A 72,089-nucleotide genomic window follows, 5' to 3' on the forward strand; every position below is an offset into this window, starting at 1 on the left:
TTACTTTATTTTTAATTTTCCATTTATTGATTTTTAGGGAGAGAGAGGAATGGTGAAAGAGAGAGACATCAACTTGTTGTCTGCTTATGTATGCATTCATTGGTTGATTGTTGTAAATGCCCTGACTGTGGATTGAACCTGCAACCTTGGTGTATTGGGATGATGCTCTATTCAACTGAGCTGCGCTGCCTGGGCTCTTTTAAAAAAAATTTATTAAATTTATTGGGGTGACATTGGTTAGGAGGATCCTATAGGTTTCAAGTGTATGTTTCCATGATATAGGATCTGTATATTGTAGTGTGGACCCGTCACCCAAATTCAAACCATGTTCTATTACCATATACTAGGCCCCTTCTTTCTCCCACTACACCCCAACCCCTTCCCTCTGGCAACCACCACACTGCTTTGTCCATGAGTGTCAGTTTTATATCCCATGTATGAGTTATGAGTGGCATGATATGGTTTTTAGCTTTTTATGGCTGACATTTCAGGTAGCTTAATATTCTCAGGGTCCATCTATGTTATTGCAAGTGGCAGTATGTCATCTTTTCTTATGGCCAAATGATATTCTGTTGTACATATCATGTACCACATCATGTCTATCCAGTCCTCTATTGAAGGACACTTTGGTTGCCTTCATGTCTTGACCACCAGGAATAATGCCACAATGTACATGGGGGTGCATATATATCTGTGAGTACATGTTCTCAAGTTTTTAGGGTAGATACAAGTCAATCACATGTGATCATTCTCTTTTTCTCTCTTATTTTGATTAGCTTGGCTAGCTATAAATTTTTTTTCAGTTTTCAAAGAATTAGCATTTGGTTATTGTCAATTGTTTTCCTGTTTTAAATGTTATTATTTTCTGGCCTAATTGCTTTCTTTCTGCCTCTTACTTAAGGCTTAAATTACCCATCTTTCTCTAGTTTCCTAAGGACTAATTTAAGTTGTTGATTTTAGACATTTTTCTTTTCTAATGTACTCACTTAATGCTATAACATTTTCTCTAAGCACTCCTTTAGCTGTATCCCCCAAAATGCAATAAGTTGTATTTTCATAAAAACTTAGTTTAATATATAATTTAAATCTCATGAGATTCATTCTTTAACCCTTGTGTTATTTAGAAGCACATTCTTTAATTACAAAATATTGGGAGATGTTTGTTATATTTCTATATATATTCTGAGTTTAATTTCATCTTGTTCAGAGAACATAGTTTGTATGACATCTATTTTTTATATATGTTTTATGTCCCAGAATGTGGCCTACATTAGTGATGTTTCATATGCTTGGGAAAAATGTGTACATTTCTGCTATCAGATACATTATTATATAAATGTACATTTGATCAATAGGTTAATAACACTGTTTAAGTTATCTATCTCTACTGATTTCTGCCTGCTTGATTTGTCAATTACTGATGGAAGAGTGTTAAAGACTCCAATTAAAATTATTGATTTATACACTTCTCTTTTCATTACCTTATTGCCTCATGTACTTTGATAATCTCTTTTTAGGTCCACATATGTTTACCATTGTTATGTTTTCTTAATGAATTTAGCACTTTATCACTATGTCATGCCTCTCTTTTTCTCTGATAATTTTCATTTTCTGAAGACTGCTAAATTTGAAATTAATTTAGCTATTCCTGCTTTTGGGGGGAATTACTATTACTATTAGGTCAGCATTACCCCCATATTTAAACAGAAAAAGGAATTAGAAGCATACAACAATATATTTTACACAACAAATTAATACTGTAGATTTAAAAATAGGTATATTTTTCTCTACTTTAATCTGTGTGTGTGTGTGTGCGTGCATACACGTGTGTTTAATTTAAAGTGGTCTCTTATGTAATATGTATAGTTTGGTCTATTTAAAATTTCCCTACACTCCCCAAATCTTTCTTTCAAATGGTGTACTCAGACCATTCACATTTAAAATGAGTTGTGATGTGTGAATTCTTGGCCACCATCTTTCCAATTTGTTCCATTTTTTGTTTGTTTTTATGTGTTAGTGCCTTCCCAGACTTAGATTGAGCAACATATATTACTTCACTTTATCTTCCATTGTAGTTTATCATTTCTATTCATTTTAGTAAATAACCCATTGTTTACAATGTTTATTTGTACTAATCTAAGTGTATTTCCAATGAACTCTGTACGGTTTTGTGTTTACTACAAGTCCCTTATCAAATTTCCCAATTTCTCCCCCTTGTCTCTTGCTATTTTTGTCGTTCTTTCAACTTTTTAGAAAGATGTGATGATCCAATACATGTTACTTTTATGCACTAAATAAAGCTCTTTTGATCAATAGTGAATAAGGTAAAGAAAAGATTTCATCTTGCCTTCATTGATTCTGTTATACTGTTAGTTTCCTTTCGTAGATGCAAATTTCCTCCTGCCAGACCTTCTACTAACATTTTCTTACAGGGCAAATCCACTGGCAAAGAATTCCCTTTGCTTCTGTCTGCCTGAGAACATCTTTATTTCTCCTTTACTTTTAAAGTATACTTTTGCTGAATACAAAATTCCAGAATAAGGGTTTTGTTATTTCAATATTTTCTCCACTCTCTTCTTGCTTGCAAGCTTTGTAACGAGAATTTCAATGTAATTCTTATTCTTGTTTCTCTGTAATTATGGTTGTTCTCCTTCTTCACTATTATTTGACTTCTCTCAAAATTTTCTATTTGCTATTTATGTTCTGCAGTTAATTATGACATGCCTTGGTCCAGGTATTTTGATATGTTCTACGTTAGTATTGCTTGAATTTTCTGCATCTGTGGTTTGGTGTCCATCATTATTTTTGGAAAATTCTCTGCAATAATGACTTAAAATATTTCTTCTCTCTTCTTTCTTTTAGTTCTGGTGTTCCAATTATGTATGTTATACCTTTTCAAATGGTCCCACAGATGGGTATTCTGGGCCTCTTAAAAATCCCTTTGCATTTCAGTTTGGAGAGTTTTCACTGACATACCTTCAAGCTCATTGATTCTTTTCTCAGCTGTCCTTTCTGATTAGCCCATCAAAGGTATCCTTCATTTTTGTTACAGTGTTTCTATTTCTAGTATTTTCTTTTGATTTTTTTCTTAGAGTTTCAGCCTTTCTGCTTAAATTTCCTATCTGTTCTTCCATGCTGTCTGCTTATTTTTAACCTTCAGAAATATTTCTCCTGTGGTGTAGCTTCCCCGCAGCACTACCCCCCACCAACCTCTTACTTGCTAAGCTTGCCGTATCATTGTCAATATATGTCTCTCAAGGCTTGATCCCTTTTGACTATATTTTCCCCCAGGTGAGACACAAATTGTGGAAGAGCCTGGAAGGAGAGGTTACCTTGTACTAGTTGTGATAAGACTTGTCAAAATTCTCCTATGGAATGTAGGCTTCTGATACCTAAGTACTTGATTGTAAATCTCACAATAGTTACAGGGTTTCCTTAAAAGTATGCTCCAGGATTTTTACACTTTCATGTTAGTGCACAGTCAATATGTACCAGTACATTAAAATGCCAATGAAGTATTCCTACAGTATATCTCCAATAGCTTTTGCTCCATATAAGCACATTTGTGAATGCCCCTGTCTCTTCCAAATTTGTGTGGCTTTACTATGTGTTTTCGTTCCCTGATAGGTCCAAGAAAAGTTGTAGATTTTTTCAGTCTACCTAGTTTTTTCTATTAGTAAGGCTAGGAGAGACAACTACTTATTTGTTTATCAGTTGAAGTTGAAAACAGAAATCCCTGCTAATATTTTAATGACTTTTAACACTATAAAGTTTGTGCATTTAATTACTTTTTTCTAATAAACAACCTACTATAGAAATTTGTTTAATTTCCAATTATGTTTCTTAGTCCTGTAATAGGAAACACAGGACTGATTTTTAGCTAGGATCATTTTCAAAATACTGCTTCTTCAAAGTTTTTAAATTTCCAAGAATTAAAGTAACTCTCTCCATAGCCACCAGTAGAGAATATGAAGGATTTTATCTTCTCTGTCCTTGAATTAGGCTCCCATTGAACTTTCACAAATGCTTGATTTCAGGCCTCATTTCTGTACTTATTTTTGCCTGGAAAATGAAATGCCATTAAACTATCATTCGAGCAAAAATCAAGTCTTTTAGTTCCTTTTTACCGAAAGCAGAAAGGTTAAGTAATATGACATTTCTTCATGTTTTCCTTTGGATATCATTTATTCAACTCTCTTCCATCATCTCTGTGAGATCCTTAAATTATTGTTTCTTTTGTCTAGTTCACTCACTTTGAATACAAATTTTAAATAAATAAATAATTTTTAAGATTATTTTGAGATCTTGTCCTAAAGTTCAATAAAATGAGAAGAGCAAATCTTCATGAACAAAAACAGATATTCACTAACTTTAAATAAATGAAGAAAATGTAATCTAAATTAATTACACACAAGTCTAGGAAATCTTTAAACACCAATTCAAAAGAACTTATGCATTCTTACATTCATAGGAGCATTATTTACAATAGCCAAGTATTAGAAGAAACCTAAGTGCCCATCAATAGATGAGTGGGTCGAAAAACAATGGTACATTTATACAACAGAATACTACACAGCAGAAAGAAAGAAGGAACTCCTGCTTTTTGCAACTTCATGGATTGAACTGGAGAATATTATGCTAAGTGAGATGAGCCAGTCGATAAGAGAAAAATATATGATTTCACTTATAAGAGGAATCTAATGAACAAAATAAACTAATAAGCAAAATAGACCCATAGACATGGAAACATGGAACAGACTGACAGTGACGGGGGAGGGGGAGGGAGATGATGATGGAAAGAAGTGGAAGAGACTAGTCAAAGAACATTTATGAATGGCCTATGGACTTGGAGAATGGTGTCATGATTGACTGTGGGAGTAGAGACTGGGCTAAATGGAAGAGGGCCACAGGGGTAAAATTGGGGCAATTGTAATAGCAGTAAAAAATAAACTCAAATATATAATTTAATTCATATTAACTGCAATAATTTAGTAACAAATTGCCAAAAATGTACCATTCAGCCTGCTTTAATAAAAAGGCACTTTTTAATTATATTTATCTTTTATATTTTTTATTTTTTCCGTTATTTTTATCATTGACACTATTACAGATGTCTCTATTCCTCCCACCTGCCTCCTCTAGCCCCTGCCTTCTACCCCCATCACCACACTGTTTCTGTGTCTATGAGTTATGCATATATGTTCTTGGTTTAATTTTTTCACCTTCTTTCATATAGTTCCCCCATTTCTACTCCCCAGTGACAGCTGTCATTCTCTTCCATGTGTCCAAGCTTCTGTTTCTATTTTGTTTATCAATTTATTTTGTTCATTAGTTTATTCTGTTGATTAGATTCTACATATAAGTGAGATCATATGGTATTGGTCTTGCTCTGACTGGCTTATTTAATTTAGCATAATAGTCTCTAGGTCTACCCACACTGTCACAAAAGGTAAGATTTCCTTCTATTTTATGGCCAAGAAATATTCCATTGTGTAAGTATACCACAGCTTTTTTATCTACTCATCCAGTGATGGCTACTTGGGCTGTACCCAGATCTTGGCTATTATAAATAACGCTGCTATGAACATAAAGGTGCCTATAATTTTTTGAATTGATGTTTTGGGATTCCTCAGATACCTTCCCAGAAGTGGAATCACTGGGCCAAAAGGCAGCTACATTTTCAATTTTTTGAGGAAACTCCATACTGTTTTCCATAGTGGCTTCACCAGTCTGCATTCCCACCAACAGTGGACTAAGTTTATTTCTTCTCTGCATCCTTGCCAGCACTTGTGGTTTGTTGATTAATTGATCATAGCCATTCTGGCAGGCCTGAGGTGATACTTCATTGGGGTTTTAGTTTTCATCTCTCTAATATTTACTGATGTTAAGCACTTTTTCATATGTATATCGGCCATGTGTATGTCTTCTGTGCAGAACTGTCTATTCAGGTCCATAGTTTTTCAACTGGATTTTGTCTTCCTAGTGTTGAGGTGTATAAAGTCTTTATATATTTTGGAAAGTAACCTCTTCTCAGATGTATCACTGGTGAATATGTTCTCACGTACAGTAGATTTCCTATTATTTTGGTTTCTTTTGTTTTGACCTTGATTCAAATCAATTAAGATGCAACATGCTTCTTAAAATCATTTGAAACTAGTTTTTCTTAGGCAGCCTACTCACCCTTCATAAAACTATAAAATTTTAATAAGTGCAGTGGTAGACAAACAATGCCACAAATTCTTTGCTAATCTTTCCATTAAGAAATTCTCAGTGGAATGCTTGCTCTTCAGGAAGGAAGCGTAGACATGAGATATTTATCTATACTGAAATAATAAGGTTGCTGCAGCAATAAATACCTAAAAATATAGCAGTGGCAGTGGAGTAGGGTAATGGGACAACACTGGGACAATTTGGAGAAGTATGATAGTGCAGTCTGGATGACCCCAAACTTACTGCAAGAACAATGTGTTTCCTGAAGTGCTCTCCAGTGTGGACACTGAAGGATGTGAGAGGACTTCAACTGCACATGGTGGCAAATGGGATCCTTGCAGTATGGTTTCAGAATGCATAACAGTACTGTGTACCTGGGTGCATGGAAAGCAGAACTTGTAAGTCATACGTATGGGTATCTCACTCAAATTTTCAAAATGCTGCTGTTTGTAAAAAATGTGAGAGGGGGTGTTAAACTGAGTGAAGAACTATTAATGAAAATTGAACCAGAACTTAATGATTTGAGAAATTCCCAGCCTATCGAGATGGCAAAATACCCCAAAATTTAGAGATTGCTTCGGAAAGTTTAACAAGGAAAAAAATGCTGAGAGTGTGGGTATAAGATAGTTTGTTAACACATCAGAAAGATCAATAGATCAGGGTACTCAGCAACAGGAAAGGCTTTTCTCAAAGACGTGAAACAGTGGGACTCACAGATCCTTTCGGAAAAATCAGAGGCTCTTTCAACACTTTAAGAATATGTGTATTGCCCCTCATTCATTCCCACAAAAGCTTAAAAGAGACCAGTTTCTTTTGGAAAGATCTGTGGTGGAGCTTTTTCCTAATGGAGTGATCTCCTGTTAAATACAAGCAAAATTGGCAAGTTTCTTGAGAATTTCGTATTAGCAGAAACTCTGCCAGTTTAGATTGAAGGGATGGAACAACACAATTATGAAAAAGAAAGAAGGCCGTTGGATGTCCCAAACTTCTACTGAGAGAAAGCAGTGTGATGAGACTACTCAGCTATGAACACGAGCCAGCTTTCAAGTAAAGGGGAAAATGCCTAGGAGGGTAGCCCAAGAGCCCTGAATATTGATTTTAGAAGCAAGGGGGTGAAATGAGAACCAGGGAGGAACCTTATTGGAAACTTAATGGGGTTTGCCTCTCTGAGTTTCAAAATGACTTTGGACTACTGAGTTCTTTTACCTAGCATTTATCCCATTTTGAACTTGAATTTATATCATTCTTATCTATGCTTGTCTCACCATTATATGTTAGGAGCATTGTGAGTTGATAACTTGTTTTGTTAGCTTCACAAGCTACAGATGGTGAGGAAATATGACTGGACACCTAATATGAACCTGATTTTTTAAAAATATATATTATTGATTATGCTATTCAGTTGTCCCATTTTTTTCTCCCCTTTATTCCCCTCCACGCTCCATCCCCTCCCACCAGCATTCTCCCACCTTAATTCATGTCCATGGGTCCTACATGTAAGTTCTTTGGCTTCTCTATTTCCCATACTACTCTAAACTTCCCCCCTGTCTATTTTGTACCTACCATTTATGCTTCTTAATCCCTGTACATTTTCCCTCATTTTCCCCTCTCCCTTCCCCACTGATAACCCTCCATATGATCTCTATTGTTTCTTTGCTTAGTTGATTTTTGTTCCTGTTCTAGTTGTTTGCTTAGTTCATTTTTTTTGTCACATTCACTTACTTATTAGCTCCATAGCCTCAGTCATTAGATCAAGATTTTTAAATAGTTGACCAAGATAAATTTTCAACTCTATGCAGAGTGTCAGTTTTCCAATCCATGCTATTATTTAATTCTATAAAATTGAAGTCAATTAATAGAAAATACCTTAACATACCTTTAGATAATACTTTGCATATCTTTTCATAGTTTAAAGTAAAAAATCTCATACCTCCATCCTTTTATTTATAGTTACAATTATTGCTTGATGTTTTTCAAAGGAAATATTTAAATATTTATCAAAACCAAGATAATAAAAATTGAAATGCCAGGACTGAATGAACAGATTTAGACTACTTAATTAGCCAGCAACAATATTTATAGTTTCTTTCATAATTCACCTACATTCCTTTTTTGTGTCAGTACACATAGAAATAAAAAATACCTATAGTATTTGTGGCTATTACAATGGATGGCAATTACATATTAAGATTAAGAAACTATCTACAAATAAAGCAAAGAATTCTGGATCATATTTTTAGAAACTAATATTTTGCATTCTACTTCTGTTCACTTCTCCTTGCTTACCCCTGAAATAGTGGGTATTTGCAGAATGTTAACCATAGTTTTTATCTATTTGAGCTTTCATTACTCTCTGCTGGTGTTCACAAGCATTTAATGGCCTCCACATGTTGTTAATGCATGTCTTGAGCTGTTTCTTTCTCAAAGCCTGTTGGGAATCCCTCTATACAGCATCTCACAGACACCTTAAAGCCAGTATCTCAAACAGTATTCTCATTCGCTCTCTCCTTAATAGTTACCTTTCTTTTTTGTGCCCTCATTTTTTATTGATGACACCATCACTCAACCACTCAATCAATCTAAAAAGCCTCTCCTTTATTATCTTCATAACCAATTCCTTAATCTTTGTCAAATTATCAATTCTATATTTAGTAATTCATTGGTTCATTTTATAAGTATGTACCAATCACATACTAAGTTACAGGCAGTGTACTAGGTTCTGGAGTTACAATATCATGGACTTAACCTTTATTGGGGACAGAGATACAATGAACCAGTAAATAATCAAGATCTATAATATGCTAGGAGATTCTCTTTATAAATACCCTTTTTAAAAATAGATTTTTACTTATTTTTAGAGAGAAGGGAAGGGAGGGAGAAAGGGAGGGAAAGAAACATCAGTGTGTCATTGCCTCTCAGATGTCCCTGACTGGGGACCTGGCCCTCAACCCAGGTGTGTGCTCTGACTGGTAATCCAACCTAGGATCCTTTGGTTCACAAAGGGTGCTCAATCCACTGAGGCACACCAGCCAGGGCTATAGTATACTCTTAAGTGTTTTATAAAATCCAGCTTGAAGAGGGTAAGTCTGATAATTTTTGCAAAGGAGGTGGGGCTGTGAGCAAATATGGGGAGATCGATATATTTTAAGGCAGGGTTCCCCAATCCCTCAGGCCATGGACTGCTACTGGTCCATGGCCTATTAGGAACTGCACCACACAGTTGGAGATGAGCAGCAGGCCAGAAGGTGAAGTTTTGCTGGAGGTACTGCCTGAGCTCTCTCTCCTGTCCCGCATCCCCTCTTCCATAGAAAAATTTGTCTTCTACCTTCCACGAAACTGGTCCCTGGTGCCAAAAAAATTGCAGACCACTGTTTTAGGAGGATCAGGAAAATGTGCCTGAAGAAGTGATGAGAAAATCAGTAAAGAAGAGAATTTAAAGAAATTTTAGATGACTTTAAGTGAAATCATTTAGAGAGGAGCAATAAGCAACTGACCCTGTTTATTACTCAATTTCCCATCTTTAAAATTAGCATATAACAATAACTGCAGAGTTGTGAGGATAAAATGAATTAATGCATATTAGATATATGACAAACATATGATATTTGTAAATATTATCAATAGTATTATTATTTTTTAAATTTTATTTGTTGATTTTTTAGATAGAGGGAAAGGGAGGGAGAAAGAGAGGGAGACATCAATGTGTGGTTGCCTCTGGCACATCCCCTACTGGGGACCTGGCCTGCAACCCAGGCAATGTGCCCTGACTGGGAATTCAACCTGAGAGCCTTTGGTTCACAGGCCAGCACTCAATCCACTGAGCCAGGGTCATCAATAGTTTATTAAACACATTGCTTGTGAATACACAATCTCCTGAAAAAAAGTGTGCAAGCATGCATGTATGTGTGCATGGGCATGTGTGTATAATTTCAGTAGTTGTTTTCTGAATTGAATAGTTTACACATTTTTATTGCTTCTTTTAGTCATTCACAAAGTACTTTGATTGGACAAATGGAAAATCCTAGCCTTCACAGTCAGAATCACAATAGCCTACAAGTAGGGCTAGAGTAGATACTTTTTGAGAAATGAATATTTTAAAAAGTTCTAAACTGATATTTGTAAAGTCTTGTTAAATCAGTCTCTCTCTCTCTCCCTCTCTCTTTTCTCTCATACACACAAACACATGCACACCCTCCTTTTCCATCAGGTATTACCTACAATTCCACTACTGAAATAAGAACTTAGCCTAAGGTTTTCTTTTTAAGTAATAGTTATATTCTTGGCCTGTCTGTCCATTGGTTGCCTGTCTATTGTATAAAAGGCCTGAATGAATTTATTTATAGCCATAATCTTTTCTTTGGATAATAGCTAAAGCTAATGGTTTATCATCTGTACAACCCCGACAGTCTATCTTTCCTGATTCCTTAGGGTAGCTATCCCCTGCACCTCATTACTCTGTTGGATCTCTGAACAGACATCATCCTTAAAATCCCATTTGTACTATTTGGATCAGGTCAGGAAGAGTAATAACTCTAATCTTCTTGGAGTGATATTATTAATCTTGAGCAGGTGAGCTCCAAGGTACTTTCTCTAACCTACACATTTAGAAAGCAGGCGCTTTAGGACTGTAATGAATAAAGCTAAAATGGAAGCCTGCAGCATAAGGGGAAATGACTGTAAGATTAAGATGTCCTTTAGGTTTGCTCTTAAACCTTGTTTGTTCTGTGAAAGCAAGGGCTTTGAGAAAACTAAAGACAAGTATTAAATGGCTCCCTTTGTGAAATGAGTCAGAATATTACTCTAATATTAATGATATTCTTTTTTTAATGGAGACTATACAATAAGCATAGCTACATTAATTTATGTAGTTTGGTATTCTAAGATAATTGCAATGCCTCTCTAAAGCATTTTCTCTTAATTTCTTCATAACTTGCCAAAAAAGAAATATATTATTTACAAAACAACAAAAAAAAATAAATGAATAGAAGTGAACTCCCTTATTTCCCTGTCCTCCATTTCATTGTAAAACTTGATGCTTGCTGATCTCAATCCATTTGTCCTACATGCAACAGAAAAGAGGGTGTCCACTCTCTGTTAGGTATACCTGGTTTTCACATATGGGTCCTTTTTCCATTTTTACTTGTGAATAGTTCACACACTCTTGTCTTGTTTCTTTTTTAGACAGGTTGTGTACCTTAAATAAAGATTTTACTTTCAAATTTTTTCAAACCCTAGCTCCACCTTGCTAAGAAATCTCTGTTTTCAATAACCTTCTTTGAGAGGGTCATCAGAGGAGTGATGCTGGAGCAGATCCAGATAAATAGGGTGTGGTTAAAATGTTTACATTTCAAGGTACTTCTTTTGAATAGATTTGTCAAATATTTAAAAGTAATTTAAAATGAATTGTTTGACATGCTGTTTTTTTATTCTATTTATTGAAATGCCACAAAATTATTTTTGCACACCAACAAAATGACATTTGTATAATATGTTTGCATGGTTTTCCAGTCCTGCCATCAGGGTTCCATAAATGTGATTAAATGTGATGGTTGCATGCATTTTGCAAACTCTAAATGATATCTATAAAATTTAGGCTCTTCCCTTTGTAAGGCATATGTGTATGTGGGTAATCTTAAGGTACATGAAAAAATGCAATATATTCAACATAATAGTTGTAATGACTATGAGCAATTTGTTTAGAGTCTCTGTACCTTAGCTTTCTCATCTGTAAAAGGGAGCTATTAATATATAGCTTTTAAAAACACTGTAACACATTGTATTGCAGGCATTGCTCTTAATGTTTATGTTAATCCTCCTATCAACTTTATCAGCATTACTTCACGTATAAGAAAACTGAGGCACAAAGATGTTAAGTGTTATTCCAGGGTTATGCAGATATTAGGTTGCAGAGTCGATATTTGAACTCAGAAAGCTTGGGTCAAGTGTCAAGTGCTTAAGTATGACATTACGCGGTTTTGTTCTATCACATAAGGTTTTATAGAAGTGAAATTAATTCACAAAACGGTTTCAGAATATTGAAAGAGTCTTTACTATTGAGCTACCAAAATGCTTGACATAATTATTGTGATATTATTTAACCAATAGTTTCCTCATATTTATGCTATGGAAGGCATTATGCCATTTTACTAATTTTCACTATTATTATTGTTATTTTAGTATTGCTAACTCCATTTTGCAAAGAATATGGAGGCTCTGAGAATTTAAATTGCTAAAATACAAAGATCAGTTGGCCAAACTAAAAAAGAAATTTTTATTAGAAGAATGCAGGTTTAAAGTTCAGAACTGTTTATCTAATACTTTTATCAATGACCTTGAAATGAAGCGAACTAGCTTTAATTATATCAGAACACTTGAATGCAATTTCTAAATCTTCAAAGAAGAAAAGTATTATGATTAAAGCAAAGGAACTCTAGGAAAGTGAAAAATACTTTTTAGGTAAATTGAAACATAAAAATTATAATCAACAGAAACTGGTAGACATTATCATCATAACCAAAGGATTTATAATTTATGCAAAGTGCTACATGTGTTATAGAAAAGAAAGTTCTAAAAATCTAAAGAAAGGAGAAAATAGGATAAAAATAGGCAATTTTTTTCACTTCAAACTGTTACTATGAATCTCATAGATTGGGGGCGTCAAACTCGTTTTCACCGGGGGCCACATCAACCTCGCAGTTGCCTTCAAAGTCCCAAATGTAATTTCAACTCCTTAACAGTTAAGGAGTAGTTACATTTATACAGTCCTAAAATTAGTTTAGCCCTTTGAAGGCAACCTCGAGGCTAATGTGACCCCTGGTGAAAAAGACTTTGACACCCCTGACATAGATGAATCTCATGTTAAGTTTACTTTGCCTTTCTGGGATTACTCAAGGTGTTCATGATGTTTCATGTTTTGCTTTATAAATTGCAAAGTTAATTATCCCCAGAACATATGCAGACCAAAAATTCAAGAGTAGTCAAGTCAATTTAGAGAGAATAACAGTAAGGAAAGTTTTTCTCCTGAAAAAATAAAAAGTTATTACAATTCCAAATTAAATATCTAATGAATCATAGAAAAGTAAAAATATATTATAAGTAACTTAGAAAATATTGAATAAGAATATTTTAGAGTAGATAAAAGTTTTTTTTAAATACATTAAAATATATATATTTTTTAATGTTGTATGCTCCATGGACACAGACAATGAGGGAGATTGACTGATGGAAGGGAGAAGGTGGGGCTGGGTGGAGATGGGAAAAGGGGGAAAAAGTGAGAACAACTATAACTGCAAGAACAATAAAAAATAAAATACAAGTCACAAAGAAAAAGAAGATTTTGCAGAAACATTTGTTATATTTCTTAAGCTGACTACTTGGTGCATGGGTATTTGCTCTATTTTTCTTATTTTATAATACAAATGAAACAGTCAAGGCATTTCAAAATTCCTTTATTTTCATATTTTAAGCAGATCTGATGTTAAGTAATTAATACATTTTATTAATATATTTTATGAGATATATTTTCATGATTCCACTCTCAACAATTTCCAAAAACATCAAAGATTCTTACTATTCTCCATGGAAATGAATCATCTTCTATTTGGACTATTTAGCAATGACCACACATATTTTTTTGAATGAATAATAACAATCGTAAAAGAGCACAACTCCTACCCTTCTCAACAGCATGGATGAAACTGGAGAGCATTATGTTAAGTGAAATAAGCCAGGAGGCAAAAGAGAAATACCATATGATCTCACTTACAAGTGGAACCCAACAAACAAAACCAACAAAAAAGCAAAACAGAACCAGGGACATTGACGTAAAGAACAATCTGACAGTGACCAGAGGGGAGGGGAAAGAGGGATAATGGGAGAATATGGGGAAGGGTCTAGTCAAGGCACATGTACAAAGGACCCATGGACGTGGACCACAGGTGGGAATTGACTGTGGAGGCAGAGGCTGAGTGGGGCAGGGGTAAGCAGTAGGGAAAAAACTGAAACAACTATAACTGAATAACAATAAAATAAAATATAAAAAAATAAAAGCACATAACTTTAAACTTATCCCAATAATGTTATATTTAACTTAAAATCTAGTTTTCATCCATTTCTTCCTGGGACAATAAAAGAAAAATAATAATTACTATATATAATGTGTATATTAATTATATATATACTAAATATATCTTCAAAAAGAAAACTTCAATATCCTGCCTAAATATAAGAAATTTATACTTTATAAGAATTTTTCATTATCCTTTGCTTTTCTTAATTATACAATATTTTTTCTAACCTTTATATATTTTTTCATATTAATCTGAAGGATTTCTTTTTCTTTTTCTTTTAAGATTTTAAATCATGTCAGGAAAATTCTGTTACCACACACTGTCATGTTCATACACAACAATTTTTGTTACTAAGAACAAATTTTTAGAAACTATTTTTCGTTAAAAGTTACTTTAGAAAAATTGGTTCTAGATCTAGAGTCAAATATTTTCTCTCTTCCTAATTTGTTGTACTACTGAATGTCTTTGATCTTTAATGTTCTCACTTGTTGAATGGGATCACATACCTCCCCTAGTGAGCAAAGAATGCCATGTGAAAGTACAGTCTGACAACCAGTGCACAAACAATTTCAGGAGGCCATAACATGGACAGCCACCTTCCTCCTCCTTATGAATAAACTCTGCATGCAGTAGAAAAAGCTTATGCTGTAACAGCAGTTCATTCTTTTATTTAAATAAATGCTCCCAAGGAAAATGGCATAATTGGATAGAAATGTTTAATGACTAATGTTTGTCAAACAAGCAAGCTTTTCTGGATTTGCTGGGCAAATCAAGCTTAGATTGATAAAACTGCCCTCAATTCAGTAAACCTTTTGATGGTGGAAGCCATTGTTTGACAACATTGTGTAGATCTATTTTTGAATCTAAACCCAGAGTATGGGATTCTGTCTCCTTAAGTAGAATTCTTACATATTTGGTGCATGTGTGTTCAGCAAGAACTGCAGTTGAGTGAATCAGCAAAGTAGCCATTCCAAGATTAGCCAGCAGAGTGTCATCGATTTAACATGATGGTTCTTCATATTAAGTGTCAATGTTTGATGTGCTTTGGGGAGAATACCAAGGCTATGCAGTTAAAGCTGCAGGATACAACATTAATGATTTCAAACTGCTCTCAGTAGTGAAATCATTAGAGTTATAAAAGAAAATGGTGTAAAGGATACCATGGAGGTGTCGCTGGGGTGCAAGACTTATCGGATGGATCACTTTGTGAATTATATAAATGTGCAACCACTATCCTGTATGCCTGAAATGTAATACTGAATATCAACTGTAATTTAAAAATTAGAAAGTAAAAGAAAAAAAAAAGAGAGACCATGGAGGTAATTCCTCATGTAAGACCTTTGTCAGAAGGTAAAACGGATAAACATAAGAGGTAATATATACCAGCCTCAGAGAATATGTTTCTTAAAACATGTATTTTCCACATTAGATGACTTTCATTTATTCACTACTGAGAAAATATTTGTATGTTTTTAATAGGGAACACAAAAATAAGTCAATAAAAGGAATATAATTCTAGACTTAAGGATATTTTTAAATGGCGGTTTCATCATGATGATTCTAATGTAATTAAAAAGGACTAGAAAACAGCAATATACAATGCTGGTGAGGGTGTGACTTGAGTGTTTTCATGCACTTCTGACAGAAATGTGAAAGGGGATATGTTGTATATCTCTATTTCAAAATTAATTTGATATTTAAAACTATGATGATCAAATATATATATGTGTGTGTGTGCATATATATATGTATGTGCATATAAAGAAAGAAAAATTAACATAACCTAAATGTCTATGCATGAGGGTCAGGTCCTTCCACTCATGCTATCTATTGCATACATGTTAGAATATTATGCATCAATCAAAAGATCTTCATATTACATAGAAAGATATAGAAACAGCATTGAGTTTACTGTATAAATTTAACTATAATACATGCATAAAATACACAGAAATAAATTAAAAATGGTAAAACAGCTGCCACTATACATAGAACATGAGCAATTTCTTTTTACACATTGTTTTTCTAAGTTTACTGCAATGAACAGAGTTTTATAATCAGAAAAAAAGAAAAAATTAACACAACAACAATAAAAAATTTCATATATTATTCTTCTGTAAGTTATAGAGCCTCAGCCCCAAGCCAGGAATCCTTCTTTATTGCTGTCTTCCCTTGAAACTTTATACTTAACACAATAGTAGATTTTACAGTCTCTGTCTTGCAGCTGCACCTCTAAAAAACTACTCTTTTCACTCCCATGGCCATTTTTCGGGCGATCCATCTTTCTCTCAAGGCAGTATCCTCCTTGGTCTCCCTGTTGTGAATTGATTCACATTCTATTCTTCTCTACACCAAAGCTAGAACTATCTGTTAATATTGATAGGATACTGACACTCCCTTGATTAAAAATGTGCAATATCTTCTTTAAAAATGAAAACTTTTTTCCCGCAGTCTAGAAAATTCTATGTATCCGAATCTAGTCCAACTTTCCAACCTCATCACATCATATTACAATCTTCAATTTGCTCACTACTACTTGGTCCTGCTGGCCTTCTTTGTTTTGCTAGTATGTTCATCCTCTTTCCCACTTAGATGTCATGCATTCTCTCTATCCAGGACATCTCATTCCCTGGGTAGTTTATAGGGCAGCCATGAGAATTCCTATCTGATACCTGACCACAGGAAATGTAATGATATAGGTCTTAGCCACTGCTCTCTGGAATTTACCTCTGGATTTGTAGCCAGGCCTACACTTCCCACAGGTTGCTCTTGGCCAAAGGATGTACAAGGCTGGATGCTCCCCAGCAGGCATGGTAATCCTCTAATGGCTGACTTTGGTTCCCAGACTCCATGTGGCCTTTGCGAGCATTTCTTAGACTATATGGAGATCAGAGCTTCAGTCTTCCCTCCCTCTCTCCTCGACTTAATACCACACTTGTGATGCAGTATGATGGCTCTTCCAGACACACACATGCTCATCCCAATCTCTTTCACATGAATTTTTCTTTAAAAAATTCTTAAAAATACAATGCCATCTGGGCATCTGCTTTCAAAGAATCTGGACACATTCTTTCTCTCCTTCATGTCTTAACTTCTCAGAAGAAAAGCTACTTCACATAGAACTCATGGATTATTTTGTTCCACTATCTTTTTTCTTAAATTGCTTTTTAAAAATAGAACTTTTCAAAATACAAATGTCTTGTTTACGTATTTATTGCTGCATTAAATTTTCTTCCACTACAATTTCAGCTTTTCGAGAGTAAGACTATTCTTGTCTCATTCACCAGTACATCCTTTTAAGTATTTGAGACATTGTAGGCACTCAATAAATACCTGTTAAACTAATTTATACCTAACCTGTATCTTATCTGTGACCATGACTAAAAAGTGGAGTAAATTTACTTAAAGATAATGGTAGCAGTTGACTGGATCAACAAAATATCCCTATCAGTTCTGGTGCCATACTCTCAACTTGCTTATACAAACACAGAATTGATCTCATGACACTGACCCATAGGAATGCATGTGAATGCTTTCACAGTTTCTTAGTCTACACTTCTACAAGCTACAGTTTTATATTTGAAACCAAAGGGAAAATTGAAAAGAAGATTATCTCCATCTTCAATTTGCTAACCTATCTGAAACATTTTGCACTTATTACCACCACCACTTTCTTCTCTAGAAAAGTGCCTATTTTGTTCTTGTTGACTTCACACTTTTTGTGTATTCAGTTCTATAAACCTACTCCATTGCTGGCTCTATTTCATCTTCCTACTTAGTACATGTGACATATTAAAACTTGGGTTTAGATATTTCCTCTCTCTGTTAACTTGTTCATTCTTATAGCTTCAATATTATATTTATACAGGTGACCCCTACTTCTAAATTTTACTTCCTGACAGTATATATTTCACATAAATTGTACATGAATATTTAAATAACTCTTCAATTCATATTTTAATTTAAATAATATTTAATATAGTCTATAATACCATATTATTTAAATATAAAATATATGAATTATTCAGTTTTATACTGTAGAAAGAGTCTCGACTTTATAGCTATAAAGACCTCAGTATAAATTACGTGTCTGCCACTCAGTAGTTATAAGAATTTAAACAACTTATTTGAAGTCTTCTGAAGCTGCCTCACTGAAATTTTAGCTTCTGATGTATACTCCAAGATTAATAGTATGTTCTTGTTAATGCTGTTTTAAAAAAATAGATTCTGGGATACATTCCAATCCTTTTACCAATATTTGCCTAATTATATAAATTTGAAGGGTTAGATTTTTACTTTTAAATGACAAATATGTAATTAAAATAAATCCTAATTAGTGCATAAAAGGTCAAATATCTGAATGAAGTTCTTAATAAATTATTTTCTTATAAAAATATTATCAAAAAGAACTTAGTAAATTGACTTTCTAATCATAATCCAAATCCATAGTAGTCTTGTTGGCATTTATAGTGCAATAATAGTACCTACTATAGACCACAGTTTAATCTGTTGAGAAAAAGTGGTGAAGTGGCAGGACAAAAGTTATCCCAAAGAAAAGAACTGAAGGATTTCTCCAGAGCTATATGTTTTCTCCCTGTTTCCCTTCTACTCTCTCCTAAAACTTTTATGAACACATAAACTACACAGTATAATCTGAAAGACTATGATGTAGAGTTACCATCCAGCCCTGTAGTTACTTACCCATTATTGAAGTTTACTAACCCACTGCTTTCCCCACTCCCTCTCTCCTTTCCATCATGTAGCATGCCAATGTAAAAGCACCGACCTCCCAAAATACCCAGAATACAGAAGGGAAAGGTAAGTGTGCTTTCATTTCAGTAATCATATTGTTTTTAAAAATGTACACAAGCTTTGCTAATGTAGTAAGATATGCAAATATGCACAAATAAATATATTTTATTATTTGATTTAAACATACTTAAATGTTAAGTTTTTGTAATATAAAAGTGAGCCCTCTCTGTTCAAAGAAATCGTATAGAATGCATCCTAGTCTTTGTATGAGAGAAATGCTTTCAAATAGATTATAATTTGTATATCACCCACAAAGAGCAATGAATATTAATAAATGTAATTTAATGCTACTTTTCTCTTTATTAATGCAACAGTGATTATGATTGATAGGTTCAATACAAATATACAATGCATTTAAACTAACCTTAAGTTCCATGTAAGAGAATGGAAATGATAAAAGGGGTTTTACAGGTGGTAACCTCACAGTGTGATCTGATCAAAAATCCATAACAGGGCAGGTCCTTGTGGGTCCTCAGGTTCCAGGCATATAATTTCTTTACAAAAAGGCTAATCTTTGCCTTAAGCAAACCCTGTTGACTTTTTCTGTGCATTTAGGTTAGTTCATCTTTGACATGCCATCTTATGAGCCCCTCCTTCTAATTCCTGACTGCTTTTTCAGACCTCTTCTACAGCATGCAAGACAGAACATAATCTTAACTATCATATAACTCAATTTCCATCTTGATTCTCCCACCTTCATGTAATTGTTGTTTAATTCTTTCCTCAACCTCAAATACATAAAATAAATTGTAAACAGTTATTTTCTTAAGGAAGTATTTATATCCATCTCTTGAGACCTTACTTCCCTCAGTTTGGATGCTCTTACACTGACAATACTCATTTAATACATTTAAATGAATTGAGAATTTATTTTCAACATTAATTTGATCTTAGATGCTTATCTGAGGAACCCAGAATATTTTGAAAAATGAAGAAAAATGTTGGGGACCGCCCTGCCTGGTCTCAGGAAGCTATAACCCCCTGTGACTTAGGCTGAGTGAAAGACCTCTGGACCAGGAGCCACTAAGGAGACAAAACTTATTTCCCTGGCATGAACGCTGCCTGTTCTAATGCCTGGCTTCCCTTTTGCATGGTCAGCAGTCAATGATGGGTAACAATTCTCTAAGAAAGAGAATGAATCTAAGACAGACACGATCACGTGAGAATGCCCTAAGGGAAGAGACTCGGGGCTGTGGATATGAAGGGGTGATCAACATCAACACCTGCCCCCTTGGCTTTGTCAAAGCCTGAGTCTTTGTTCTTCGATGTGAGAAATCCACGTCTCCTGGCTGCCTCTGTCTCCTGCCCTTCTCAGGCCTGCAGGGGCGGTACAGCCCAGACCAGAAACAGCAGACCCACAGGGTAATCAGGGCTGGGACATAGAATATGCAAGATCCTGAGATCTGTTTGCTGGAGGATGTTATTAACTTGGAATTTAAAGGCACAGGCAGGAAACCTTTGGAACCTGTAGTCCTTTCATGTGTTAAAGACCCCAAACTCTGCCCAGAATCACAGCAGGAGTTCTGTCTGCACCTTTGTTAGTCACCTACATCTTTTGATCTTTTCTGCCAGACTGTGAATCCACAAACTAAGTTTGTATTCTCAATAAAAATCTGCTTGGGAATAGATACGGGGTGCCCTCCAGGAGACAGGGTGGCCATGGTGCTCTCCACGCAAAAGATTGGCCCTTCTGTCTGTAATCCTCTACAGGACCTGGTTGTCTCTGTGTATATTTTTCTCGTGTTTCAGCAAGCATCCACAGCCGAGATGGATACTGCTGGCCGGTATCCTCAGCAGCAAAATGCAGGCCTGGCTGGTGTGGCTCAGTGGATTGAGTGCCAGCCTGCACACCAAAAGGTCATGAGTTCCATTCCCAGTCAAGGCACATGCTGGGGTTGCAGGCCAGGTCCCCAGCAGTGGCTGTGTGAGAGGAAACCACACAGTGATGTTTCTTTTCCTCTCTTTTCCCCTCCTTTGCCCTCTCTCTAAAAATACACAAATAAATGATTTTTTAAAGCAAAATGCAGCCAGATTCAAAAAAGACACTTTTCTTTTCTTTCTAATCTGGGTTACGTTGAAAGTTTACTCTCCAATGAGGGGCTCAACTGGTATATTAGAAAGCTGGATGTGTGGTGCTGCACACTGACTGTAAGAAATAAGGTAATGTGATTCTTTTTGGATATTACATATGGAGAAATTACTAAGGATCAGAAGTTGATCTCCCTTTGCTTTTTTTAATAAATGTATTGGGGTGACATTGTTTAATAAGATTATACATGCTTTAAGTGTACGATTGTATGCTACATGATATTTATATTGTTTTGTATGTCCACCACCTGAAGTCGGATTATCTTCTGTAACCATATATTTGTTTCCTTTTACCTTTTACTAGTCTCTCAACCCTTCTTCCCTCTGGCAACCATGACGTCTGTGTCCATGAGGGCTTTTTTTGTTTTGTTTTGATTTTCTTGTTTGTTCATTTGTTACTTTCAGTTTCATATCCCACATATGAGTGAGATAATAGAATTTTTAACTTTTTCTGACTGATATTTCATGTTCCATGATATTCTCATGATCCATCCATGTTGTCACAAATGGCAGTACTTCCCCTTTTCTTGTGGATGAGCAGTATTCCATTGTACAAATGTACCACATCTTCCTTATCTAATCATCTATCAAAGGACACTTCAGTTTTTTCCATGTTTTGGCCACCATGAATAATGCTGCAACATAGGGGTGCATATATCTTTGCAAATAAATATTCCCTGTATTTTCAAGTAGATTGAAAAAATTTTCTTCATTTAAATGTAATTATAAAATCTTGTAACATGAATATTCTATAAATACAGACTAGACTCAGATGTTAAAAAAAAGGTGTGTGGCCTTGGCCAGGTTGCTCAGTTGGTTAGAGAATGGTCCCGATACTCCAAAGTTGTGGGTTCAATTTCCAGTCAGGTCAAAATAAGTAGAACAACAAATGATATTTTTCTCTCTTTCTATAAAATCAATTAGAAACACAATTTTGTTTAATAAATTATAGCATATTCCAAATGCTTAAAATCTAACATGTAAATATTTATGCGTACAAATAAACAAAATTAAAAGTAATATACCAGAGTACGAATAAAAGTAAAATTAGGGCCATGAGTTTCAGAAATAGAGTCTTTCTTGCTGAGTTGATAAAAACAGTTTTTGGTAAAATTAGAAGATAAGCCAGGGCTAAAGAAAATAATATAGTATTGATGTTGTAGAAAACAATAATTTCTTTGTAGCCTCTAGTTATCAGCATTACATATGAAAGTCAGCTCTGAATATAGGATGTCCAGATCAGCATAGATGAGATAAGAAAAGACAAAATAACAAAAATAAAATATTACATCATTAGCTGAAGTCAGAATAGAAATGAGAGAGGATTGAAGAAACAGATGACTCTTCAGACTGATGCCCAAATCATATTTAAACACTCAGTAACTTATGTTCCCTTGGGAAGGAAACAAAATGGAAAGAAAAAAAATTAATTGAATAAGCATTTTTCCAGAACATCAAGACTGAAAAGGTCTGGAGTGAGTAAGTTGACCATTATCTGGCACAAACATTTGTTTTAAAACCAACGCAGAAATGTGGATTTAAGAGTTAAGGGAAATTATTGGGAAATAATTATTCAGTTATGAAGTTCTATTTCAAGGTACTGAGGAATCAAGTTTTCTTTTTATATTCTTTAGTTTATGCCCATAAAATTACATCTCAACCCCATTCCCAGCCCAAACTTATTCCTGGTTTTAAAAAAAGGCAGCTTCTTTTTTTGTTATTTTTAAATCATCAAGACTTATTATCCTCATTCATGCAGTGTGTAGTTTACATTCCCATCTGAGGCTCTTGGATGAGGAAGGCAAAGAGAGAGCCTGCTGAGAAAACTGGCGTTAACACAAAGAGCAGCAAATACACTCTACAAAATAATTCACAGTGCAAAATTATTCGTATGCAAATTCAGCCATTAGACACTCCTTGAAGATTTTGTTGTTGTTGTTGTTGGGGGAAAGAGTAGAGGAATCTTAGGAATATGTGAGCCAAATTTTCTCTGCTCCACTCTCACCATTGTATCCATTATCCTGCACTTAGCAGAAGTTACGGTTTTCAATATTCATTGTCCTATGTGAGATTAAAGGCTGAAACATTTGAAATAGTCAGTTATTTTAGGTATTTTAAGTAAGCATATTCTGGACTTTTTAAAAGTTATTTAAAGTGTATGACTCTTTCTTTCTGTCTTTCTTTCTTTATTTTTATTCACTAAAAATTGGTTTTGAATATTAAAAGCAAAGAGACTGGGATTATGACATAGCCATAAAGTGGGAAAATGGAAGAGGAGAAGCAAAGGACTGTGATTAGTAAGTACCTTAGGAACACTTCTCTTTTTTCTATTTTTTATTTTAATTGTTGTTCAAGTACAGTTTTCTGTCTTTTACTCCCATCCCAGCCCACTCTCCTAGCCCTCCCCACTTCCCTCCCATTTCCACAACCCCCCTAGTTTTTGTCCATGTGTCCTTTATACTTGTTCCTGTAAACTCTTCCCCCTTTCCCCTGAAATTCCCTCCCCTCTCTCCTCTGGTCATTGTCAGCCTGTTCTCTATTTCAGTGTCTTTGGTTATAATTTGCCTGTTTTTTTTTTGTTTTGTTTTGTTTTGTTTTGTTTTGTTGTTTAGGTTCCTGTTAAAGGTGAGATCATATGGCATTTGTCTTTTACTGCCTGGCTTATTTTGCTTAGCGTAATGCTTTCCAGTTCCATCCATGCTGTCCCAAAGGGTAGGGGCTCCTTCTTTCTTTCTGCTGCATAGAATTCCACAGTGTAAATGTACCACAGTTCTTAGGAACACTTCTTGATCAGGTCCCAAGTATTACACAGTAGAAAGCAAAGATAGAATGACCCAGGACTGAGGAAATTGTTGCTTCCTTTTTTTTTATTTCAAGCCAGAGAAAGCATCTAATGAACTTTTGTACAGATGGAGAATTTCTATTTGTAATAGTAAAAGTAAAGAACAGCAGTTAATTCTACAGGATATATTGTATCAATTCATATTTACAAAAAATTGTCATCCCTCCTTTGAATTTGCCACATATAAAATTCACATGCTTCCCATGAGGAATAAAGAAGAATTAGGAATTGGCCTGCGGACTTTGTGAGGCCTCCAGGTCATAATAACAAGTTGGAAGCTGTATCTCCTTAGAGATCATGACCTCAGAACAGGATTAAAGCTTCTTCAGCAAGAACAAAGTTTGGAAAAAGACCAAGGAACTGAGAATAGACCAGAGGAATAATATTGAAAACCAAGAGTAACAAACTCAAGCATAGGGACAACAATATTTGAGGAAGAGCAGTGAAACTCTTCCTTACATATACCACATGGGTCATGTTTGGTTGCTCAGAGAAGCAGACATTGGGATGTAGTAAGGAGTGCATATATTTATTGGGAGAAAACATGTAAAAAAAAAGAGCAAGACTGAGCAGAGGTCTGGTTATTTTTTATTTTTGCTTAATACCTTCACCTTTTTCACCCAGCCCCCAAACTTCCCTCCCAGCTGACAACTGTCAATTTCTTCTCTGTATCTGAGTCTGTCTCTGATAACAGTTTATTAGTTTATTTTATTCATTAGGATCATAAGTGAAATTGTGAACACATGATGCAATATATAGGTGATGTATTACAGAGCTGTACACTTGAAACCTGTATTATATCATTAACCAAAGTCACCTCAATAAAACAAATAAAAGTTAAAAATAAATAAATAAAATGTATTTTTCTACTCACAAAGTAATTTACAAAAGGACTGAGCAAGGCTGATCAACAGTCTCCATTAGCCCAACAGAGGACACAACATTGGGTACAAATGATTAGGTTCTTACCTTACCACTTTGCTTAGTCATTGGCTGCTGGCATCCAGAAAAGAACATATCTTTGGAGAACACCATTGCCTTGCTTAGCAGGACCCACCTTCAAAATAGTAATGTTACAGGGTGCAGCCAAGAGGGGAGACCCCAAATAGGCACTTGAAATGGGGTCCAGAACTCAAGGTGTCCAGGAGATTTTAAGATGTCTTCACCTCTTCCCCCACAGGTGAGTTGGGGGAGGGGGCACACAGAGCAAGAACATGCAGGGCAGCTTTGCAGCTAATCCATGGCATGGTCATTTAACATACCTATAGCCTTTGGCTGGTCACTTAGATATGCTAAATAGCTATGGCCATGCTCAAGGCCAGGGGGATGGAAAGGGACCTCCCTCCAAGATGGGACTGGGGGGCAGGTCCCCTGAGTTACAGCGCCTGCATGGGAGCTCGGAGGAGATTGGCTCCATGACATGGAGTCACACCTGCCCAGACCCACAATGGCAACCAGAAAAGCTGGAAAAGACAGCAGATTGAGGGCAAATGTGGCCAAGTGTAGGAGGAGTCGGAAATGGGGCTGCAGAGGAAGATTGGCATGGGGATTTAAACCCAGACACAGCAGCCATTGAAGGGAGGAGCATGTGGTTTTGGCTGAGTTGGCACTCCCATGGCCCTGGGAGAGAAGACCACGTGCCTTTGCCAGAGTGGGGACCCCCGCAGCTTTAGAAGGGGGAACCACCACCTGGTTTTAGCAGAGATCCCGGAGACTTGGCTGAGGGTGCTGGGAACCCAGGGAGGTCTCCCAGTCGAGATGGAGTACTAACTGAGAAGAACCAGAGGACTGCCTGAGCCATGGACTTCTATTTCCTTTCCTGAGATACGGTACTCTGGACTGAGCAAAGGGGGAAGGAAGGAAGGACTGTGTCTCTTTGTGGGTGTTTTAAGGGACTTTGGGATTTTTGATAAAGACATTAGGTCACTACTTTAAGTGTGTATAGCATTAAATAAACATTTCCTTTCCTTTTTACAAATCTCTGGCATTGAGAGACATCCTTCCTCTGGTGGTGGACATAATGGACCTGGGGGCTTCTTTCAATAATAATATATCATCCCAGGCCCCCCCTTGTTTGTTCTGTAACAGTAAGACTTTGGCTCAAAAATAAGCTAAAACTTAAAACTGTCATCTAGCCAGCCTCTTTGCACTGGGCAGCAAGTCCTCTCCTAAATAAAGATCTGAGCACTGCATTTTCATTGCTTTCTTACCAACATTGCCCTTTTCAAGTCTCTCCTCATTTTGAAACCTTCCCTCCATCTCCTCAAGTGTAGGTCGTCGTTGGCAGAAAGGCAGCAATGGAGAACAATGATCTTGAATTCCTCACACCAAAGAAAAGAAAAAGACAAACTTAAGAAAAAATTGGAACTTACTGATTTCGTTTGGAACTAGCAAGTTTGGTTTTCCTTTGTAATAAAAATGAGACTTAAGACCTAAACAGCATTTACTTAAAGACAAATAAGTAGTTTAATATTTGTGCAACATTTTTCCTATTATGGTAATATGTATGTATTATAATTATACAGAAATAAGGAAATCATATTACAGAGAATCATCTGTAATAAGTGTTTTAGTTCTAGATTTCTACATGCATTTAAATACAGAATTATATTATTACCTTTCAATGATGCTTAAGCCAACTACTTACACAAATTCAGCACTTCTTCAGAAGAGCATAAAGCTATATTCTGGAATAAAATGCACTAAATAGTAATGAGTTATTCTCTTAGTGCATCCTACTAAATGAGCTGAAAGAATTAGTAAAAACTTATAAATGTGATTATACCCACTTTTAAGTCCCTGGTGAAACTAAATAGTAATGTCATGAAGAACTAGAAAATGCAATTAATTAAGTCCTTATAGGAAAAGAAAACAACTTTCCAGATAAAAATATACAGGCAATTCACTTAAGTGGAAAAAGATTTCATAAAGAAAAATGAAAAAAAGTGTAACACAATTTCACTGTCAATCATTGTTCTCAGTTTCTCCCAGGACTTTAAATCTATGAGAAATATAGTAGATGCTGAGTACCCCTGTATCATAAGTGAGGTATTCACTTAGCATTCTAAGAGACTATCAAAGAAGTTCTACAACAGAGTGATCTCTTACCTCTGGACTTAAAAAAATGAAGATCAAGAAAGAAGATTCCTCTGCAGAGATCTCTCAATATGTTGTACATTCTATGCTTATCTCCATGGAGGGGGCAAGAGACTATTTCCCTTAACCATAAATCTGGGGAACAGTATCCCATGGGGCTAACTACTCATAGAGCTTTCATTTGGAGGGCCACAGAGATGGTCATGAAATGCTGTGGCTAAAGTGGACAAGGATGCAAAGCAGAAAGTAAGGAGAGGTACTGCACTGAGAACAAGCAGTAACTCCAGCTACCTGGGCGCAAATGTGCCTGGTTAAAGAAATTGCATAAGGAACATACGGTGAAAAACAGGTCTGGATTCATCTTGGAAGGAATAATTCTGAGAGCATAATCTGAAGGTGAAGAAAAACAATTAGAGAAATCACTGATTCATAGGGAATAAAGTAGATGCACAGGGAATAAAGGGACCATCTGGAGATATATTTGGTTCTGAGTGATTTTAGTTGGAAGTATCAACAAGAACATATCCAGCAAAAACCTCAGTTGTCCCTAACAGAGAGTTAGCTTTACATGTCAACACCAGATCACAAATAACCCCTAGTAAAAATATTGTTCTACTTTTTCCTTTAATATCACCTCCCCATGAGCTAGACACAGATAAGGTGAGAGACAGGAGCTAGGTCATGGGCAAGGGGGTGAGTAAGGTAAACTGAAGAGTCATTGCCAAAAATACTGCAACTTCCAGGACGTGAAGATCCCCAATCTACAGGATAGGACAATCTTTTAAGTGAAAGGTAGAGTTCTGATAATTATATAGTGGACACAATTTTAAGGAAAATAATAAAGGGGACTACTTGTTAAATTTATAAGCATTGTGAGGAAAGCTAAAGATTCTTCTCCAGCTTTTGCCAAAGAAAGATAAACAAGTAGTTCCCACAATGGGTTAGAAGTTCTGTAGGAAAAAAGAAAACAATGTTTAATTATGGTGTTGACTTCTTGAGTTCAAATCACATAATAAACCAGATAAAAACATTTAAATTAATTAAGAAACAAAAGCAGGTTAAATCAATAATAATCAATCATACCAATGTTGCAGTGGTGATACTACTATCATATGCAGTTAGTTTTAATAAAAATTAAGATAAATTTTATGTAAAACAATTTTGCCATACCTTTAAAGAACTATATATAGATAGAAGAGTTACATTTTAAGAAATATAAGCTAAGGAATAATATAAATAACATTTTTAAAGTGTCAAATGATGATCATCATGACATTGTTTTAGAGAAGAAAGAGACCGAGTCGTTGGTTTGCAATCTATTTCCCAGCAGGTTATTCCCAGGAAAGAAGAATGACAGGTGACCCAAGTATAATGTCTTGGCATTATCGTCATGGGAAGTAATCATGTATGAAGTAAATTTCAAAATCTCACTAAGACTTGAATCAGTGTTCTTGGACAGGAAGTAACAATAATAGTGATTCTACCTAGGGCAATCTATAAATGTGATATATTCTTTATTTAAATTTCTTCTTGGCTTTTTTGACATGGTTATTTAATACTTTCTAATTTTATATGTCCTTTTTTCATGGTATTTAACTTTAATAGTTTTTTTATACTATAACATTCATTTAAGTAATGTCCTTTTTAACTACTTACATAATTTCAGAATGTTGTTTCTAGAATTTAAATTTAAATATTGCTCTATTGATCCCTGTGGTGTAAAATGCTACAGTGACTCCCACTTCTGACAAGGAACTCAGGTTCTCCAAGACCAACTGACTGACTCCTGTTGCTTTCACCCCTCCAATGCATTTTACCTCATGCACCATGCCGTCCAATGCCTAAGAATAAACTCATGCTTCTCTCTTTCCCTGTGTGAAACTCTCTACTCCATTATCTGTTCAGATAACCTCTCCTGCTCTTTTAACAATCAGCTTAAAAGTTAATTCTGTTATGAAACATTAGATTCCCCATCTACCTCATCCCCTTGTGTAATAGTGTTAGAGTCTACAGGGGGTTCCTCCCCACCTATCTGGGTTTGTTTTGCCCGCCGTCTGAGGAAAGATGTCTCTTAATACCAGAGATCAGTGAAAAGGAAAGGAATTTATTATTCATTTGAAATAACACAGGCTGAAGTTCCCCACAATGCACACAGTCTTCCCAGCACCCTCCACGTGGCAAAAGGGAGCACCTCCAAAGCTTCGTGGTCCTGACTCTCACCCAAGCCTCATGGTCCCAACCAAGACACCAAAGCTGCATAGTCCTAAACAGACGTGTGGTCCCAAAAAGAGAGACCGCCAATGACTGCTGTGCCTCTGTTTAAATCCCAGCACTAATCTTCCTCTGCAGCCCCATTTCCAGCTCCTCTCACAATTGGCCACAGCTGCCCGCATTCTGGGCAAGTGTGGCCCTGCGGTATGGAGCCAGTAATCTCCAACCTCTTCTGGACCCTATTACAAATCCCTATTTGGGGCTCTCCTCTTGGCTGCCCCCTGTTACAATAGGACACTCATGCCTTTTCTTGCCCTGAGTTTGATATACATTTCCATTATAGTAGGGTCCTCACCCACTGGTCTGTGGCTTTTTAGGAATCTGGCCACGAGCTAAGGTTACCTGAGCTCTGCCTCCTGCTGCCTCTTACATCCATCCCTGTCCTCCACAAAACCCATCCCTGGTGCCAAAAACTTTGGGTACTCTTGCATTATAGCATCTATAATGCTTAATTACATCTGCATATTAGTATGTCAGTCTTTCTCAACCACACTGAATGACCTGGCTTTATGTTGTTGACATATATCAGATTCATGAAAATCATTGAGCGAATGAACTTATTGTTGATGTTCCAACCACACAGTTGCACTGATTCTGCAAATAGCAAACAGCTATCTGAAACTCCAGTCTCAGATCATTCACTGCTATCACGTAATTATTTTTCATAATCATTTTAAAGAATCATATATGGAGTGCTGCAGTGGACACTATGGCATACTGTCCATATCTGCTTTCAGAAGCCAGCTGCTGACAAATCATCTTAGGCTGTGAGACTCCTTCAGGAATTGCTACTGCTGAAGAGAGTCTTGTCACCCAAGGTCACATACTCTTCCTGGGTCAACCCAGGAAGGCACAAATACATTGCTCTAACTCAGGACAGCACCCAAAGTGCAAACCTGTTTGGGGTTACTCTGAGGTCAGCAGAAACCTTGGATGAGACAACATTTCCTCTCTGGCCAATCCTGATTCTTTCTCTTTCTTTCCACAGATGTTTTTCTTAAGAAACAAAAAAATGCTTATATTTCTCTCATGCTTATTTACCTCTGAAAATCTTTCTAAAAACCTCAAGCTCAAATAGAGTGGCCACAGAGCCTTTTGTAATAGTGGAAATTTTTTTGTATAAATATGTACAATTCTTTTTGATCCAAAACATTAGAGGACATAACGTTCCACTGGTAATTAACATGCCGACTGCCGTTGGTGATCGCACCCACATGTGCATGCATTACATACACAATCTGAGAAGAGTGAGGCCTATAAACACAGAGGGATTTTTATTGAGGCCCTCACTGATATGTTCTTGGCATTCTGTAAATTATTTTCACTTCTACGCATGCCATTGGGTGGATTTTTAGGATTTAACTGTCTAATTTTAGCTAAACTAACATTTGAAAAATGGAAAGATGGTTGGCAAAGATACTTGTAAAGAAATAGTCTCTTAACAATCCTATTTATGCCAATATAAGCTGATAACATTGAAATGACAGAGATGTCATATTTCTAAACCCTTACAAATCTTTCTTTTGATACCAATCTGGTTAAAGCAATGTCAGTCTAAATAAATGTGTCAAAAGTTTAGGCAATTAAATAATAATCAATAGATCAAATAAGAAATCACCCCAACTCATGACCAAAATCATTAACCATGTTAATGTGTTTTTTGGAATACAATTCAGTTCCATAAATTTTAGTTTACTTTACTACCAGAACTAAGTCACTGTACCTATGTTAGAGAAACATATTGAGGATGTGGCATATTCATTCGATGTAGAGAGAAGACAACCTTGTGATCTGATTCTGCAAATTTCTACTATGCCACCCTTCCCAAAGTTTCATTTAAGCCTGTGTAGTTTACATGCAATTATTAATAGATTGTCTCTGATCTCCATCAAAATTCCATTCCCATAACTTCTGCTTCTATATTTTTGTGAAGTTGTAATAGTGTTCCCTTAAGCAACATTTTCATCATATTACTCAGGACTTTGAAGTAAATGTCTGTATTACCTCATGTCGACTCTACAAAGCTTCTCTGTTTAATCACTTCCTGTGCAATTTAAACAAACTTTTTTTTTCAACTAAGCTAACCATTTAACCTTTGCTTTACCCAGGTTACTGATCTTGACACAGTATTGGCTTGCTGTTTTTGCTAGTATATCAGCATTTCTTTTTATATTACATTTATTTTTTCCTATGCTTTCATTCTGAGTGTGGAATCATTTTGTCTTTTCTTTCAAATAAAAATGTCATTTCAGAACATCCATTCCTGAAGCCTCAAAAAATAAGGCCTAAATTATTTTTGGAATAATAAAATTTGATCTACTTTGGCCACCTTTATAAATATGACAAATATTTAAAATTATAACTCCAGTAGTAAAGTAAAAGAAATGCAGCATATTCAGCTGAGTTTAGGGAGAAATTTCAAGGTGATTTATTCGGCTCTATTGTTTCATAAATACATAGTCATTTGGAATGCTGAAGTTGGGAAATCTATACTTAATACTAATGTATGTATTTCATAAATAGTATTGCATTCAATTAAGTCATTCATATTAATTGCATTTGATATATAATTAAATATCATAGCTTAAATATATATTTAAAAGTATTTTGTATTAGAGTAGAAAATAATCAATATATCATTTAAAAATAATTAGAAAATAAATTTAAATAAAAACTTAAGAAATAAAATCGTACACCCTCTCCCCCCCAAAATGGAATTATTCTCTGGATGGTGGAGCCCTTTTACTACAGTCTTCCCTGGCTCAGTGAGTGTTCTAGGAACCCATCTATATCAGTGTACCAGCTGGCATTGTTGTGAGAGGCTGCGTTCAGCTTCAGTGAACTTTTTTGGAAGGCTCATTCAATGTGTTTGCTCATTTCATGGTGGATGATTTACAGTCATACCTGCCTACACTGGTGCTGAATGTTCAGCAATTTTTTATTAAAAAAATACAACATGACCCCTGTGCTCAACTGTCCCTATTCACCAGATTTCACCCCAAGAAACTTTTTTATTTGTTTCCCTGGATGAAAAAAGTCCGCAAAGGAAAATGTTTTGCCGGTGTGGAAGAACCGAAACAAAAAGTGGCAGAAGCACTAAAAGGCACAAAAATCAACAAGTTCAAAAACTGTTTTGAGCAGTGGAAAAGTCTTGATAGGTGTATTGCATCAAATAGAGAATACTTTGAAGGTGACAAATGTTTAAACATGTGTGAATAAATACACAATGTTTTATGAATAAATTCCGGGTTTTTATTGGGTCCCTTCTCGTATATCTCTATATTTTATCATTTGGAAAAAATTTAACTTTGGTATAAATAGTTTTTCTCTTCTGGAGACTCAGTTTTATTGTATTTTACTTGTCTAAATAATACATTATATTTTAATGTAACCAAGTATTAGCTAAAATATGATTAAAAAACAGGTTTCTGAGTATAGAGGTTAAACATGGGAGGAAGGCCTTCTAAGTGATGGTGTATCTATATTGCCTTTAATAAAGCATAAAGAAAGTATATTTTGATATATATCTTAATGTTTTTTATTAAAGTTAGAGACAGTAAAAGAAAGTAACTTAATCATTTTAGGACAATATATTCCCAGATTATTCTATAGGTAGACAACTTGGTTACTTTTAAAATTCCCTCTACAACAATAACCCTTTACATGGAAACATTAAACAAGTATGCAAAATTACAGACCAGAGAACATCCCCAAGAATCATGTTTTAAATTGTTACTATTATTGCTTTCACAATTTGATATTTTTAGAAGTAATAGGAATGGTTAGTGCATGTTTATCCCTGAAAATAAAACTTATATTATCAGTAGTTCTGTAGAAGTACCTTTGAAGTAAAACTTGATATATAAACTATAATAAAAATCTTCATAAAAATGAGAATGACTGCTAAAATACTTATTAACATCTAATATATTATGATCATTTAGGGCATTTTAGTAGATACACATTGTTGTATTGAACTTGATTTAAACATTTCTCCTCAGATGTGCAGCTAGCAATTAATTCAAAACATAACATTTATTTTACTAACTAATATTTTTAAAGCTTCATTTTATCATTTGTATTATTATCTATTTTTTTCTATTCATTTCCAGATTTTTTCTCATCTTTTTAGACTTTATTGTTTTGAGAACACACTTAAAATGGGTTTCATCATATTTTTTATATAAGAAAATATATTTTAATTTTAGCAAATATAAACTAAGTCATGAGCAAGCAATAATTTATAAACACTACAATTTTGTTAATGCTAATTTTTTATTCTAATATAGCTTTATAATTTGGTTAACACTATGAGTATCATTGTCATTTTCTTCAAATGTTTTTAAAAGGATTTAGTTATTTTTTCCTCTTGATATTGTGCAGAGATGTTGCAGCAATGTTTTGTGTTGGTATTAAAATTCCTATAAAATAATAAGTTGCTTATGATGTTTAGGAAGATTTGTATGTTCGGAGTAAGACTGATGGAATATAGAGTAGTCTGAAGCAATTTTGGAAATTTTCTCTCTATATTTCTCCATCAGTGATAATCTTGTTTTAATCTCTAGACTGTATTTTTTCAAGTGGTCTGTCAAATCAGTTTTCCAAAAGAGCAACCCTTTTAAAAAAATGAAAAAGAGAATCAGACAAAATATTTCCATGTAACTCTTCCATTAGGTCAAATCTGATAGTCATATCCTTCCTTGGCTAGACACACATCCTCAGTTCCCTAGGCTAACCAGTTCTCTCCTATGTACTTTCTTTTGTTAACATTTTTTTTTGTATTTGATTTTTCTTGTAAAGATTTTTTCCCAATTCCAGACAGCATCTCACTGTGTGCCTGACATGCTGGCAGTGCTCACTTTTGTTTCCAGATTATTAACTCAGAAAATCATTTGGGTAAATTTAGATCCCCAGTGGATAGTTCGGGTCACCTCTTTGTACTGATTTGCTCAAGCAAATTGTCCACACTGAGGCACTGGCTGCACAATTTGGCTATGGCTTCACTATCAAGACATTTTAAAGAAGGAAAAGAAATAAGCCTCCTAGATCACCTTTCTTCAGGACCTGAATTTTATGCACCTGGACTCTGGCGCTCAGAAATACTGAGTGTTCTACAAATTTCCAGAGTTCATCAGTGGTGAAGTCAGAACTACAACTTGGTTCCCCTCATTCCAACAACAGTAAGTTTGTTTCAGTCAGTGTTCCCAACTCTTTCTGAAAGTAGTTCAAATAGCTACAATGTTTTTTTACTGTGTTTCTATAATGCTGATCATATAATAAGAGTAAGAATGCAAAGGAAAATATATGAAATGTATCCGAGGTCTGTCCAGAAAGCATACAGCCATGTACTAGGAAAAATAGAGACATTTATTGAAGAAGATACAAGACACAAGAAACATTGTACATATAACAATGATGTCTCAGTCCCCTTCAAAGTAGGCACCTTGGGACTTCACAGTTCTTCCAATCGCCATCAGCTGCCCCATCATTTTTTCCTAAATCTCATTGACAGTCTGAAATCTCTTCCCTTCCAAAGGTGATTTTAGTTTTGGGAAAAGCCAGACATTGCAGGGAGCCAAATCTGGGCTCTAGGGGGCCTGAGCCACTTGGGTTATTTGATGTTTCATGAAAAAACTGCATGAGACATGATGCATGAGTGGGCAGGTGGTCATGAGGGAAGCAGCCCATCACCAATTGCCAATAGCTGCGGCCTTCTGAATTGTCCAAATAGTTCCATGGAGGAATGTTCAAGCTTAGTGTTTAATTTGATGCAGAATCATTGCATCATATGAGTGCAATCATGTGGTTCTTAACATTTTCTATCTAGCTTATTTTGCTTACCCTGATATTCTAAGCATACCATTCAATGTGTGTAAGTTTTATAATACACAGATTTGCAAAAGGAGAAGGCTCAAAAGCAAAATAACTAGGTAAACCTTTAATACAAATGTTTCAATCATATTCTTGTTTAGAATTTTAGTACCACCCGTTTGAAATTTTCACCAAAGGTAAAGGATCTATTCTATTTCTTTCCAAAATTGCTGCAATGTTTAAACATCAAGTATGTTTGCTTCTATTAACTTTAGAATCTATCTTCCTAGAACTCCCAGGCAAAAACAAAGTATTATAGGCCTGCAGAAATCTTTCATTTCTGACACATTAATATGTGACCAATTCTTAATTTTTGCAGTTACATTTTTAATAGTTATTTTTTTAACAGAAACAATATCTATTAACATTTAGTCAAGTCTGTTTCACAATAATAAATTTTAGGTCCTCTTGCTAATTGGTGAACTGAATATTTGAAATTTATGGATTTATAGATATTCTGAGAAAAATGTTTTTTATTGTCATGAACTCAAAGGGTTTAACAATTCATAGACTAAAATGAGCTCTTAAAGCATGTAACATGTTTTACTTACAAGTTTGACTTAATTCCTTCTCTGACTTTGAAAAGTAGTGACTATACATTTTTATTTAATAACTGAACAGGTGCCATATTGCTTTGTGCACTAAAAATATTGTCTTAGGAATATTTTCCATTAATTCTATTACTTAATGCAGCATTATATAGTGATAATTTAAATACTTAGTAAAAAAGTATTATATGTAATATTATTACATTTATTGTTTTAAAGTAACTTTTGAAATAGGAAATACAGTATAAAGTATGGATAAATAAAGTATTCAAGACAATTGACTTTCTCATGTCTAAGAGTACTGCTGTAAATCAGGATCTTCTCTAACTGTTTCAAAATTACTTTCTTAGTCCATTGATGAGGAAAATTAATATACCTTTATTGTGAATAACACTCAATTTCATGAGCTCATGTTTAGATGAGTAATTATTGTTGGAAAAAATGAAGTTTGCTTTTTGATAACATGTGTACGCAACACCTGCCTCCCTTGCAGCTCTGTGGTAAACAGACAGGGGTAGTTTGCCATTTCTCCATGGTTCCTGCAACCAGTCAGCAGCCACCTAGGCAGGGGTCAAGTTTCATTGGCCAAGGTTTTCTGAACCTTCTCACTATTAAGGAAAGTTTCCCTTTTTAAAACCTAGAAAATTGTTTAATGGCCCTCATTTTCTCCTACTTTGGTATTCTGCAAATTTTATTTTGGTCTTGTAATAATTACCTGGTGTGACATATATAAATATACAGGGATAGGTAAAAGTAGGTTTACTGTTGTAACACAAATAAGTACTGTGATAATTAATAAGAAATAATAGAGGAATAAACTTTGTTTCATGTACTCACAACTATAAACCTACTTTTGCCCACCATTCTGGGTGTGTGTATACACACACATACACTCCCTTTTCAATTATGCGTATTTGTGCATTTGGTGGATTCAAGTGAGTTAGCAGATGTACTTCTGCTCTGACATCTTTAACCACAATCCCCATCATTATTCTTAATGTCAAATAAAGGATCATTATTGAAGCCAGAAATAACAGAGGGGTCTATAAGCCTTTCATTAATTCATCCCATTGCTTATGTTCAAAATGTATTGTGTGGTATGTAGTTTCTGTACTCTATAACATTGTTTTGGAAGTTAAAAAACAGAGATTGCAAGAGAGGTAATTTATATTAAAAGCCTAATTTTGGAAATTAGTTTTCAAAATATCATTTGTAGATGATTTAGTCATCTATCTACAAAACTCAAGAAAATTAATAAAACTAATATAAATGTTTAAAATGACAATACAAAATAATTATGTAATATTATAATTTTATGTGTAAAGTCACACCACATTTGTTTTCCTTTTTTTATATATATTTTTGAAGATTTTATATAATTATTTCAAACAGAAAAAATAGTCAGACTATAATAATCCCCTAACTGCATCAAATTAAAGACCATCCTATCTTATTCGTATCTCCATACGCCTCCCTACAGATTACTCTGAGACAGTTTATTCCTTCAGCCATCAAATTTCAGTATGCATTTCTAAACATGCACTTACTTTGTTGGCCTAATTGCAGATATCGTTATCACATCTAAAGAAAAAACAACTCCTCAACAGACCAAATATTCAAATTCTCATTGTCACAAATATTCAAAATTAAAAAATGTTTCAAAGTTCTCTTCTCTACAATAAACATAGTTTTCATATTTACTCTTCATCTTCATTTTTTTCTATGTCTCTATCAGCCTACTTGTTACTTAGATGTTTTCCTTCACATTTTAGTTTACAGATTATAACTTAGGTAGTTATTCCATATATAGAAAGTCATTGACTACAAAGTTCGTGATAGATAAGTTGTGATGAAAAGATAATCACCATACAAATTAGCTTCTAAGATCAAAATATATGTTTATAAATTTAGTTTGGGCATACATGTCTTAATAATATTTAAATTAGAGTATATAACTTCATGCAAAGCCTTCCAACTGATTTTTAGAATATAAAATCTGAATTCACAATTCCTTTGGCATCTATATAATTTTCTTGAAAACTTCTTACAGATGTTTTATCTGTTCCTCATTCTTTACAAAGGTAAACAAAAATTTGTTTTCCCTGGGGCTAAGAATGTATTACTGCAATAGTATAGTAGTGCTCACAGTGGCATTCAGAGAAAGAAAATATTGATGCAACTACACCTTTTACCAAGCTTCCGAGCATTTAGAACTTGAAAATACCCATTTTTATAGTGTCCAGTGATGTTAGATTTCAGAAGCAGAGAATTATCATATACAATTGAGTTCTAAATCCTTCTCTAGGCTTTAACTGACAGAGTTTAGATCAACCCTTTATATAGTTTGAATTATTTTCTAAATGCATTTTTTTCATATTTCTTACTGTGGGCAAATCATCTGTGAATTTTTTTTCCACTGCTTTGGAAATGAGACCTAGTCTTTATCTTTAACAACTTTGCACTGAGTTTGGGGCATACATAAGGTTCTGCTTGTTTTATAAAGCAGTGTGTGACACCAATATTGTAAGTGACAGAAGATGTATTTGCTAAAAAAAGTAACGATTACTTAAAAAACAGATTTTAGCTTACTTACTACCCAATCCAAAAGTGTAGGTTTGTTTTGCTCAAGATGACTGTGATGTTCAATGTTCCATAAGTGTGTAAATGTCCATTTACCAATTATTTGCTAAACATTTATTAATGTCTGCCTAGTACTATACCACTTACTCTTTATAAAAATTTCAGAATACCATTGAGGAGGCAGTACATTATGTGAAATTTGTGTACTAGATTTTTGGAGTGTACACACTTGAACTGGTTTCTGGGGCATAAAGAGCATAACCATAAGAACCAGAGTGTGTGAGCACTGATAAATCAAAACCCAAAAAGTCATCAAAACCTGAGTACATAAATAATATTAGACTTCAGAGCAGTGAAGAATATCCCAAATATACTCATATATCCATAATCAAAGCAAACAAAAGTAGCAAAAGGGGATGGCTTTTACAGCACAGATTGTGGGAGAAGTAAAATAAAAAAGCCACTAAAATACAGTTATGTGCCAAGCTCCTTATGTACTGAATTCATTGAAACTTCACCAATGTGTGAGGCTAGAAATAGTCAATTACTTGCTAAAGCTCACATGGCTAGTAACAGCATATAGTATAAAAGACAGTAAATGAGATACCTGACTTCAAAATAAACATCATTTTCATTATGTCATTTTTCATTTACTCAGGATGAGCTAAAAGGAAGTTCACTAGAATTAGTACAAAGGTGTGAAGAAAAGAACACAGAGAAAGTTACATGCTAATCCTTAAACCTGAGGCAGGTTTCTATCTTATCCTCCATTGCCTCATCTTTCTCCTTTGCAATCAAATCTCAATCTCCTGTGTTTAATGATAATATTTAAGAGATGGCTGTCTTGTTAGTTATTTGAAAGATGGAAGCATCATAGTTCTCTGAAAGAGAGGCAATTATTACTGGAAAGCACAAAGGAGGGAGTTGATAGTGTGTTAGTTGTGAGAAATGTTTAAACAGGAGGTGATCTACAAATAAAATTTTGAAGTCAAAAAGATAAAGCCTAAATAGGTAAATATACTAATTTCTTCATCATATTTATGGATTAGAGACCTTCAGAGTAATACATGTGTTATCATCACTTAATAGTATGGGAGAAGTAAGTCTTTTAAAGCATATTCTTTTGTTTCTGCTCTTTCTAAAAACCTCCTGTTTTTCCTGTGGAAAAACTATAATTCATGTTCTAGTGAATTATAGCAACATTGTAGAGTGGCTTTCCCATACAGACCTCAAAATGACTTTAGGAATTTTATCTTACTAAGTTTCACATCTCTGTAAGGCAGGTGGAAAAAATGACTGTCCTCATTAAATAAATTTTCAAACTAGGACACTATTTAAATCATTACAAAGACTACAAGATTACAACTATCTTTGAGTATTAAAGATAACCAATTTGATTAATCCATTAGTCACACTACTTCTAAATTAATGAATTTATATTAACTTTTTTACTCCATCTAATTTGCTATTAAATATCTACTGAGTTACTAGTTTCAAGACCTCCTAAACATTATTTTCCCCATATTCCTCATATCCATGGATTCCATGACTTTCTGAAATCAATATCTTCTTATCCATTTGCACTGCCATAGCCATTATAATTTCATATTAAAAAATACCATCAAAGACTTCTGATCATCTATGTTGTGATAGTCTCTATTTCAAACATTTCTATCTATGCACATAAATTTAAACAACACATTAAAAATTTTGCTACTGCTTCTGGGAATATATCCTAAGAAACCCGAAACACTAATTCAAAAGAATATATGCACCCCTATGTTCACTGCAATGTTATTTACAATAGCCAAGATCTGGAAGCAGCCCAAGTGCCCATCACTAGATGAGTGGATAAAAAAGCTATGGTGCATTTACATAATGGAGTAAGTAAAAAGAAAAAATCTTACTTTTTGCAATAGCACCAGTGAAGCTGGAAATTACTGTGCTAAGGTGAAATAAGCCAGTCAGATATCTCACTTGCATGTAAAGTCTAATAAACAAAATAATTGAACAAACAAAATAGAAACAGAAGCATAGATACACAGAACAGACTGACAGCTGTTAAAGGGTAGTGGGTGGGGTCTGGAGGAGAAAAGATGAAAGGATATGATACACATATATGTATATAGGAAACACATGCACACAGATGACATTATGGTAATAGCAAGACGGAAAAGGGGGTTGGGGAAGGTGGTGGTGGGCAAAGGAAGGATAAATTGGGACAGAAAGAGACTCAGCTGTGGATGGTGAGTACATGATGTATGCAGATAATGTTTTATTGAGTTGTACATGCGAAACCCATGTGGTTTTGTTAACCAAAGTCACCCCGGGAAATTCAGTTTGAAAAAAAATTAAATTCAAGACAATAAAAAAAGAACTTTTTACTAGCATATGTACAAATAATTTCATGTATTTAAAATTTTAGAAATGTCTTCCTTTGATTCGAAACACAGTAGTGTCAGGTTGTGCACATCTCTAACTTGCAATAACTCTTCTGAATGCCCTGAAGCATCTAAGGGGAACTGAAAGTAATACACAGCCCTTCTACTCACAGGGCTTCTGCCTAGGAATGATTATGATGAAGATGTCAGCATTCTCAGTCCCATTGTGCTTCTCCAGACAAAAGCATATTCCAATAAGAAGTCATATTTCAAAGTTTTAAATGTGTTCTTTGTAAAACATATTCTTTAAAGTCATGTCAACCATTTTATTAGAAGTCCAACTGAAGAAATAGGTAACTTGTTTTAACCTTTTTTTTTAAATTTTAGGATAGTTCAGATTTACAGAAATATATGAAAATAGTAAAGAGATTTTACATGCATCCTGTACACCCTGCAAACAGTTTCCATTATAGTTAGCATCTTACATCAGTATACTACTTTTGTCACAATTAGTACAACCAACATTAGTACATTACAATTAATAAAGTCCATACATTGACTGTATTCAGATTTTTTTAGTTTTTACCCAATGTCTTTGCATTGGGTTTTCATCCCACAAAACCATGTCATATTTACTTGCCATGTCTCTTTAGGCTTCCCTTTAGGCTCCTGGTGGCTCTGATACTTCTTCACACTTTTCTTATTTTTAAGGACATTGTCAGTTTTGAAGAATACTGGTCAGATATTCTGTGAAATGCTTCTCAAGTGATTTTGGTCTGATATTTGCTTTATGATTAGATGAGAGTTACTTTTTTGGGAGGCTGTGTAAAGTGCAAAGATGCACAGATATAAAGAGATATTTCCATTTCATCATGAAAGAGTACATACTGAGGGTAGTTCAAAGAGATGGTGTGGGAAGATCCTAAACTCAAATCCTTCTAGGAACACAGCTAATTTACAGCTACATATGTATGTAACAATTTCCTATGAAAAACACCTGAAAGATAGCTGAACACCTCCTCTACAACAAAAGATAAAAGGAACCCAATGAGATGAGTAGGAGAGGGACAGATGTGGTCTGGCCAAAAAGCCTACCCCCGGCATGGCTACCCATAATGGGGAGAGATCTCACAAGTATGGAGCTTCTCATTTCGGAGTGAGGGGTTGTACCCCACATCAGAACCTGAGCTCTTGATATAGCACTAGATAGATGAGCTCCTAAGATATTTGGTTTTGAAGACCAACAAGGCTTATGTCCAGGAGAACCATAGAGCTTTAGGAAATGAAGACTCCATGTATAAATGGTTTGTACACAGAATTACTCAACTTAGAATGAAGTGCAAAAGAAGCAGTTTGAAAAGTACCTATATGTGAAGAAGATTCATTTGCTAACTTTAAATCATCTACTAGAGGAGCGGGAGCATGTTGGAACTCTCTCCATGGATACAGGCAGTGGTGGGACCACATGTGCATTATCCCTCTGCCTTCTTGTGCCAGCACTGGTGGGTGCCATTTTTGCACTTCCCTCTAACCTTCTAGTGCTGATGAGCACACCTCACACAGCTCCTCAGCCACTACCAAAGCTGGCTGGCTGAGTGCCCTGCCACCCTTATGCTGTTTTTGAGGCCCTGCCAAAGTCACAGGCAAACAGCCTAGAGAAGGCTCTCACCTTAACAGCCTAGATCTGATGGCTTGGAAGGATTGCATTTCTGGGGCTCACAGGTCTTCAACAATAAGACAGGCCATTCCTGACAGGGTACCACCCCCAGGCACTGCAGAGACAGCAAACTGAGCCGTGAAAAGGTTTGTTTGTGTGTTGGGGAAGGCTGCAGCTATACCACACATTCAGAGGCTTACAGAAGTAAGGGAACATAAGCCCAGAGACACGACCTCTGCACATGGCCTCACTACTCTTTGCCAGTACTTCCTGAAAAGGAGCTCATAAATTTGCCTGAAGCCCAATTTTCACATCTACTAGTAACAGAACACCTCCAAATCACCTGGTCAAGAGGCCAGCAGGGTCTATGAATGCAGTAAACAAGACTATCCACCTATTTTCATACCTTAAAAGTAACTGCCTAAGTGTCTAGCTTCCAAACTTCCTGAAACTAGGTACTGAGTGAAATCCCTCCTTCTGAAATATTCACAGATCTTGACAAAGGTCAACAACTGGGACATACCAGGAAAAAAATCACTCTGCTTACATAATCACAAAGTTTCCAGAGATAGCCAAGAGTGAGGGCAAGATTAGATAATAAAGTTTATTCCCTACACATACCCACTCCTTCAAGACTCTGAGAAAGCTAATTAATCTCACACATAGAAACAACCACAGAGAGTAAAGCAAAATGAGAAGACATTGGAATATTTCCAAACAAACAAATAAAATTAAATAAAACTTCAGTTAAAAAAACTTAATAAAACAGAGATAAGCAATTTACCTGATAAAGAGTTCAAACTATGGTCACAGATATACTCACTGAATTCAGGAGAAGAATGGATGAACACATAAAGAATTTCAATGGAAAAACAAAAAATATAAGAGATACTAGACAGAAGTCACAGAACTGAAGAAAACAACTAAACTGAAAAAAAAAACACTACAGGAGGTTAACAGTAAATAGATTAAGAAGAAGAAAATATCAGTGATCTTTAAAACAGGATAGTTGAACTCATCCAAACAGAGCAGTAAAAAGAAAAAAAAAATAAGTTGAAAACAGTTTTAGGTTCCTATGGCACACTATAAAGCAAAAATAACATTTTTCTTTTAAGGGGTTTTGAAAAAGAAGAAAGAAAGAAGCAAAAAATTTATGCGAAAAAATGTCTGAAAACTTCCTTAATCAGGGGAAGAGTTATCCAAGTCTAGGAAGACAGAATGTTACAAAGAAGGTGAACCCAAATAGACTAGTGCCAAAACATTTTAATTAAAATTTCAAAACTTAAAGAAAGAGAATCTTAAAAGCAGCAAGAGAAAAACAATCTGTTACATACCAAGGAAGCTCCATTAGACCATCACCAGATTTCATAGTAGAAACCTTACAGGCCTGAGGGAGTAGCACAATATGTTCAAAGTTTTAAATGGGAAAAAATTATTCCAGCCAGCAAGGGTACCATTCACAACTGAAAAATATGAAAAGATATTCAGATAAAATCTAAAAAAATTCGTTGTCGCTAAATTGGCTTTGTAAGAAATGTTAAAGGGACTTCTTTAAGCTTATAAAGAAAGGACACTAATAGTAACAAGATAACATATGAAAGTAAACATCTTACATGTAAAAGTAAATACATAGTAAAGTTAGTACACTATACACTTATAAAGCTAGCATGAAGGTTATAAAACAAAAGTAGTAATCATATATATAGCTACAATATTTACTTAGGGAATATACAAAATAAAAAGCCTTGAAGTGTGACATATAAGACATAAAACATGGTGGGTGGTAAAATATATGCCTAATAGCAACCACAAGGTAAAGCTTATAGCAGATGCACAAAGTTAATAAAAGTGAAACTTAAGCAAAAACACTACAGAAAGTCATGAAATTACAAGGGAATAAAACAACAGCAAAAGAAAGGTGTAGAGAGAAACTACAAAAAAGGCACAAAACTATTAACAAACTGACAATAAGTACATTAAATAATAACTTTAAATGTAAATGGACTAAATTGTCAGATCAAATGATAGAGAATGACTAAATGAATAAAAATAAAAATATCCAGTTATATGCTGCCTATAAGAAACTGACTTTAGATATAAGAACACAGAGAGACTGAAAATGAAAATATGAAGAAAGGTATTTCATGAAAATAGAAACCAAAAGAAACCTGGGGTAGCAATACTTACATATCAGATAAAAGGACTTTAAGATAATAAGGAAAATATTGATGGGAATTACATAATGACTGAGAGTCAATCTGTCAAGAAGGTAAAACATTTGTAAATATTTATATATACAACATAGGAGTACCTAAATATATAAAGCAAATATTAAAAGATATAAAGGAAGAAGTTGATAGCATAACTATAATAGCAGATGAATTTAATGACCCACTTACATTAATGTATAGGATACCCAGACAGAAAATCAATAAGGAAACATTATCCTCAAACTATACATTACATCATATGAATTTAATAGATATCACAGAACATTCCATTCAAAAGCAGCAGAATACATTCATCTGATGTACACACAGAACATTCTCCTGGATAGATCACATGTTAGGCACAAAATAAGTTCAATACATTTAAAAAGACTTAAATATTAGGCATCTTTTCTGACCAAAATGGTATGAATCTAGAAATCAATTACAAGAAGAAAACTGGAAACAATCCCTTAAAAATGGAGTTTAAATAATATGCTACTAAACAACCAGTGAGTCAACAAAACCAAAGAAGATATCAAAAATAACTTGGACAAATGAGAATGGAAGCACAACCTACCAAATCTACTGGATGCAGCAAAAGCATTTCTAAGAAGGAAGTTTTTAATAATTCAGGCATTCCTCAAGAAACAAGAAAAGTCTCAAACAATATAGCTTTACATGTAAAGGAACTAGAAAAAAAAAGCCCAAATTTAGTAGAAGGAAGGAAATAATAAGAATCAGAGTGGAAATCAGTAAGAGAAGACTAAGAAAACAGGAAAAAAAATTAATGAATCTAAGAGCTGGTTCTTTGAAAAGATAAATGAAATTCACAAGCCTATAGGTAGACTCTATAAGAAAAAATGAGTAAACTCAATAAATAAAATTAGAAATAAAGAGTAGTTACCTCTGATACATAAATACAAAAAATCACTATTCTGATATTGACAATTATACACCAACAATTGAACAACCTAGAAAAAAATGAATAAATTCCTAGAAACATAATTTTCCAAGAATGAATTATGAAGATTGTGATACACAATCAAAATCTTCAGATACATACAACTTAATAAGCATTTCATGGAAAACTGGTGGTAACTTTTAGCTAACCATATTCTACAAAACAAATTTATGAAAAAGACTTCTGAATTCCCTACTCTGCAATCCCCCATTCTTCTAGTGGTAGAATAGCCCCCCATTACCCACATCCAAGTTTTCACAAGTTAGATGACTAATCAGTCAGTTGTTAGATGTAGCCACATGACTGAGTTATGCTCATGGAAATTTAAGTAACAATTTAACAATTAGATATGAAAATGTTTGTCACTTCCTTAAAAGCTTAGCAATTTTTAACTCATTCCATAATCTGGACCATAGTGTTACTGCTGGTGAGCATTAGTTAACCAAGCAGACCACAGACAATTCAGAGATGCTGGGCAAGAGTAGATCGTCTTGCATATCCGGAAACACTTGCATTTCTCATTGTGCAGTCATGCAAAACTCTGTTTTTGGTCAGCTTGTTATAGCAGCTTAGCTTATACTTTGATAAAAATGATTTTGAGAAATTGGACTAACTTGTACTGATAGACATATGATGTCTATTTGTTAAGATTATTTCTGTTTTAGACTATCTAACCCAGTCTGACCAGAATTCTGCTTTATGCCTATAGTTTCACCTAATTATTGTTTGTGCCTTCTTTCATGCTCAAAAATGGCCTTGTTTAAAAGATAAATTATATAGCAACCTTTGTTTTAAGGGACTTCGCTTGAATAATTATGCAGCAAAAGTCTAAGAGGTTTCTACTGAAAGTTATATTCTTTCAGGTATAGTTCAAAATCATGGTGACTTTATAAGTTTTAAGCACAAGGACAGAACTCTTCAATAATATTGTACTGTTACACACATATCATAACATAATCCAGGTTTAATTAGAGGGTGAAAGGATAAATAGGCAAACCTAATCTAAAATGATTTATTTTTTAATTTCTATTCATATCATTCACAGCTTCTCCAGTCTCCTCTAGCATCTAAAAGTCAATGAGCCAAGAATTCTACAGCCCATTGGCAAGTGCCTATCACTGTTCAGAATGTCTGAATAAGTGGAATAATTAATTCAGTTAAATTCATTGCCCAGGAAATATCAGAGTTGGCAGGTGATTTTCTCAATAGTGATTTACATTGAGAGGAAAATAAAAATCCTTGCTATTTTAATTAAGTGAATGCACCACTAAATCCAAGACTCTTTCCCTTGAGATTCCTTTTAGAAGCAGGCGTGCTTTTTGCCTGCTTTTGTTGTTTTTTGTTGTTGTTGTTGTTGTTTCTGTTCAATGACATAAATTTTTGCTACTTCTTTTCCTTGCCTTAATCGAGTAGATATCTCTAAAGATTGCTGCCTTGGAAACTGATTAATCTGTAGTCATTTAAACTCTCCACTGACACTGCAGAAAAGCTGTTGGGATTTGTTCATTAGCCTTGAGATGGGAAGCTTCAGATAAGCACAACTAAACTCCAACTCTATCCTCAGGGTACATTAACAAGGCAAGGTTTTACAGAATCTCAGTACTAATACTTTCTTCATTCAGACACATTTTCATTACTGAGATTTTGCAGGACTACATACATCTGTCTTAATAACACTCAAGACTGCTAATATAAGTCTTGGGAATATTTGCAATTGGAAGTTGTTATCAGTAACTTCTTCCTATCATTTTTCAGTGATTGAAGGTGATACAGCTTTAAGTGATTTACCAAGTTGATTAATTCTTCTCTAAACCACACTCAGTAGAAGCAGATGTGTGTGCTATGACTTAAGAATTTTTATTTCTATCATTACATTTCAGCCTGAGTTTTTAAAGATTTAAGAAAATTCCTTATGACTTATTTTTTTTTTCTGAAACTTATTAGCTATCAACAGCTTACATCAGTGTCCAGTGCTCTGGCATAGCCGCACATACCCTGCACCAAACTAAATTTCAGACATTGACAAATTCTTATGGTGCTCCATAATTGAAGGGCTTACAATTCCATTTAAATGTAAGCATAAAACATTGTAACATATCAACTTTGTTATTTTTCCCAAACTAAATAAAATTAAATGTATAAAAAAGAGCAAACTAATACTCTATAAAACTTCCTTCAGTTCATTCTTCATGTATTATGTATCCATATCAACCATTCATTTTCTGCTTCTTTTTTATATAGGAGAAACAACAATAACTTTATATCCAGTTATGATTATTATTCTTAAATGTAAAATTCAATCACAACTAGAAGAAAAAGGATTGATATAATTCAAAATTTACTAAATCTTGAGTCTCATTAGTTGTCCAGTCCTGATTTAATACAGGGCAAATATGCTACACATATCTGGTAAATATATTTATTTAAATGAATTTTTCCCAAATGCTCTCTTCTTTTCTGACATGCTAATGATGCAGAGCAATTGTTCATTTACTTGTAACATGCCAGAAGCACTTCTTGACTTTGTGAATCTAATCAGCAATCATGCATTTTTGTTTTCATCACATTTTGAATAAAAGTAAGTGGCTGAAATAAAAAAGAGTTTTCCCAAAACCTATTTCTGAAAGTCTCCTTCTTATTTCCTATTTTTGGATGATATATTTTTATTATAGTAGAATATACTTAGTTTAAAACTTACCACTTTAACAATTTTAAGGTGTACAGTTCAGTGGCATTAAGTACATTTGCACTGTTGTGCAACCATCACCACCACCCACCTGCAGGATTTTTCACGTACCTAACTTAAAACCCCATACCCATGAAATAATAACTCTCCTTTTGTCCCTCTTCCCAGCCCTTTGCATGATACTTTTTGTCTCCATGAATTTGACTATTCTAGTACTTCATGTAAGGAGAATCATAAACTATTTGTTCTTTTGTGACTGGCTTATTTATATTAGTACAATGTCTTCAAAGTTCATCCATGTTGTAGCATGTGCCATAATTCCATTCCTTTACAAGGCTAAATAATACTGCATTGCAGGAAGACACCAAATGTTTTTATCCACACTACAGATCCTTGGGGTCCTTCCATCTTTTAGTTATTGTGAGTAATAGTGCTGTGAACATGGTTTTACAAATACTTTGGAAGTTTCTGCTTTTGATTTATCCCATCTCATTTTGCTCATTACGTTTTTTAAAACATTTTAGGTCCTATTTATTCTGTGACATTATTCCATTTATTTTTCTGTTTTACCTTCCTTATGACTTATAGATCAAATACTCAAAAACTCACCACACTCAAACATGTCCATTATCTTTGCTTTTGGTTTGTAGTTCTCATTGTATCTCTGCTCTCCAGACAGAGATTTCACCATCAGCCTCAACTTCACCATAACTATCAGTTCTGTGAAGGCTATGTTAACCACCACAAGAGAACCTTACATTATCACAAAACTTACATAATGACTGGGACCCATGTCATTAAGCAGCACCCATGGCATCAATCTCTGTAGGTGGATGCTCCATAGATAACAGATGGACAGGTATCTGCGAACATATAGATCTATTGTCAATGTAAATAACTAGACTGTCCTTCAATATCCCATTCAAAAATGCATTGATTAACCTGTGACTTGGCAGATTTATGTCCCATGGATTAAGATTTTTACCAATGGGAGACAGAAACTGGACACATCCAGCAGATACATTTCCCACTCTTCCTGTTCCTGATCAAATGTTCTTTCACAGTCATTCCATGGACTCTCTCCATAGATGTTTCAAGTATCCAACCAATTAGTTGTGATTTCTTGAGAAGCTCTAGACATCTCTAATCCATCTTGTATTTGTTACCCTCCTCATAAGATTCACTTTTCTTTTTCCATCACTTTTACTAACAAATGGGCTCTTAACAATAAACTCCAAAACCCCATCTAGAATGCCTACTTCAAGTATACTCGGGGCACCTAATGTCATAGCCATGAATTATTGAAAAACAGAGCCATACTTAAAGCTTTATTTGAGGGTTGTATTTTGCATTTTATGTTACTTGTTACCAAAATAAGGATAGCTATTTCAATATATTTTTCCCAAGATGGTTTCCACTCCTTTGGTTTCCAGTCCTTTTGTAATTCAAACCTGTGCTCTCTACAGAAGATATTTTATGTCCTTTCTATTTTCTTTGAAGATTCAAAAACTTGGCAATCGATTACAACATGGACACCAAATCATATTCTGGAATGAATCATCTACCTTCCACTTTGTAACTCTCAAGATACCCCTGCAGCTGTTAGGTTTTCTTCCAAATGACACACTTGCAGAATGCCTGTGTGTGCACTGCAGTGCTTGCAGAATACTTAGGAGGTAGTAGAGTTTTACAATGCAATATTTTGGGGTAGCATTGGTTCATCTAAGTAATATCTGACTCCTAATTTTTCATGTATCTACTTCTATGGGTTTTGTAAGAAATGTAAATTTATTGTTTAAAGATTTTTTTATTTATTTCATTTTATTTTTAGACAGTGGGGAAGGGAGGAAGAAAAAGAGGGAGAGAAACATCAATGTGTAGTTGTCTCTCATGTGCCCTCTACTGGGGACCTGGCCCACAACCCAGGCATGTGCCCTGACTGGAAATTGAACCAAAGACTCTTTGGTTCACAGGCTGGTGCTCAATTCACTGAGCCACACCAGCCAGGGAAGAAATACAAGTTTCTTGATATTGTTTTGCAGAGAGGTATAGCTCTCTGAATCTTCCTGGGTTCTAGCTCATCTTCGTGAGCTATACCTTCTCGGTATGATCTGCTATCCAGTAGGTCACCTGTCTATGTGTCTGTAACAAAGTGGAAGAGATTTTTAAATGTATTTATTTATTTATTCTTCTCAAATTATTTCCAGAAAGTTTACATTTGAAAGTGTAACATTTACATTTGAAGTTTACATTTAAAGTGAACAGAATCTGATTTCCATGATGATTTTAAATGTTTTCTCTGTTGTAAAGTATAATTAGGTTGTGCACCTAAAACAAATATAATATTATATGTCAACTGCATTTGAAAAATATTTCAGTCAAAAAAATAATACCATCATGTAAGTTTGAACTACTTCCAATAAGAAAATTCAGGAAAATACTGGAGCCTGAGAATCATGTTTCAAGGATAGTTATTCAATAAAGTACATGCCATCTCTAATATTTATAATGCTACATACAATAAAAATTTTAACATTTCAGTTTAAAAAAGTAAAGTAGAATTGGGCACAGGCTGGTTCACAGAATTTCCCTCCTACACACACACACGGCCATGGTAATAGCTATGGCTGCCATGATCATTGAGAAACATCTTTCGGTTGGTGTGTTCTCAGTTAGCTAGTTTACTTGGCCGGGTGGCCTTATTCAGTAGGTGTCTTGGGAAGCCCAGTGGTGCAGTCTCCTTGATCACCTAAGCCAGTAGCTCCAGGAATGTTCCCTGTGTAGGTTGTCTGTGCCCTCCTCTTGTATCTGAGCCTTAATTGCTGTTGCCACTTCTGTTGGTGAAATTTACCATTAGGCTGGTCGGCAGGAACTGGCCATGACCATAGCATATGAGCTGTGGTGAGCTGTTGACTCCATGGAGCAGGATTCACCCCAGCAGGGTCTGGTTGCTGCATGAGACTTCTTTTTGGGTGTGCTGCTTGTGGAACTAAGTTGGTCTTGCTCTGCTGTGGTCTGAACCTGACCACTGGGTGTGATGGTTCTGGGCCTCCTGGGAGGGACTCTAGTGCAGCTCCATGTCAGATGCTAACTGTGACCAGGTTGGAACTACTTGTTAGGACCTACAAAGTGACCCTTAGTGTATGTCATAAACAGCATACAGTAAGATTGAAATCAGCAACTGCCATCTTATTTAAAAATATTGAAAAAATTGAGATACCAGAATTTCAAGGAAAACTACTATTTTTCTCAACTTCAGACTTTTGTGTAATGTTCATTGAATCTGTTTTTATTATATTTAGCATTTTATGAACAAAAATGATAGACCTTTATGAACAAGTAAATTTATCCTTAAAGAATCAGCACAAGGACAAAATTTGCCTACATGTATAAAATTAGGAATGGTGTGAAGCAAGCCAAGGTTTCCTGGAAGACACGTTCTTTAATACCTGCAAGTCCACTTGTTATGCATATAACATATATGCATAGGATACATATATAATATAGCTAAATATAATCAATCTATAAGAAGACAATTGAAAAATCACTCACTCTCTTCAATGCAAAATGCATTGGGCCCAAAGTAGAATTATTTTATAAGACTGCTGAAGTCAGAGAGAAAAATGGAAATCAGAAGCAAGTGGACATGCACTTCATAAAGATGCCAGAATGGATGATGCTTCTCTTCATCTGTCACACTGAAATGCATCAGTGCCCTCTTCCATCCATCACTGACGGTGACTCCATTTAATTATTCACTAACAACCACAAATATTTTCTCTGAATCAGCTTTTGCCTATAGCCTTATTAATGATAACTTTGTTAACTGTATCATCCTGTATGTGTTTACATCTCAGGGTACATTTATCCCTATTAAAAAGTTACCTTGTTTATAAAAACATAATAATTTGATTAGTATTAGTCAAATTCATCAGTGCCTGATTATAATAATGCAAATTAAAAGTATTATGTGGGTGGATGTGTCTAGCAGAATGGCAACTTTCATATTAATGATGATCACTGCCTAGAGCCAACCGCCTCCTGACTTTCAGGAAAGGCGCCACATCACTTAACTGCATTGTTCCCCTGTTCATCTCTATTTAATTTTATACATAGAAAGACTGTTTTAGTCACACTGATGTCAAATATAACATGATAATAATTTTCTATATAATATTGCAAGATATGCATTACACTTTATACACATGAAAACATATTCCCTGACTGTAGAAAATTTTAGCATATGGTGTTATTGCAATATTTCACATTATATACCTTCACCAGGGGAGAAAACTGGGGCACTCGAGTCTTTGCATATGTAAAAGTCATGTGGTACTGTTCTACTGGTTCTTCTGCAGCAGTCATCTCCTAGATGCGTGGCAATAGTGTAGGGTGGGATGGAAGAGAAGACACACGTTAGTTAGCCTTTCTCATGAGGCTCATATTTGACTCTGATGATCAGAATATGACACCACCATGCTCTTCAAATATTGTATGGAACTATTTAAAAAATTTATTGTTATTTTAATATGTACTTATTATTAATGTATATTATTTCCCAGAATTAAAAATATGCCATACCCATTAATTTTCTGAAAAGGTACTTGCAGACTCTCAATCTTCTTTTTAATTGCACTGCAGAATTACAGCCACTTCTGTGTACAACATACAGATAAATCCTCCACCTTCTTAACTAATACATAAAATGTTGATTGCATATAGCTGACTTTTCCACCAGCTATTAGGTCTGCTTTATTGCATTTTTAACTGCTGTGTGAAACCACATCTTTCATCAGGTAAATATTAGAGATGGAAATTTTATTTACTCCCACCATATCGTGGGTGATTAAGTACAGTTAAATTTCACCCTGAGTATTTCTCTTAGGTTAGAAAACAAAATTTCTAAATGTTGACACCTATAAAAGTAATAGAAAAGACCATTTGAAATTGAGATTTAATTTGTTCATGAAAAAACTGTTCCTTCTCCTCCTCTTTCATCTCCTCCTTTTCCTCCTCCTCGGCACAGTGATAAGGTAAGTGCAAACACTTTCCTGCTGAAGTTTCTGGAATAAACAACTCAGGAGAAAACAAGGGCACTGTCATTCACTGTGATGTGTCTAACAATATCTGAGAGTCAGACATTTGCACAGTGTGTGTGCACACACACACACCTGCACGTAAGTGTGTGTTTCTCCATGTGTGGACAGAGAAGGGCATTAATAGAAACTGTAAGTGGCTACCTTTCCAGCACCATCAATAAAAGCAGATAATAGCAAATTGTAGGAAAAATATCCTTTCTTACCCCCACAGACAAACTTCTCTAAGGTAAATAGGTATTGTTATGCTATGTGTTTCAAGTTTTCCTCAGGATCACCAAGCTTTAGGATCCTTTTGTAAAACAATTACAGATGTATACATATGAGCAGCTCTCTACAAATGAGATTTTTCTTCTTGAAAATTTTAGAACCATTAAACCTTGATGACTATACTGATTTATAAAGAAGGTTAAGAAGAGAAATTTTATCTTTTTGGTATAATACCAAGTATATGTGAAACTTGCTAGAGATAACTATGATGAAAAAAATAATTCTAATACAAATCAATAGATACTTCCTAACCACTTTATTATCTCATGTAGGATAGAAACAAATGAACAAACCAATACACAACAGTCACAGCAACAACAAAAAAGTAAATACAAACATACCTGCATATGCAGATCTATATGCAAATATACACTGAAACACAAACCCATGAGTTAGGAACTCTGTATATCTCCTCTTTTGGTAGCAGTCTACATTATATCCTTATATGAACTTAAAAATTATGTATTCAAGCCTGACTGGTGTAGCTCAGTGGATTGAGCGCGGGCTGCGAACCAAAGTGCCGCAGGTTCAATTCCCAGTCAGGGTACATGCCTGGGTTGCAGGCCATGGTCCCCAGAAACTGCACATTGATGTCTCTCTCTCTCTTTCTCCCTTCCTTCCCTCTCTAAAAAATAAATAAATAAAATTTTAAAAATTATGTATTCCAAAATTTAAGGCAGAAGCCCTTTATCAAAATGTCAGACCAATTTTTTCATGTCCTGATGTATTTAAAAATCAACAATTCTGTTTTATGCATACAATACTATAATGTATATACTGCATGATTTCAAGTGTTGAAAGTCCTTTAGAGATTCTTGGCATTAAGAATAAACTGCCCTGGTGGGTGTGACTCTGGATTGAGCTCCAGCCTGCAAACCAAAGGATTGCCAGTTTGATTCCCAGTCAGTGCATATGCCTGGCTTGCTGGCAAGGTCCCCAGTGTGGAGTGTGTGAGAGGCAACCGCACGTTGATGTTTCTCTCTCTCTCTCTTTCTCCCTCCCTTCCCCTCTCTCTAAAAATAAATAAATAAAAATCTTAAAAAAATAATAAACTGAACTTTCATAGGGGAAAAAAGAACTACAACAACAAAAATACTGTCTCTCAGTCACATGGAGGAAAAAAATGGATGAACTGAGAGAACTCTTAGCATTATTATATTTGGGAAACTCTGGGCTAAAATTGACTGAAACAGAAAGGAATATCTTTGATCTGATGAAATAATAAATCTTTAATTAGGTCGAAGAAATGCAGTAGCAATCAACATACCAGACTGACAGCTGGGATTCTGTCAGAAGATTGTCAAGTAGTCTATTACCCAAGAATGACATGGAATCGGGAACTGAATGACAGCAGTTGGCAGAAATATAATTTTACAAGAAACATATCTTTAACTCTAATTCAGCATAATAGCAAGGATAACTTGATGAGAAATAAGGAATGTGTGCTCTTATTCTAGCTTTATCTTTCTTTGGGATATTTAAGCAAATTAATAATAATCTTTTGAATAAATTAAATACATATTTGTATTTTGCTAAAACCTTAAAATGACAAAGTATTCAGTCAAAACTCTGCTAATGATCAGTTGTTTTACTATTAAATTGTGTAGCATAATTGTTAAATTTATGAAGTACTTAAAATGCAAAAAAGAAAGTAATATTTACTGGAATCAAGCATATTATATTACAAAAATATTAAACTGTGTCAAGGATACTGCACATGATATATGTACTAATTGGATGTTTGTTGTGGCTGAAACTGATCTTCAAAAGTGGTACTTTTACTTCTTAAATGAGATAAGTACTAGTACATTTCCAGAGGCTATTTAGAATGTTCGTTTCTTATGCCTGGACTCAGAAGATTTTTAAAAAATCATATGCATTTTTGGTGCTATTTTTAAGTGTTCAAGGCTATTTTTGTTTTAATTTATGCATTTATTACAAGAAAGCTTGGGTATATTCTTATGTTTATTGCCAGTTACATTTCTTCTTATTCAACTATGTAAGAATATTTTTTTACATGTGGTAAACAATGTCAACTTATTATTTTTATACAGATTTTTAATCAAATCTTTCAGTCTTTTTCCTTATGGAGCTTTTCTTGAGTTTCTCTTGAACAGAATGCATTAACCTGCATTATAGTTTCAAATAAAAACAGAAAAATAAGACAACAATGACAAGAATAACAGAAGAAAATCATAATGAAGATAACAAAAATGAACTATTTTGTTAAATTTACCAAAGGATTGATTTTTTAGGTAAAAACAATAAAATGTTTATGAAAATGAGAGAAAATATAAGCACACAGAATTAGAAATATCAAAGGTTAAATGACAAAGGAAAAGAAGCTTTGAAAATTTTAAAAGTGATCTAACAAATTATATGAATGCATATTTGACTACTTGAAAATGTGAATAATTTAATAAGGAATATACTTCAATTTTTCAAAAGAGATAGAGGCTAAAATGGAACACTAAAAGCTATATAATTAATGCTAAAATTTCAGAATAAGGAGAAAAATGGAAAAAAGTATAAATAGGCCAGTCGGATAAAAAAAGGCAACATGATTACTAAAACAGAAATTATCACTAGTCATATTAATATGTGTTTTTAATTCTCAAATAAAGGTATCAAAATTATAAGATAGGATAAAATGGGAGATATAATTATAGTTGTCAAAAACAAGTTATGTTTTAAATATAAAGACAGATAATTTGTACATAAGAATTTGAATCTATACATAACAATATATAAAAAATATGTTTATCCATGTACAAGGTCTTTCTGGAAAAGGTCCAATCACTGTTAATATAACAAGAGCAGCCCTGACCGGTTTGGCTCAGTGGATTTACTAGCCTGTGAACTGAAAGGTCACCCATTCAGTTCCCAGTAGGGGTGGTGCCTGGGTGGTGAGCCAGGACCCCCCTGAGAGAAGCAACCAACCGATGTCTTTCTCACACATCGAGTTTCTCTCCCTCTCTTTTGCCTTACCTTCCCCTCTCTCTAAAAATAAACAAAAATAAAATCTTAAAAAATAGTTTGTGTGACATCAGTGTAACCTGGCAGCCAAGGAGAGTGGACTGGAATGCATATGCATGAACAATAATGGCTTCACTGTATTTGTCAATGTGGGCAGTAGACACATTGAGTGAGCATGTGTACTGCATGGCCACCACTTCCAAATGACTGAGTACAGGAACAAATCTGCATCAGATTTTGTGTTAACCTTGAACATTCCTCCATGGATATGATTCAGATGACTCAGAAGGCCACAGCTATGGGCAACTGGTGATTGGTAGCTTCATTATATGAACAAGCCTGTTCATGCATCACATCTCATGTAGACTTTTTTGGCAAAACACTAAATCACCCAGGTGACTCAGCTCCCTACAGCCCAGATTTGCTACCCTGTGACTTCTTCCCCTCCCCAAAACTAAAATCATCTTTGAAAGGGAAAAGGCTTCAGATTGTGAATGAGATTCAGGAAAATATGACAGGGCAGCTGATGGCAATTGTGAGAGATGTGTGAGGTCCCAAAATGCCTACTTTGAAGAGGACTGGTTCATAGCCCTGTGTACAATGTTTCCTGGAAATTGTATCTTCTTCAATAAATGTCTTTATTTTTCATAGTGCATGGCTGTATACTTTCTGGACAGACCTCAATAAACAAGAACTTGGGTCATGTGATTAAAAAAATGTCAGTAGTATCCTGGGTATGTGTAATAGTTGCCTCTATGGGGGAAAAAGGAAAGTAACAACCCCCACTAATGTAAACACTATAGTTCTTTACAAAATAATAGAAAATTAAATGAGCAATATATAAGAATGTTAAATACATCATAGCCATGAATAGTTATCACAATCACACAAGGTTGATTTAACAGTCAAAAAGCAATTAATATAATACACTATATATTCAAAACAAAATGATGTGTGTATAATAATGTAATGGGGATATACTGTAAGTACTCTGAAACATCAATTCAAAGAACTTATGCACCCTTATGTTCATAGCAGCACTATTTAAAATACCCAAGTGTTGGAAACAGCCTAAGAGTCCATCAGTAGATGAATGGATTGAAAACCTGTGATACATTTACACAATGGAATACTACACAGCAGAAAGAAAGAAGGAATTCCACCTTTGGCAACACCATGGTTAGTATTTGAAACTACTATGTGAAATGAAATATGCCAGTCAGTGAAAGACAAATACCATATGATTTCACTTATAAGAGGAATCTAATGAACAAAATAAACTAATGAACAAAACAGAACCAGAAACATAGAAACATGGAACAGACTAACAGCTGCCAGAGGGTAGCTGAAGGAGGGTAATGGTGGAAAGAAGGGTAAGAGACTAGTCCAGGAACATGTATGAGGGACCCATGAACATGGACAATGGTGTGGGGAATGACTGTTGGGAGCCTTGAGGTTGGCTGGGAAGAGGAGGGCAAAGAGAGAAATAACTGGGACAGTTGTAATAGAATAAATAAGAATAAAAATAAACTTTAACACTTAAATTAACTCTAATGGAATAATAGATCTGTATACAAACCAAAAAAGTTAGACCCATAATCATTTTGGAGGAAAAAATTTTAAATCTTTGCAATTTTAGGGGAGATAAAAACTCTGTAGGGCAAAAAAGCATGACATATAAAAGATAAATTAGATTTTATTAAAATTGAAAATGTTTGTTCTTCAAATGACTCTTTAGAAATGAAATGGTGGACAAGACACTGGTAGGAAATACAAGATGGAGCAAAAGTAGGTTTACAGTTGTGAGTACACAAAACCCAGTTTATTCTGGTATTATTATTATTTAATTATTATATTATTTTTTGTATTACAACTGTAAATCTGCTTTTGTCCCATCCTGTATACAAAAAAAAACCTTTGTAACTTAATAAAAATAAGACAAACAATCCTTAAAAATGGGCAAATATTTGAACAGAAAATTTAACAAAGTAGACATGTATTTAACCAATAAACACATTAAAAGTTACTTAATATCAATAGTCAGTAGGAAATGAAAATTAAAATTGCAATGAGATGTCGCAGCCACTGACCGGCAGTAACCGCGAAACACTGCAGATGGCTTGTCGAAACACGAGAAAAACATATACACGGACAACCGAGTCCTGTGGAGAAATAGGGACGAAACGGCCACTCTCTCTAGTGGAGAACGTCCCGTTCTCTCACCTGAGCAGGCTTTTATTGGGTTTGTTTACACAGGAATTCAGGTAAAGCTCATTAATCATTGCCAGGAAGTAAAGAATCAAACAAAAGATAACAAAGAAGTCTGAGGGCCTATTTTGAGTCAGGGTCAGACAGCTAAAGAGCTGTAAAACTTTGAGGAACAAACTTACCTCTTGCTTAGACCCTTATCATTTCATTGAGAGTATTCTAAACAAAGCAGGTTTCACAGGATTTTACATATTCTTTCTTAGACCTGATTCCCCGGGGAACCCGCCCTTTCCAGCACAGGGCTGCACCACCCTGTCATTGTTTCAAGCTTAGGTGGAGCAAGGGAAGTAAGACAGCGAAAAGATTAGGAGATTTTCTCGCAGACAATGACTCAGGTTTTGTCAAAGCCGAGGGGTGGGGGTCCATCACCCCCATTTGCTGTAGTCCCCAAAGTCCTTCTTTTGGGGCCTCCCACGTGATCGTGACTGTCTTAGATTGCCCCCCCCTTGGGGAATCTTACCCATCATAGGCTAACCGACCAAGCATTGGGGGCCAGTTATAGATGAAGTAAAATGAGCAGAAGTGGTGCCCCTGCTAGGGAGATAAGCTTTGTGTCCTTGGTGGCTTACAGTCCAAGGTCGTTCCCTCAGCCTTAGCCTTGGCAGGGGTTACAGCTTCTGATACCAGGCAGGGAAGTTCCCAACAATGAGATATCATTATACATTGGTTCGATTGTCCAATTTTTTAAAAAGTCTAATAACAACAAATTTTAATGTAGTTGTAAAGCAACTGGAATCCTTACATATTGTTGGTAAGAATATATATAATTCACACCCACCTTGGAAACAATCCACAGATGAACTTATATGATTAAAAGTCTTCTCCTTGGTATCTATGTAAGAAAAATAAAAAACATAAACACATGGATATGTGTACAAAAATACTCACAGACTATTTATTCATAATAGTCAAGAATTGGAAATAACTCAAGTATATGTCAAAGTATGAATAGGTAAACAAATTTGGAATATCCATACAATGCAATTCATTACAATATTAAAATGACAAAATATTGATATACAAGCAATAGAGATGGAACTCAAAAACATACTGAAAAAATAATGATATGCATAAAAGAGTAAGCTATGTATACTCCAAGTCAAGAGTAATCAAAAGTATTCCATAGGACAGAAAGCACTTCAGTGAGGGCCTAGGGAAAGAATTGGGAGGGGGTTTACTACAGAGGAGTATGAGGAAACATTTTCAAATAATGGAGGACTTCTATTTCTTCCCATGGCAGTGGTTTCAAAAGCATCTACCTTTGTCAAATATCCTCCAAGCTGTACAATTGAAATAGGTACATTCTACCACATGCAATTGTAACTCAAAAAGTTGTTAAAAATTGATAAAGTGTGAGAAGCAATAGGATATTTTGGTACTGATATCTTAGGTAGGTGAAAGGCATTGAGATCCAAATGGTGAATTGGTTTTAGAAAGAAGCAAATTTATCCATTATAAAATGTGAGAGTAAGTATGTATGGGTTAAAAGTAAATTATGATAGGGATTTATTGGGCAAGTCACTTGACATCTCTGTACTTCAGTCTTCCTGTCTTGCCAATGGGAGTAATACCTACCCTCACAAGGTAGTAATACCTACCCTCACAAGGGAATTAATTAGATATAATTTCTAAAGTATTTAAGGTTCTCGAGAAGGTGCTATGTAAATACAAAATAATATCTTTTAAAGCTGGTTTATTCATGAAAAAGAAGACATAAGATGAGACTGTCTTTCTGAAGGAGAATAGGAGGATTGTGGAGACAGGAAAATAGAAAAATGAGTTAACAAGAGAAGCATAGATCAGCCAACTAACCAATGGTCCACCTTAACTTTACAGGTTATGGACTTAGCATAAAATTAGTCAAATGGTTTCATACATTTGCTATACCTACACTGAGATTTTAGGTACAGTTTTGGAGTAAGGAGACTTTGGATGTAACCTGAGTTTAGTGTATGCTTTAGTTACTCTTTGTTCATAGGTGAATAAACAGAGGAAAGTGAGGGTTGACTTTAGAAAGAAACACAATTTATCCTTTATAAGAAAAATTGAGGACATAAACATGAGAGTAAAAACAATCATAAAGGATGAACTGTCCAATGTAACCTCACTGAGCAAAGAGATAGTAACATAAATGAAGTAATTGGATGGTAAAAATTTGTTAGGGTCAGTAGGTGGTGCATCTTATTGCAGTTTAGTTGGAAAGTTAATAAAAGTAGGTTTAAAGTATATGAGATTAAGTACAGTAGAATATTTGAATTTGAAAGGAGTGAAGATAACAAGGTTAATTACAACTCAATCTGTGGTAAATGCGAGGCTGTGACTCCAACGCTAACGGGCTGGATGAACAAGCAGTCCATTTCCTCTGTATTTCAGTTTCTTGGTCTTCCCATCTTTCTCGCATCTTCCTCTCTTCCTCAATGTCTTCATATCATGAGCATATTATCTGCCAAAATCTTAGCTTTGTTTTAGTAATTAAATGAGTTGAGGAACGCAGGGCACTTGAACATTGCCAGGCACCTTGTCAATCTTCTTAGGTCTTTGTTACGTTTTTTATCCTTTCTTTCCTCTGTCTCCTCCCCGACCATGCCCTCCTTCTCAATATCAGTACTGGTATCCTTAGATACTGCTATGATTGTTGTTACTATTTTATATCATAATTATGCTATTATTCTAAATTGCTTAAAATTTGGCAGGACTGCTACTAAATTTATAGTATATGCCACTGTCCTTATAGAGAACACATGCTTGCAAGCAAGTAAATGTGCTCCTATTGGTTTAATGAAACTCCACTGTGCATTTATTAGCATTGCCATATGTGAGTTATGTTTATGTAAGTAAGACTATTCTTATTACTAAAGGAAAAAAGAAATAATAATAATGGCATAATGTAGTTTCAACTATATTACATACTAATGATTTACAAATCTTGTTATTATAATTTACCAAGCTCTGTCATTATTAAAGAAATATTTGAAATATATTGTAAGTATTTAAAATACCAAGTGGATTTTCCAATACCAATTCTGTCAATCAAAGATTACAATGTCCTAGACATCGTTTGGGGTAACATCCTTTCATGAAATAGATGCTCATTGGTAAATGTTGGCAGAACCACTATATTAATTAAGATATTAGCGTAAAACAGAACATGTACTGAAAGATTTAATGTAGCAGATTTAATGAGAAAAGATAATTTAATGTAGCATGTATTTGCATAGGTATGGTCAGGAATAAGTTAACTAGCAAGGGGCAGTGAGGTCCAATAGCTGGGCACATTTACTACAATAGGCCTGAAGTGGCAAAAAAAGGATAATAGTTGTAAGAACCCATTTGAAAGGCAGTGCCATGGAAAATGCTTCCAGATATGAGATATAACTCTACAGGAATACAGCAATTACCAGAACAGTGATGATTTAGGCAAGGGAAAGTGATTACAAAAATCCCTGAACTCTTTTCACTGCCCTCTGATCCGCTACCAGTGTTCTCCACTGGCCAGATGCAACAGGAAGCTGACGCGTTAGATAATCTAAGATATGGAGCCCGTAGCTGTCACTTCTAGCGTAATAGAACAAGACAGAGAAAGATAACAGGTGTTACTAGGGGAGACAAACAAAAAAGATACCTTATGACAATAATAATCATCATCAATCAAAAGTGGCACATATGTAGTTTTCCGAAGCAGGCCCATATTGTTAATCATCTTCTACCTGTGTTATCCTGGGAAGTATCTTGTGTTTATTTCACTAGACTTGTATTTTGTTATATATCAATTCTCTCTGAACAAATATGGAGAAAAGGCACAAATCAAAACTGATTTATAAATGTCTCTGCTCCATAATCTCAACTCAGGAAGTGTAGCTATGATAGGTGATATCTAATATTCAGTACATCTAATTGTTACTTGTTCTTTGTCAGTGGCTAGGGCTTGGTAGATGTCAAACAGGAGCAAGATTGAGATGAGGATATGTCAGGAAAAGGCTAATATTGCACATTTCAATATAGACCTGATCCACTAAAATATCCAAATTCATGTAAATTCTCATCAGAAGTTCCTTAGCAAAAGAAGTTCTATATAATCAGTCAGGATGGCCACCCTGGTGATATCCATACTTCACCTTGTCTGTACAGCACAGTATCGCAGTGTGCTATTTGCTGCACTAAAGTATCAAGCAGCCATGGTATAAGCCTGGATGCCAATGGGTGGTCTGGGCAGCACAGACATCTCCTCATTAAGTCTTCCATTTCTTTATCGCAGCCACCAAACCCATTACCGGTGTGGTACCATGCAAAAGAAAACCTTCTATCTGTAGACAAGTAAGTGCCATTATATCATGTTTGGCCGGTAATTCAGTCTTACAGAATAATTACCTAATATAAATTTGAGTTTGGTTTCTCTGACCTTGATGATTCTTTCAGAATTACCATCTGACTACTTTATATATGACCAATGCATTTCACTTCATATTAATTCCAGTCAGAGAAGTCGTTTATCAGACAAAGAAAAAAATCAATATGCATGGGATTCAGTCTTGACATAGCTTGACTAATACACAGAATCAGCTATTGATAATCTTTATACAGTGTGAGTAAAGAGAATACACTAAAAGACTGAGTTATTATTTGAAAAATGAGACACATGTTTATAGCCCAAGTACCAATGTATAGAGCTATTTCTCTCAGGGGCCATATAAGTGTTGAGGAATCACAATGTGGATACCTCTGATGATTTGACGATGCACTAAAATGTGTTGCTTCTTCCCCCTTTCATTCTGGGTTCTTTGGATCTGAAGTGTTAGCCACTAAAAACAAACTTTCTATGCTTGCTTCTAGTTGTTGCTAATTGGGAACCTGGGAATTGCAATTTGCACCAAAACACAAAAACAAACAAAAAATCATCGCAGAGAGTTGGAGTTGATAAAGTTGCTTTCGGTCTCTGGCTGTGCTCAAAGGAACAGCTATAATGATGACTGCTGTTGGGATTATGATAAAGCTCATATCTTCCAGTGCACATGTAATTTTTGCCTAAGAAAATCTGTGAGTCTTTTACCTATATCTAAAAGTATCTTAACCAACAAATAATTAGAACATATCTATGAGGGGGAACACCAAGAAACTGGAATTTATTTTAAAAATAGTGTATTTATTATTACATGTTTAAACTTTAGTTACCTTTAAAGTAGTCTCCACTCAATACAATATACCTATCAATAAATTTTTTCCAGTACCCAGAACAATTTTCAAACTAGTTGATTTTGATGCCTTTTAATACTTCTGCCATTTTTTGTTTCACCTCTTCCACATTGGCAAAAGTTTTCCTTTGAGGACCTTTTTCATTGGGGAAACAAAAAGAAGGTCGCTTGGGGAAAGATCTGGTGAATAGGGAGGGTGGGTCATGGGGGTCATGCCATTTTTGGTCAAAAACTGCTGAACAGTGTGGTGTGGGCAGGTGTGCTCGTTATTCACCCATCAGGAAAGGCGCAGATGTGTTGAAAGTTTTCAAAAAATTAATTCACTGAAAGGGAACATAGCTTTTCATAACAATGCCAGCTGGTACACCAATACAGATGGGTTCCTAGAACACTCTCTTGTAGCATAGTGGGGGAAGCCTATACTACAAGAGGCCTGCCCTCCGGAAAATAATTCTGTTCTCTTAAGTCCCGCCTCATATATCATTTCTATTTAACCAGTTCTAAGGATTCTATCAAATTAGAAAATATTTGCAAATTGAAATGTTTTGCAAAGTAGTGAGATGTAATAAAATGGTTTTTATGACATTGGTTACATTATGACAGTAAAGGAATGTGAAATTTTTAAAAAATATTAATTTTTTATTGATTGAGGGTTTTTGAATAATCATTCTACATTCTTTTATTGTTTAGAGGTTATGCTCCACTGTCTCTATTCTTTGTTGGTTACTAGAATCTTCAGTATGTGTATTAACTTATCAAAGTCCTGATAATCTACATAATACTTCTACTTTTGGTACGATGTAAGGACTTTAGAATACTCTGCTCCATTTATCTTTCACCTGATTTATGTTACTGTTGCTCTGTATTTTAATTTCCCCTTTTCAAATTTTACTCCATGTCATTAGTTATGTTGCACGTCTATATGAACCAATAAATTTGCCACTTCCTTTTTTGTGTCTCAGATCATACAGAATGCTCCTTTGGTTAATAACAATTTCTGTGAGTCCTTTTCTGCTGTGTCCGCTGGTTTTTACTGACAATGCCTTGTTTCATGTGTGCTTGGTTATTTTTTGTACTGTACACTACTTGTTTCCCCCAAAAAAAGTATTCATGGAGATTCTCTGAGGCCTCACATGAAGGTGAATTCTTTCAAAGAGTATTGCACAGGTACCGGTGCTTAGAGTTCTCCCAATCTAGGACTGCTTTAAAACTGTACCTGGGGCACTGGGAGTCATCACACGGTGTTCTAAAGAATATTTTAAATGTTTACTAAATATTTTTAATTATTGATGGGAGGGACTGTCTGCATAATTGTGTCATATTACTTAAATAAAAGATATTGTCTACATTTTTCTTAACAGATTTTTGATTATAGTAAAATATATATGGTATTATAAAATTTAATAAAAAAACTTTAATGTAATTACATTTTAAAAATCTGATGTTTGACAATCAAAACAAACTATATTGTCTTTCTACATTATAATAAGCAATAATGTGTTAAGGAAATGATCTAAAAATGCCATGTAATTATACTCTAACTATAGTAATTAAGTAGAAAAGATAGCATGCCTGTTGTTTTGGAGAAAATAATTTTATGTATCATGTTTAAATAGTATCAGGCTAAAATTATTACTTGAGTAGCTATGTTAAATGTGACTGCAGGATATTTTGATTAAATGACAGCTATAAACAATAATAGATGTTACTTAAAACTATTATTTGTAAGAAAATTATATGAAAACAGTATTCAACAATACTTTGTAGATTTTTCAAATTAGAAAAATAACAGTTGTTGGAACATACACTATTTACGATGTAATCTCTTAAATTTTACATAATGTTTTTATAGATAAGAAATTGAAGTATTAGCTTGATTTTACTTTAATTACTTTTCCATTGATTGGGCAATAAATGTATTGTTTTATACTTATCTTTCTCTTCTTCATTTTAATTCCAATATATTACAATTAATTATACTTAGTGTGTTACCAACGCCCTCCCTTTAACAGGCATTTAAAAATGCAATGTTATAAACTAATACTTGATGTATATTTATAAATGCATCATTTTTGTTTGCTAGTGAGACACAAGTTAACATCACAATAAACAAACTACAAAAGCAGTTCCTATAATCAATGGAGAGTAACGGAAGGATTTTTGAGTAAGGGAATTTAAGGTGGAATTGGCATTTTGGAAATATCTTTCTGCCAGTGGTGTGAGCTATGGATAAGAGAGCTACAGCAATGGAGGTGATAAAGTGTACAGGCTCAAGGTTTTTACCCTCTAACAAGCTAAAATATGCTGTGCTACTTAGTTTGCTACTGTCTCATGGATCATAGCAAAAGACATAATAGACCTGAATCAGACACAAAAAATTTTACTACTCATGGCAAAATCAATATGCAGAAATTTAAGTTCATTTGCATTGGCTCTACTCCCCATGACCCCTAGGGGAACAAAGGGGCTATTATCAATGCCTGAAGACACTGAGTTTTGTTACAGGAGAGAAATAATGAGCTGGAGAGATTCACCATGGTTACAGTAAATGGAAGCAAGCCCCCTCATCTCTTACACACAATTTTTAGAAATGGTCTGGGCGAAGAGTGGCCAGGGCCTTGCATTCCTGGCATACTCAGCAAAACCTTGAAGGTCCATGGTGCATGACTAATTGCCTCCCCCAAAAGAGCAGAAGGATGGTTAGGAATTAGTTCTGTGTTCCTGAACCAGGACAGCAATGGTGAGGATGAGGATAACAATAATACTGACAAGAAAAGTGTTAAAGCTATGAATAAATATATATAAAATTATATATCTATATAATGTATAAAATTTTATTTAGTCTTCAAATAGAGCTACAAAGGATGTAATTATCCACATTTCATAGATAATGATTTTTTTTCTTCTTTTCAAATATTTTATTTATTTATTTTTTAGAGAGGGAAGGGAGGGGGATAGATAGATAGATAGATAGATAGATAGATAGATAGATAGAGGGAAACATCAATGTGCGGTTGCTGGGGGTTATGGCCTGCAACCCAGGAATGTACCCTGGCTGGGAATCGAACCTGGGACACTTTGGTTCCCAGCCCGCGCTCAATCCACTGAGCTACACCAGCCAGGGGACATAGATAATGATTTAACAGTTGAACTCAGGCTTACCTAATTCTGAAAAATTTTCTGTTATATTATAAATGAAAGAGTATTTTGCAGCAAATATCAAAAATTTTTAACAAAATAGCAAATACTGACAGAAACAATGGCAAATTTAATATAAATACTAATAACACAAAGCAAAATTGGAGACTACATAACCATAAACTAATGTTGAAAAAGATCAGCTAAGAGGCCCTGGCTGGATAGCTCAGTTGGTTAGAGTGGCATCCTAATACACCAAGGTTGGGTTGGATCCCAGTCAGGGCACAGGAATCAACCAATGAATGCATAAGTGGAGTAACAAATCAATCAGTCTCTCTCTCTCTCATTCTCCCCTCCTCTCTCCTTTCTCTCTCTCTCTCTGTCTCTTTACCCCTTCTTCTGTCTCTCTAAACATTAATTGATAAAAGTTAAAAAATAAAAAAATAAAAAGAATCAACTAAGAAGTTTTATTTGTTTTAGAAATTGATAAGGATTTCAATATTGGTCTAGTAAGTCTTTCTTCACTATCAAGAAGACAATTGCATGTGTGTTTAATCATTTAATAGCATTTATAGAGTTCGAAAGAGATGATGTAGCCAAATAGTAAAAGTATGTCATCAATATAAACTATATTTGATTGTTAACCTAAGCTTATATTAACAAATTTATCTTCAAATCTTACTTTTTCCTTCATTTACATACAAAATGACTTTAGAAACAATTTTTCTTTTTATGATTTTATTTATTTAATTTTTGAGAGAGAGGAAGGGAAAGAGAGAGGGAAAGAAACATCATGGTATGGTTGCCTCTCACACCCCCCCTACTGGGAACCTGGTCCACAACCCTAGCATGTGTCCTGACTAGAATGTGAACTGGTGATCTTTTGGTTAACAGGCCGGCACCCTATCCACTGAGCCACACCAACCTGGGGAGAAACCATTTTTTTTCATTAGTTCACCCAATCAGTTAAAACTAGCTAGAAAAATTCAATTAACATTAGAGATTTGTTACATTAAAATTGCCTTCAAGTTTAGCTGCTTACCACAGGCCCACTCATGCTTTTGATCATACGGTCTTCCCTCAGCATCCATGGGGGCTTATTCTTGGACATTGCTTGCCCCTTTCTTGGTATTGTTTTCTACTTCACTTCAGTGACACCACCCATTTTTTATTCCTTTCCTACATTTATTTTTGATAGTTTTTGTTCTCTTTCCTTCCTGAACCCACCTCCTCTGGAAAGTGGTAGTCCTCTTCTCAATCTGAAAACCTGCTCTGGGTGAATACATCTGCCACTATGGCTTCACTCTTTATATACAAAGAACTCCCAAATGTATGTTTCAAGCCTACCGCTTTTTCTGAGTTCCATCCACTTGGATTTCTCCACTTGAATATTCTATTACAGTGTTTTTTAACTCGTGTGCCATGAGAATTTTAATACATGCATTATCTGACTATTTAGTCAGGGATATGGACCTCTTTTCCCTTAGGTTGCCAAATAACAAAATGACAACAGACTACACAATGATAGCCACCCAGTGTGAATGTCCTCTCTTGAACCACAAATATGTAGGTTATATAATAGAGTCACCTTTTATTGGTCACATAACATAATAGGCTTGCAACTGATTGGTTAATTCTTGGTGCCAGAAATCCTTATATACAAGTATAGGCACCTGATATTTTAAAAGTCACTTTGGAGCAAAAAAGGTAGGCAACTACTAGTATTACTAATTTTTGCCAATCTATCAAAATTATGCCTATTTTTGTCAGATCAGCAAAATATATTTTTAAGCATGCCACAGAATTTCAGTAATTAGTTTATGTGTACCATGAGATGAACTTTGGAAATCATTGTTCTATAAGAATCCCAAGCTCAGAAGATCCAAAGATTTTTCTAACATGTATATATTCTTTTACTATAAGGTGCTATATCTATTTTATAATTAAGTTAACATGTGCACATTAAGGACATGAGCTCAAAATATTAGATGGGGGAAAATTTCAATACATTTGGAGACTTTTGCCTTCCTCAACAATAGCTTTCATGAGGTAGAGTCTGTAGTACTTTAACTTGGTGTTCCAAGCCTCTAGCTGAAAATTTGCTTTAATTTAAGTTAATGTTTCTTGAACTCTTCTCCTCAGGCCACATGGGAAAGGTTTCCTGATATCCTGGTAAAAATGCAACATCTGGAGTTTGTGAATCAAAAGCTGTGATTGTGTAGCTTAAAATTTCTTTTTAACCAGTAGTCTAACAACATTTAGAGATATTCAAGTGTTAGTTCAATCACAAGTGGTTAGCATTCAATACACACTTCTTTGGAATTAAAAGTCTGAATATGCAGAGGAGTTCATTTAGCATAACACAGAACTATTACTGGCTGCACAGGCATGCTTGGACTATAGATGTGAAGGGAGTTAAGGGAGAAAACAAAAGAAGACTTGAAGGGATAGAGTCCTGAAAAAGCATGGCTAAAGAGAAATTTGAAATGTTTTTAAGGATGACAATGAGAAGAGGAGGAATTAATACTTTGCTAAAGTTTCTACGTGAAACTCTGATTAAAAGTCTCTAGTTCAAATGCCCATATATCATGAAACACATATTATAAACAAAAATATGTGTGCAATATATATTATAATTAACCAGTGTTAGCAACTCTAAAATTCCTCACCTCCCAAAAAAACTAATGAAATAACCCATGTTGTGCATAACATTTGCTCTTGGATAGATACCTAGGGAGTTACCCATTCAGATTTTTGCAATTCCAAGAGTCATCCCAGATGAAATCTTGGGTGAGTATAAATTGGAGCTACCAATTAATCCCAATTTGATTAAAATTAAAATAGGGGGAAAAACATAGTTTTTGTGTGACATTAAATCAGTGTCTTCACTGATGTAAAATAAGGAAAGTGCAGTTGGCATTATTCCAGTTTGGGCTTTTCTAAAGCATGATGAGCAGTTCTCTATGGCTATACGATCTTCTCTGATGTTCACATGTGTCTCAGATATGTTCTGCCTGGTAAATTTGATATTTCACTGTCTAGAACACAGCTGTAACTTTGAGATAAGGAGTTCATAAAGTATTCAATATTTCAGGAACTTTCATTAATGAGGTGATATATTAATCAGGGCCCAAACAGAAAAACACAAACCATCTGAAGCACTGGAAACTGAAAATTAAAGATGTCAGGCATCTCGGCCACCAACATGTCATCCAGACTGAGAAAGACCTAGAAACTTCAGGGCCATGTGAACTGCAGCCATGGCCACATTGGCAAGCACGGGAAGAACTGGCTGAGGTGATGCTGATGGCTTCAATCATCACAGGATCAACTTCAACAATTATTACCTAGGTTGCTTTGAGAAAGCTGGCATGAGGCATTACCACTTTCTGTCCAATGCCAACCTTGATAAACTGGGGGCCTTGGTCAGTGAGCAGACATGAGTAAATGCTGCCCAAAAGAAACTTGAGCTGCTTCTATCACTGATAGAGTGCAATCTGGGTACTGTCAAGTTCTGGGGCAGGGCAGTTCCCAAAGCATCCCGTCATTGTGAAGGCCAAATTCTTCAGCAGAAGAGCTGAGGAGAAGATTAAAAGTACTGTTGAGGCTTGTGTGCTAGTAGCTTGAAGCCACATGTAGAGGAGTTCATTAAATTCTCACAAGTAACAAAAAATTTAAAAACAAACATAAAAAAGAATTAAATAGAAAATTAAAGACTTTGACCAGTTTGGTATTTATTTTTCTCTTCCACTCATATATAATTCCTATTTAATACATTCACGTGTCTGCCTCCATAAAATAATCTTAGTCTCTCCTCAAAATGTTACTCTTCTGACTGAGGAAATTGATTCCCGTCATTTCCTCAGGTGGAATTGTGTTGCTGCTATACAATACAAGTACCAGTAGTCAACTCTCTCTACATTTTGTTATTTCCATTTTATACTTCAGTGGTCCATTATAAAGTCCCTTGGGGAAGGTTTGAAATTTGTGTATGTTATGTTGGGGAAAACCCCAAAAGTCTACATTGAGGAACTATTCTGAAGAACTGACATGTAACCTTATTCACTTGCATAAAAGATTTAATAGAAGAAGCTTCTGTACATGAGCAAGACATCTGCTTGCTGCCACTGTTGGCTGGCAGGGAAGAAACCCACACCCTCCTAGGACAGGCCTCTTTTTCATGAAGGGTTGATACTAAAACCATATGGTGGGTAGTAACACAAACCAACAGGAAGAATGATGAATTTCTAAATTAACAGACTAACACCAGGCAGTTATCCACACTTCATACATTCATTAACCTCCTTCCTGGGGGCATGGCGATTATCTTTGGATGGCATTCTGTCTTTCTGAGCCGTCAACCAACCCTGAGGCTACAGAGAGTTAAGAGTCACAGAAGGTTATACAGAGACCCCAACATTTTCCAGATGCCTTTACTGCTGGAGCCATACTGCATCTCTGACTTCCCCTATATACACTCAAAGAATTTAGTAGAGGATTTTCCTCAAGGGAAAGAAAGATTCTTCCTCTCAGCCTCCCCTTCAATTATGAGACTTTGAGTGTATGGACTGGCTTATATTTAAGAAAAATTTATGACTGAAAATTATTGCAGAACCTAAAGTCAGAAACCCAAAGTGCCCACATTGTATATATTAAGTTACATTTTAATAGGTTACACATCCATTTCATTGCTAGGGATTCTATTATTTACTAGGTACTTCCATAAATCCTTAATGTCCAAGTGGTAATTGTAACTTCTTTATCTCCAAAAGTTAAATGCTGTAACTGACAACCATTGTTTCAGAATTTCATAATATATCTATAAAATCAAGGATCTCACTTTAATAGCCACATCTCCTATATAAACCCC

The sequence above is a fragment of the Phyllostomus hastatus genome, unplaced genomic scaffold, assembly GCF_019186645.2.
Source record: "Phyllostomus hastatus isolate PE091 unplaced genomic scaffold, TTU_PhHast_1.1 phas_contig_80, whole genome shotgun sequence".
In the NCBI taxonomy this organism is placed as follows: Eukaryota; Metazoa; Chordata; class Mammalia; order Chiroptera; family Phyllostomidae; genus Phyllostomus; species Phyllostomus hastatus.